The sequence below is a fragment of a genome, unplaced genomic scaffold, assembly GCF_019419815.1.
Source record: "Pyrus x bretschneideri cultivar Hongxiangsu unplaced genomic scaffold, Pyrus_bretschneideri_v1 Contig58, whole genome shotgun sequence".
NCBI classification, from domain to species: Eukaryota; Viridiplantae; Streptophyta; class Magnoliopsida; order Rosales; family Rosaceae; genus Pyrus; species Pyrus x bretschneideri.
The window spans coordinates 2,401,202-2,473,290 of NW_025999796.1; the positions used below are offsets into that span (position 1 = coordinate 2,401,202).

A 72,089-nucleotide genomic window follows, 5' to 3' on the forward strand; every position below is an offset into this window, starting at 1 on the left:
ACAACTTATGAAATTCCAACGAAAGTTAATCAATTCATATTGCAAATATAAACATAGTTTCGAATCACCCCCTAGCTAAAGGGGGTTTAGTTCCTCATAACTTTGAAATCAAAGAAACACCTAAACATTCCAACAACTCAAAACTTGAATTGTATGAACGTTTAAGCACTCTTCTCTTCCATTCCTTATACGTACAAAACAAAGAGAATTAAAATGAAACTTTGAAATCAAAGAAACACCTAAACATTCCAACAACTCAAAACTTGAATTGTATGAACGTTTAGGCACTCTTCTCTTCCTCGTTGTTGTAGCACAAGGTTTAAGGATAAGTTGGTTGGGGGGATGGAAGTGTGGAATGGAGTGGAAATGGAGAAGATGGAGAAGGGGAAGTGTTTGTGTATTACAATGGAAAATGAGATGATTTGGTGAATGGAATGAATGGGTATTTATAGGAAGAGAATGGGTGTTAATGGATGTTTGTTTAAGGTATTTGGTGGATGGGAAAAGGTGTGGATGGTGGGAATTATGGTGGATGGATGGTTTAGTGGATGTAAAGGATAATGGGATGGTGTGGAATTAAAAGCTAAAAAAATGGGATAATGGGCATTTAAGTGTGAATGGAATGGTGGGATGCACTAATGGAAATTATGGAATGGAATGGTGGGATGCACTAATTAGGAGGAAGAATTAGGGTGAAGGGCTTAATGCATGGATTTGGGCCAATTAGGGTGAAGGGCTTAATGCATGGATTTGGGCCTAAAATGCCCCCCTTGCATGGCAAGGGAAAGGACTTGGGCTAAAGCCCACGGCAATGACTCTAAAATGGGCTAAGGTTAGGGTTTAGGTGCGGCATAGGCTTAGGGTCCACAAAGAGTTAGGGTTTAGGTCATCTAAAAGCCCAAAGCCAAGAATAGAAACTCACGACAATGGAAACCTCCAAGAATAGAAACTTCCAACTTTAGAAACTTTGGTTACCAATTCCGACTTCCTTGCTCTTCACTTTCATTTCTTCATTTCTTAAGCTCCTTTGACCTTCAACCTCGTTCATTCCTCGTGCTCCATTTGCATACACCACATTCCAGCTCAGTTTTGCTCCAAAAGCTCCCAATTGCATCATTTCATGTAATATGTCCTTTAAACCTGAAAACACATGAAAGTAGCTTAAAAGACTACTTTAACGAATAAAACATAACAAAAATGCATAAGAACTAGCTAACTAAGGCGCATAAATATGCTCCTATCACTAAACAAACCAAAAATAAATGGAGCTGAAGGCCCAAATCAGCAAGAGCCCATGCAAGGGTGCTGATCAAGTGTGGTGTGGTGCAGGGGAACACCAGAGCCTAATTGGGCTGGTGTGATGTGGGCTGTAGACGCAGTGCTGGGCCGCTGGTCAGGAAAACTCAAGGTTGAGTTGCAATGCATGATGGTTCATCGAAGAACCAGTCTCAACGACAGAAAAGGATCCTCGACGTCAGGGAAGGGTAAAATCGAGAGGATTCAATTTGAGGAATCCTCGATTTCAATGAATTTCAAACGGGAAATTCAAGGGGCATCGTCGGAGACAATGATGCAAACCCAAACTAACATGATTGCAGGTTGTGATATCTACAAAAAAAAGGACGGCAAAGCCGTAATCTCAGATTTTCTGGGTTAGGGGTGACACCAAAACAACGTTGTTTCCTAATGTTATCAGAGTAGCAAAGTTGTGCTCTGTTGCATCGCAGCTCCATTTCTGGTGTGGCAGCTCGACTCAAAAGCCTATAGCTCGCTGGGTTAGTGGCTCAGCGCCATATGGAATCAGGGCCTAGTCAAAGACAGGCTGGGTTTTCAAGCCCAATGCGAATTCTAGGGTTTCAACATCCTTTGTTCTTTCCTTTTTCTTCCTTATTCACACATATTCAATTCACATAATAGCAATATTATGGATTAGTTTATGTAGAATCTAAAATTTGTAAAACGTAAAGTTAGGTCATGCATTATGGTGAAGGTTCATGCAATTAAGGCTAAAAAAAATATTGAGGTAAAAACCATTGTTTTAGAAGAACTTGGATTGCGTGATGAACATTGTGAATGGGTTCTGTGTTCAATTTCGACTTTCATCTTCAAAATTTGTATCACGTTCAACATAAGAAAAGAAAAGATATTGAATCAATAAAAGTATATGAATTCAATAAAAATCAAAATTTAATCAACTAAAAATAATTGAAACGTAATACTCCCTTGATTGAAGACGAATAAATTCTCTTTAGCACAGCATGAAGAGCATGCTAATAACGTATTGTGGCATATATTTAACTGAGGGGTGCGTTATAGAGAGAAAGAGAGTGGAGAATAGGCTTGAGGAATTGTGTGTTAATTCCCCAGTCCTTGTGCCTTGATTTATAGTATTAAGGAAGAGAGATCCTTGTTCTCCAAGTAATACAAAGTCTATTAGGAAAGATCTTCTAAATCCCAAAGGACTCCTAATCTATCTCTACTTAGGATTTACACAATCACAATACTGATTAGAACATATGTCACAACAATACACACACACACACACATATGTCATCATTTATTTAACCCTTTAAAATTTTCTACTTGGTAAAATCTCATTGCATTTTAAAATTTGTATCCTTATATATGTCTTTTTGTGTGTACAACATATTGTTGCTTATTTGAATGTTCATTTTAGCTTTGTATCATAGCAATTCCTAAATTCATAAAATAATCTATATTTAATTTGAGCATACTAAATGGAAAACGTTGTTGCAACTCCAATCCATCAATTGCAACCATACAGAAAAGCAATGAAGATAAAAGTTCGGATATGCAGAGTATGGAAGTCAACAATCCCTAGAACTGTTCAGAAGTATACAGCTCTAAACTGTATATTAGTTGATGAAACGGTGAGAATTCACTCTTTAATTAAAGCTGATAGCAAGAAATAATTAACAAAGGACACAATATTTTTGTCTCTAATGCTTTTATACATACTAAATAATAAATCTTAAATTTACTTAGGTGAATAAAGTGTGTACTTAAGTATTTTATTTTTTTATGTCAAATATGATTTTGTTTAATAAAGTTAAGATCACATTTTTTTTTCAACAAAATAGTACAATGTGTTCAGATTGAGGCTAAACATGGAAATCAAATATTTTAAAACAAGCTTTATGTGATGTTTCAAATTTCTTTCATTTTTGACACTTTTGGTTATATTCAGACAATTATATTTTTTTATATTAATTTTTTTAAAGTGTATAAATATTTTTTAAACATTAGTTAAAGTAATTTGACTGTTTCTTTTCTGCATCCATGGTTACTATTCAATGTATACACAGTTATTTATATTGTTGAAGATATAGTCTGTATTCTAATTTGTTTGCTAATAACATTTGTAACCTTTTTCTTTTCTTTTTTGGCATAATTAATTGTAAAGCAACTTGCAGTTAAGGCATGTGTAGCAGACATCGACTATGAAATCATAGCTTCAAAAACTGAAGCTAATAGCTACTATGAAATCATGGACTTCCAAACGAATAGAATGAGAGCTCAATACAGAGTCGTGCCACATGACACACAAGTTGTGTTCAATGGAAAAATAACTTTAAAAAATTTGACAAGTGTATTTCCACCTATCCCTCGACACCAATTTTTTTTTTTTTTTTTTTTGCAAGACTATAACACACTTTATCCTTGCCTAAACAGACTTGACATCCCTATAGGTAATAATAATGCATATATATACAAACATTCAAAAACGTTAGTATTTTTTTGTGAAACCGATTTTGACAATCTACCTATATTTATCTATTAAATTGCGAGATATCGTGGGTCGTATATGCCACACCCTAGGCCTGAAAATATTAATTTCGGGAAATGATATTGGTGATGGCCCAAAAATTTTGCTTTATTTCGCAAAATAAAGCAAAGTTTTTGGGTTGGGAAATGATATTGGCGACGGCCCAAAAACTTTGCTTTATTTTTGGGCTGTTACCAATATCATTTTCCGAATTTAATATTTTCGGGCCCAGGGCGTGACTATATAACTGTAGTGTAACATTTGGAACCGAAACAAATCAACCAGAGAATTGCACACAAATACAACATAGTCATTGAAAATATCAAGTAGTTTACTCTCTATAATTACTATAATTGTAAATTGTTTTGCACATCTGCTATATTAACATTGCAAAAATTTGAAATGTTAGCTAACAATTGTGCACTATTAAACAATTAAATAATACTCATCATATTAACTCGTCACCTTATTAATAAAAATTTAAATAGATTTTTCACTGGCTCTTGACAATTTGTTTAAATTTTTCTTTTTTCACAAAAAAGAAGAGTTGAGGACTACATTATGGCAAATGTTACAGAAAGTTTTTCTTCTTTGCCAATGGAAGTGTTGTCCTCGCTAAACATTGCTGCTTTCACAAGTTTAAAAGTAAAGTTGTTCCTAAGTATTTAACTGAATCGAAAGCCTATTTCATATCTTTATTTTGTATTTTTTTTCAAATATTATTACATCTAAACCAATGTTAATGTGACATCCCCTCCCGGAAATATTGAAAACGTGCATGTGAAATGACTACCTTGCCCCTAGTTCGTTTCGTTTACGTTTATTGGTTGTTTGATGGTGTGTTGGCGTGTGTTGGGCCACCCACACACACTCTCACCCTCACTATTTCTCTGTCCCTTTCCCTGTCTCTCTCTCTCTCTCTCTCCCGAGTCCTCTTTCCTTCCTCTTCCTTCTGAAAACGTACGAACACACTCAAACCTTAGTAGATCGAGGGAACCAAGACCACCTTCGAGCTCGTGAGGCTAAGAGGAGTCTAGTCGTGCCATTTTCAGGTGATAAAACCACCGTTTTCACGTCGTTTTCACGAAAACAGTTTGGGGTACTATTCATGCAAAAATAATTTAGCATGTTTTTGGGATTTTGAAGCTCGTAGGTGACTTGGTGAGGTCCCAAGGAGCCTCGGAGTGCTTCGTTCGAAGAGTTTTGACGTTGAAATCGCCTGGTTCGAAGTTGGCCGGTTTTGGATAGTGTGGACAGGTAAGATCTCGTGATTTTTAGGCCCTAAAAGTGTTATATCGTTGTTCTACTAGTTCTAGGCTTCAATTTGGGGAAAGAATCGTAGAAAATGGTTGAGAAATGAGAGAGAAAACGAAGTTAGAAGATTTTTCCAGTTTTCGGCGCCGGCGACATCGCCGGAGTCTCGGCGGAGAAGGAGACGGAATATTCCGTCAATTCTGACGGAATATTCCTAACGGCATCAGTTGACGCCGTCAGCGTGCCAGGCACGTGCCTGCGCGTGGCCGGCGCATGGGGGCGCGTGCGGCGGTGGAAAATTTTTCTAAACATATGGTTGTGATCCTGAGGTTGTGTAGAGCACGTTGGTATATTCAATTGTCCATTTTGAGCAATGTATGAGAAGTTATTACGAAAGGAAGGTTATGTGCTTTAAAATTAACGTTTTTATAGTATTTTCGCATATAGGTGAAACGTATCCCGAGGACGAGCGTGGTCACTCGAGGCAGGGGGGCTATGACCCTTCCACATACCAGTGAGTGGGCTTTTGGTTTAACGTATATACCTATATACTTTATTTTCCCAGAAATTGATTTAAATGTTTATTAGTTATGCCATGTGTTATATTATCGTTACTTATGCATCGTTAGTTACTTTATTAGTCGTATATATATACGTATGCATATTTGGTGCTGTGGACGCACAGGTAAGTGCCAGGTAAGCGTTATTTAATATTTGCATTCAATAGTGATTAGAGATGCTTAGAGAGCTCATAACCTGCACCCCCGGTGTTAGTGCTCCCGCCCAGAGTAGGGCACAGTCCTTCACGTGTTGTTCACCTCCAGCACCATACGCTCAGCTTGGATCCAAGTTAGGTGCACAGTCCTGTCGTACAGACCACTTTAGGTGGTTCCGACTCGTAGGTGATCCACGATCATTCGCACAGTCTTCACGTGATCATAGCACTAGAGCGTTTATATGTATTACACCCAGGCCTGTCATACAGACCACTTTAGGTGGTTCCGACTCGTGGGCAGGTTCAGTTATTGATTTTGAGATTTGAGCTCTAGATGCAGCCGTACAGGTCACGTTAGGTGACTCCGGCTGCCAGATTATATGTTATTGATATGATTTATACCTGAGTACTGTCATTTCATTCTGAGGTTCCGACATGGCATATTCTTGAGCTTGATTGGCATATCTATATATATATGAGCATATGTTTATTTTCTGGGAAGTATACAGGTTTTACGGCGAGGGGTTAGAGTATTGTTTTTGTAATGGTTTTTGAAAAGCTTTGTTTTTGCCCACTCACGCTTTTGTTTTATGCCCCTCCAGGTTCTAGTTGCTTAGCAGGTTCGGTGGTTTCCCAGAGGGCTTCTCGGCATTTCTGACAGACACTCACCAATATAGGGTCACCTTCGGGTGCACTGTTGTCGCATCATTTTTATTTGGACTGCTTTAGGCTTATTGCTCTGAACTTGTGTCATTTCACGCTAGCAATTGTTATTACTTCGACCTTTTGTATGCTAGTTTTAATTATTCGTACTTTTATATTACTTTTTATTAGCTTCCGCATGTGCACATGGCTACGTCACTTCCACGTGACGGCCAGCACGCCCTGATCTCGGTCGGGGTATGTCAGTTTGGTATCAGAGCCTAACCCTGGCCGCATGTGTGCCGACGAAGATGTCGGGCCCCTAAGGGGGGTGGATTGTGACATCCCACATCGCCCAGGGGAGTGATCCTTAAATGTATATTCCCATCCCTACCTAGCACGAGGCCTTTTGGGAGCTCACTGGCTTCGGGTTCCGTAGGAACTCCGAAGTTAAGCGAGAAGGGGGCTAGAGCAATCCCATGATGGGTGACCCACTGGGAAGTTGCTCATGAGTTCCCAAAAACAAAACCGTGAGGGAATGGTAAGCCCAAAGTGGACAATATCGTGCTACGGTGGTGGAGCGGGCCCGGGAAGTAATCCACCCCGGGCCGGGATGTGACAATTTTGGTATCAGAGCTTAGGTTTGGCAGTCCTGTGTCTTTTGTGAGTATTCTAATGGTTTTGGTGCTTTCTATCAGAACTATGCCGCCTCGTCGGGAACCACGTCACTCTGATGAGCCTAGTTTCCCGGATATTGCTCAGCTGGGGGAAGCTATCGCTACAGCCATTCAGTCGGCGATCCGCCCTCCCCAGAGAACTCATCTGGAGACTATGTACAATTTAAAGTTGGATAAGTTTGAGGGTAATGAAGGTCATGAGGGTGCAGAGCGATGGTTAGAGCACATTGAGAAGACTTTTCGTGTTCTGAATAGTCAGGGGAATCTTCCAGTCGAGAAGTGGGTTGAGACGACCTCATGGTTTCTGGGTTTGGAGTCTACAGCCTGGTGGGAGCAGGAACTTCGTCGTTTAACTCCAGCTCAGAAGACGGATTGGAATGTTTTCATTAATTTATTCAAGAGAAGGTTTGTGCCCCCTGAGTACATCGATCGTAAGAAGCAGGAATTTACTGAGTTGAAACAGCGAAAGATGACAGCGAATGAGTATTATCGGAAGTTCACTGACTTGTCTCGTTACCATCCGGAGATTGCTGGTAATCCGGCGGAGATGCTTCGTCGTTTTCGCTTAGGTACTAGGAAGAAATGGCGTTCGATGGCGACTACTACTCATTGTGAAACTTACCAGGATTTCTATGAGGTTTTGCTGAGAGTTGAGGACTCTGAAAACATGACGAGCAAGAGTGATGAAGAAGAGAAGAACGGTAATCAGAAGAAAGATGTTAAGGGTAAAGGTCAAGCGTCGCTCGGGCCTCGTTAGACTCAGAATTTCAAGAGGGGTGGTACTAGTTCTAACTCTTCTAGTGGTGGTTTCAGCGCCACTGGTCAGGGACGTGGAGGTAGGTTTGCTGGTGGTGCTCGAGGCCAGAGACAGGGTGATGGTGGCCGAGGTAGGGCCCCACTTTGCCGTAGGTGTAATAGTCGGCATTTTGGTGAGTATAGGTGTGGCAGCAGTGGTTGTTTTACTTGTGGGCAGATGGGACATCGAGCTGCGAATTGTCCCCAGAGTCAGCAGCAGAAGCCGCAGCAGACTTTCTTGCCGCCACCTACACCTATCCAGCAGATTCAGGGTCCGAGTAGTTATGGGCAGGCAGGTCGAGGTGGTGCCTATCACTATCAGGGTGATGTTGTTCCTTATGCCCCGAGACAGTATCAGTATCCCCAGGACCCGTATTCTCAGGGCGGTTATCCTCAGTACTCTAGCGGCTATATGTCGTATCCTCCAGCTCCAGTAGGCGGTTCTCAGTGGTTTCAGGGAGGACAGTTTCAGCAGGGAGAGATTGCTTCGAGTAGTGCAGGGTCTTCGAGGCAGTCGGGTCAGCCCAGTCAGGGGCGTGGTACTCAGAGTCGAGGTGGTCAGACGAGCAGAGGTCGCGATGGACGACAGCAGACCCAGGGGAGTATTCATAATATTTCGCTGCAGGACGCTCAGAACAATCCGGATCTGATTATGGGTACGTTAAATATACTTGGTTATTTTGCTAGAGTATTAGTTGATTGTGGTGCTACACATTCTGTGATTTCTCATACATTTGCTCAAGTGACGCAACCTCACCCCACACCTCTAGGGTACGATTTAGAGTTCGCTATGCCTAGAGGAGAGAGATATATTGTAGATCGGGTGTACCCAGGGTGTCCAGTGATAGTTGAGGGTGTTGTTATGCTAGCTGATCTTATCCCGTTAGATATTGTTGATTTTGATGTGATTCTGGGCACGAATTGGTTGCATTTCTATCGTGCCAATATTGATTGCTATGGGAAAATAGTTACGTTTCATCGTCCTGGACTACCTGTGGTTACTTTCGTGGGTGAGCAGAGTGGGGTGAGACATGGCGTTATTTCAGCTTTGCGAGCGAAAAGGTTATTGTCTAAAGGCTGTCAGGGGTACTTAGCTCATGTGGTGTTGGATGAGGCCGTTCCTAGTAGAGTTGAGGATGTAAGAGTAGTCAGGCACTTTCCCGATGTTTTTCCCGAGGATTTGCCTGGTTTACCACCAGATCGAGACATGGAGTTTACTATTGAGTTGCTTCCAGGTACTAATCCTCTTTCCTTGACTCCCTATCGTATGGCACCTGCTGAGTTAAGGGAATTAAAAGTTCAGTTGCAGGAATTAGTAGACAAGGGGTTTATTCAGCCTAGTACTTCACCGTGGGGAGCTCCAGTATTGTTTGTGAGGAAAAAAGATGGAACATTGAGGCTATGCATTGATTATCGACAATTGAATCGGGTAACGATTAAAAACCATTATCCATTGCCACGTATCGATGATTTGTTTGATGGAATTTGCTTATAATAACAGCTTTCATTCGAGTATTGGCATGGCACCATTTGAGGCATTGTATGGTAGAGCTTGTCGCACACCGTTGTGTTGGTCAGAGGTTGGAGAAAGAGTCTTAGTGGGTCCGGAGATTGTTGAGGAGACTACTCAGAACGTCCAGGTGATTAAATCTAACCTGAAGGCAGCCCAGGACAGGCAGAAAAGCTTAGCAGATCGGCATGCTACGGACAGAGCGTATGAGGTCGGAGATTGGGTATTTCTGAAGCTTTCACCATGGAGAGGTGTAGTGAGATTTGGGAAGAAAAGCAAGTTGAGTCCCAGGTACATAGGACCATACATGGTCACAGAGCGAGTTGGTGAGGTAGCTTACAGGTTGGAGTTGCCTCCGGAGCTAGCTAGAGTGCATAACGTGTTTCACGTGTCCCTGCTTCGACATTACGTTGCTGATCCATCTCATGTGATACCTCCGCAACCCTTGGAAATTAACCCAGATTTGACGTATGACGAGGAGCCAGTGACGATACTTGACTGGAGAGAAAAGGTTCTGAGGAACAAGACGGTGAACTTAGTGAAAGTTTTGTGGAGGAATCATTCGGTTGAGGAAGCTACGTGGGAGACAGAGGATAGGATGAGGGATTTGTATCCTAGATTGTTCTTTGGTCACTAGGGGTTATATTTGGTTGTTTTGAATTTCGGGACGAAATTCTATTAAGGTGGGTAGGTTGTGACATCCCGTCCTGGAAATATTGAAAACGTGCATATGAAATGACTACCTTGCCCCTAGTTTGTTTCGTTTACGTTTATTAGTTGTTTGATGGTGTGTTGGCGTGTGTTGGGCCACCCACACACACTCTCACCCTCACTGTCTCTCTGTCCCTTTCCCTGTCTCGCTCTCTCTCTCTCTCCCGAGTCCTCTTTCCTTCCTCTTCCTTCTGAAAACGTACGGACACACACAAACACACTCAAACCTTAGCAGATCGAGGGAACCAAGACTACCTTCGAGCTCGTGAGGCTGAGAGGAGTCCAGTCGTGCCATTTTCAGGTGAGAAAACCACCGTTTTCACGTCGTTTTCACGAAACCAGTTTGGGGTACTATTCATGCAAAAATAATCTAGCATGTTTTTGGGATTTTGAAGCTCGTAGGTGACTTGGTGAGGTCCCAAGGAGCCTCGAAGTGCTTCGTTCGAAGAGTTTTGACGTTGGAATCGCCTGGTTCGAAGTTGGCCGGTTTTGGATAGTGTGGACAGGTAAGATTTCGTGATTTTTAGGCCCTAAAAGTGTTATATCGTTGTTCTACTAGTTCTAGGCTTCAATTTGGTGCAAGAATCGTGGAAAATGGTTGAGAAACGAAAGAGAAAACGAAGTTAGAAGATTTTTCCAGTTTCCGGCGCTGGCGACGTCGCCGGAGTCTCGCCGGAGAAGGAGATAGAATATTCCGTCAATTCTGACGGAATATTCCTAACGGCGTCAGTTGACGCCGTCAGCGTGCCAGTCACATGCCTGCGAGTGGCCGGCGCGTGGGGGCGCGTGCGGCGGTGGAAAATTTTTCTAAAAATATGGTTGTGATCCTAAGGTTGTGTAGAGCACGTTGGTATATTCAATTTTCCATTTTGAGCAATGTATGAGAAGTTATTACGAAAGGAAGGTTATGTGCTTTAAAATTAACGTTTTTATAGTATTTTCGCATATAGGTGAAACGTATCCTGAGGACGAGCGTGGTCACTCGAGGCAGGGGGCTACGACCCTTCCACATACCAGTGAGTGGGCTTTTGGTTTTCCGTATATACCTATATACTTTATTTTCCCATAAATTGATTTAAATGTTTATTAGTTATGCCATGTGTTATATTATCGTTACTTATGCATCGTTAGTTACTTTATTAGTCGTATATATATACGTATGCATATTTGGTGCTGTGGACGCACAGCTAAGTGCCAGGTAAGCGTTATTTAATATTTGCATTCAATAGTGATTAGAGATGCTTAGAGAGCTCATAACCTGCACCCCCGGTGTTAGTGCGCCCGCCCAGAGTAGGGCACAGTCTTTCATGTGTTGTTCACCTCCCGCACCATACGCTCAGCTTGGATCCAAGTTAGGTGCACAGTCCTGTCGTACAGACCACTTTAGGTGGTTCCGACTCGTAGGTGACCCGCGATCATTCGCACAGTCTTCACGTGATCATAGCACTAGAGCGTTTATATGCATTACACCCAAGCCTGTCGTACAGGCCACTTTAGGTTGTTCCGACTCGTGGGCAGGTTCAGTTATTGATTTTGAGATTTAAGCTCTAGATGCAGCCGTACAGGTCACGTTAGGTGACTCCGGCTGCCAGATTATATGTTATTGATATGATTTATACCTGAGCACTTGTATTTCATTCTGAGGTTCCGACATGGCATATTCTTGAGCTTGATTGGCATATCTATATATATACGAGCATATGTTTATTTTCTGGGAAGTATACAGGTTTTACGGCGAGGGGTTAGAATATTGTTTTTGTAATGGTTTTTGAAAAGCTTTGTTTTTGCCCACTCACGCTTTTGTTTTGCGCCCCTCCAGGTTCTAGTTGCTTAGCAGGTTCGGTGGTTTCCCAGAGGGCTTCCCGGCATTTCTGACAGACACTCACCAATGTAAGGTCACCTTCGGGTGCACTGTTGTCGCATCATTTTTATTTGGACTGCTTTAGGCTTATTGCTCTGAACTTGTGTCGTTTCACGCTAGCACTTGTTATTACTTCGACCTTTTGTATGCTAGTTTTAATTATTCATACTTTTATATTACTTTTTATTAGCTTCCGCACGTGCACATGGCTACGTCACTTCCACGTGACGGCCAGCACGCCCTGATCTCGGTCGGGGTGTGTCAGTTAATGTTTTATGATCGTAAAAGTTCAAGGTATCTACTCCTTATAATCAATTTTTTATAAGATTTAGAATGAATGCTAAAAACAATGTTCATTGTGGATGCAAATTTCCGCCTTCTTCTTCTTTGACAAAATTGCACCTACAAAACAATTAACACCTTAGGGTCAAGGCCAAGAGTCTCACGTGCCCACGATGATTTTTGTTGGGGGGGTGGCTGCTTTGGCCGAAGAACCTCCAATGCCAAAGTTAGGATTTAGAAAGAAAAGTGTTTAGAGAGTTTTTGGAGTTTAACAAGAGTGTGACTTAGGTTTTTAGAGAAAAATGGGTAGTATTTATAGGGCATGGCCGGTCCCCTTTGGAGAAAAGGTGGCCGGCCTTTGGGATGCTTTTTGTGTGCATTTTGTGGTTTAATGTGTGAGTTATTTGGCAATTAATGGATTAATTAGGTAATTAATCTATTAATTAGCCAATTAACACATTTTTGGAATGAATAGTTTGGAGGTTATGAAATAATTACCTTGTGGAAAATATAGGATGAGGATGGATGAAATAACTTTGAATTTGTTACCTATTTTGGGCATTTTTGACTTGATTGTGGAATGTTTGTAAGCGATTGGCCTCGAAGTGTCCAAATGTATTGGTGCTCAATAATTGTGATTAATTATTTTCTTGCTTTATTTAGCCAAACCTGGAGTTGTATGAATCACAAATTGCATTTATTTTTTAAACTTGGATTACGTTATTTAAAAGATTTATTATTGCTTTGTTTACGCTTTTTTTTTTGTCTTTTTTTTTTTTTACACACAAAGAACATTTGTCTTAAACAACATTGGTTCATCACTTTTCTTCATTGATCCAAACATCCAAAAGTAATTGTAAGTGTATTTACAATATTTGAAAGAAAATAAAAGCATATTTATTATTCTTATAACAAAAGAATTTTTTTTTTATATATAAAGTTACTCAAATAATATTATATTTTAAATCCAACAGTTTTCTAATTGCACATAACCTATAAAAATGCTGCCATCCTCTTCCATGCAAGCAAATGAAGCTGAAATTATGCAGACTACCAAGAAAGTCACAGTTGACGATTTAGCTCTTTTAGATCCTGATTTATACAAGGTATAGAACATCATTACAGCTTCTTATCTTTTGTTAAGAACCTATAACTGTATTTTTACATCTTTAGTCATAGTTGTATTATGGTAATTGCTCCTATACAAATGTCTATTAAATATTTTACAAGACGATAATTTTTGTGCAAAGCATCTAAGGCGCTTTGACATGGTGTTATAGTACTTGCCCAAATTGTGTCAAACAAATGCACCAGGATTCAGTAACTGGACAACTGATTTGCCAAAAACACCCAAACCAAATTCCAATTACTTGGTAATATCTGACACAGTGTGTTTCAATTTGTCACTTATCACTTAAAATATTTTCGTCTTTAATTTTTTTTTTTTCCTGTAACTTATACTAATGTAGTTAATGGGTAATAGTTTTTCCAATTTAACATACATATGATTTTGCATTTAACCCATTGGTATAAGAAATATTACAATCATAGTATATCACACATATAATCTTCAATTTATTATGGATTAGAAGCATATTAAATAGAATTAGAAAATTAATTAGCAGCTCTTTGAAAATACAAGGACTAAACCTATGAATAACAAAATAATCCATGTATGTACAACGATTTTTTTTTCTTTTTTCCAACATCTGCTACAAACTTTGTAACATTTAAAAGCTCTTTTACAGTTATATAGCTACAATAAGAGATACAAATAACGATCACAAATTTGTAATAATTATCGATAGTTTTACTCTAGGTGTTGTGAATTAGGATTTTTGTCTTTTTTCTTATACAATAACGCAAAATCTGTCTTTCTGTTTGCACACATCTTTTCTTATGTTTTCCCATGCATAATATTCATGTGGTTATCTAAATAACTTCAAATGTTCAAACCATTTAAATTTAATCTTTTTCATCTACATATTAATAATGAGCCATTACTGATAAAAATGTCATACAGTTTTTTAGATAAAGTGATAAATTGTGTGCAATACAAATACAATAAAATCATCAAAAGCAAATATTTGGTTTAAAATCACTGACAGAGTTCATTTGAATGCAAATTTCACGATCATCATAGATAATTTCCCAGCTTTATGATTTAAAGAGATATATGTGATTAAGTATTTCTAAAATCAAATTAATATAACATAAACACTTATATTTCATTATTTTATTTTTCAACTGTAAACTTATTAACATAAACACTTATATCTCATTGGTTCTTGAAGGTGAAACCAATAAGATCAATACTTTGATAATTGGGAAATCAGATGAAAAACATTTTGGATTAGTGAAACAACAACAATTAACAAATAAGTTTCCACGATTGATAAGACAAAAGAAAAAATTTCACCTCTGCTTTGGAGATAGAAGAAACAACTTCAATTCAAATGATGTTCTCATTTACAATGTTTTAGAAGATACAATCTTGGAACCAATAACTCCACAAACGTTGCTAAGAGAAATCACAGTATCTTTAGCCATGTGTCATCTTCTACTTCAACACCTGACACAACTGTGCAATCATACAAACGAAAAAAGGAATCAATCAGGAGACCTCTTTTTACTAGTGGTGAACAAAGGTTGGTTTGATATCTTTTTTGCCATGTGTAAAATTTTAAACAATCGTATATTCATGTTTTCTAATGTTGTTTCCCATGCATTTAAAATAGTGAAATAGAAGAAATCTTAGAGGCCAAGGGACTTTGATGAAGTTCCTATCAAATTGTTGAAAAAAAAAAATCGACTACAACTAGTGCAAAGATAGATACCGCTCCTAAAAAAAAAGACTAGGTGACTATACTTTTGATTTTTTTTTACAGTGTAAATTTATTCAACCATAAATTTAACCCCTCTTAAAATGTTTGAATTTCTTTTTCCTTTGCCTAGGTTACTTTGTTAATAGTGAAAAATGCTCGAACACAATTTCTACTATTCCATCCAAAAAATTTACAGTCCTTTGCCAATGTACATCAAACATTATTTCTAATATTTCTTGACATGTAAATAGTTCTCTAAAATCTAGATCACAAAATATTTTTTACATGCATATACACCAGCATTTTGTAATCTTTTATATATAAATGTTTGTACCAATCGAAAACCAGAAGAAACTACCAAAGTAGAATGGATGACTATCATTTTTCTGTGTACACAAACAAAAATGTTGCAATCTCTTCTATAACCGTTGCATATATCAAGCATTTTCTTTATAAAAATATTTAAACCTTTCCGCTATCAATAATGTTAATATTCTATGACACTATCTCTGCATCTTTCCAACACAATATTTGATGCAGTTTTTCAACCCGCAACAACGTGCGGCAGTGTTTTCTAGTAAAATCTATAAACCAAATTCATTTTGACGGGAGTAATGTCACATCTCGAATTCCCGGTCATGCGGCAAGATCACGTGCTTTCTCACAAGAATGCAACACTTAATTGACAAGTGTGATTCTCCTAATTATTCACAAAACACATTAAACTCTTTTTGTTAGAGAAAAATGAGTTGAAGTAGAGTTTTATTAACAACGAAAGGATCATTTTTATTCGATTCATATGATGACTAAATAGTCTTCAAGGCGAATAATTTTTATACCAATTGATCTTTTAATGATGTTATTTGTAGGATGAAATCCTTCTTATAGAGGAGGAAAGTTTTATCCATTTTATACAATCATCAAGAGCCATGTTCTCTTAAGTTATTCATTTTCAGGACCTGCAAGGACCAAATGCATATTAGCTACAAGATTGAATTAGTTTTAGATCCAAAGACTTTAAAATATTTGATAATTTAATAAAGTAAAACAAGAAAATAAGTTTTCCTAATGGTTGATAGATATATATATATATATATATATATAATTCTTTTTTTATAACAATATATTTTTACACTAAGGGAAGAAATGAGTTCAGCTAAGCCACATAATGAACAACCTAATTTGTACCAAATTCACCATCTACAAGATTCGAACATAAGACGACTCACTTACAAATGAAAATGAATATCATCAGACTATAATTCTGAGTGACATGTTTGATGGATTTTAAGTTGATTTTACTTTATTAATTTATGAAATATTTTAAGCATTTAGAAACTTGTGACTAATATGAATTTGATCCTCAGCTCCTGGAATGAAACCTTGGGTGAGCAGGACACCAGTCATAAAGAGTGGTCGTTTCGGCTAAATTCCCCAAAATAAAACACTAGTTCTCACACGTGCTGCATTCCAAGCGTGAGCTCTTATTTTTTAAATATAAAAGCAAAACAAAAATTGTCCGACGACTTCTATAAATAAAAAACAAAAAAAAAATTAAGCAGAAAAAAACTGCGACCAGATTTTTGCGTACTGGAAAGAGGGAGAGAGGAGTTGTGAGTCTTGAGTTTTTGTTTGTGTTTGGTGTGGGAGTGTGAGGGAGGAAGAAGAAGAAGAATGGAATTGTTGCAGAGGCACAGAGCAGAAATGGTAAGCATCGCAATGGCTGTGGTGGCCATTGGTGTTGGTACGGCCTACTATTTCTACATCACCAACAAGACAAAACAGAAAGGTCTCTTCTTCTTCTTCTTCTTCTTCCTCTTCTTTCAATCATCCATTCTTCCCTTTTTAAGCTTTATTTGTCAGTCCAAATTTTTCTTTTTTAAGCTTTCCGGAGTATACCTGGATTCATTTGAAACCATGTCATTCAGATGGACTGATTGGATTCTACCTATTGCGTTGACTGTTTTGATGAGGGGTTTCAAGCAGATTGCTGTGTGTGTGTGTGCGCGCACGCGCGCAATGTGCTCCAGGGCTCCAGGGACAATGACATGGTTCAAATATCAAGTTGATTGCTATGCTATGCTATGAATGATGAATCTAGTCTGTGATTAAATTCGATTCGGATTTAGGTCATTTAATGGGGTTTCTTGTTTTCCCTTCATACCCTCAGTTCTACTAGACTTTGATTCTTTCTAGTTTTTTGTCAGCTATATGAACTTTTTTCGGCATGGCGCCCTACGATAATGAATCCATTACATTCACATTTCCTAATGCAGTTTTCTGTCATTACAAGGAAACTACGTTGCAATTCCTACTGTAATTATATATAGAAAGCAGATATTTGATTTCAGAAATGATACTTATCCTTTTCCTACGGCTGGTAGGGGGCTTATTCTTTGAGAATTTATCCGAGTGCCACTAGGCTTCATTTATTACTAAGAAACTTAGATGTATTTGGCAGGCAGGTTCTAGCTTACCGTTTCCAAGAATCAGAGGAGGAGTCCTCAGTGTGGTGTTAGAATCAGGATAAACAAAAGCAAAGTATTGATTAGCGACTTGAGGGCGTGTGTGGGAGTGGCTGTTGATACGAGTATGATTAGGTTCATTATTTATTAAATAAATTTACACTTATCATATAGAGCTGGGCACCTCTGCTATTTTAATATTTATCTTTCCTTTTACCCTATGAAATATTATTGAAGTTAAACGATTCTGATTTGAGCAAAATCAATCTTTCATGCTACTAGTGCAATGCATTATAGAACAGCATGCTGCATCCAAAAGCTTCAATCTACTGCTTTTGCTTGACCTTCTAGAGTTTTAACCCCAACCAATATGAGCCGTGATGACGTCATATTGCACGTGTGATTGTTTGCAATGTATGACTCATCTTTATGTTATCTTCATGGTAGAAGGAAGATCAAAGATTGTAAGAAACATATTTTGTTTCTTGTTGTTTTTATACACTCATCTGTTCTAAGTTTACTCAGCCGCAGAGTAGAACAAGTGACTTTTGGAATTTGCAGACTTCATAAGTACATGTCACTGACACCTTTGCTTTCCAGTCATTAGTTTCCCTTGTTGCATTTGCAGACCCATGCATAGTTATTTTCAGCAACGTGGTTATTTTATTTTTATTCTTCTTCACTTGGTTTCAACTACTTCTCTGTTCTGTTATCTCCCAAAGACTTATATTTCTGTTGAAAGAAAATTCAGCGATTGTATGAATCCTGCTTGTTTGGATGTTCACTTCTGACTTGCTGTAGCACTATCCATCTTTTGATCCACCTTTAAGTTCATGCTTGCAAAATAATCAGCCAGATCAAGGTTTATATAACCATTTGATTATCATCATCATATTGGTTGTTTGTCGTCACAGTTTAGATGATCAAATGATTTCCGATATTGCTTATTTTTTCAAGCAATGATTCTTGAAGAACCTAAAAATTTGTCCTTTATGATTATTGAACTACAAACGAGATGGCTGGAGGACATCTGCAGTTTTCAGTATTTGTGGGAATCTAATCAAACCGCCACGCATATTTTTATACATTTGCTATATTGAAACCCCCTTTGGGCATTTGTTGTGCTTCAAAGGTACAGGAGCTGAAGGAATACAATAAGGATTTAAGTAAAACCAAATCACAGGAAGCTTACTTGATATTGCAAAGAACCATTTGCAGACGAATGATAGTTATATCATAATTTTAGCATTTTACCTTTCGTGGCATTCACCATTCTGTAATTAAAATGTCATATCCCCAAGACAACAAGAAGTCCAACTTTCAAGGAATTTCTAGTTGATTAACATTTGTCTTCACTGTATGCTCCATATTTTTCTGTGGATATGAGTTTGCAGAATATGCCTAATACCATGTGTCTTCTTAGGTTGCTTGGATCCTGACAAATTCAAGGAATTTAAACTTGTTAAACGCACTCAGCTCAGCCATAATGTCGCTAAATTTAAATTTGCTCTTCCAACTCCATCAGCAGTGTTGGGACTCCCTATTGGACAGCATATGAGTTGCAGGTTTGGTTCGTTTTTATGATCCAAACTCATTTTTTTTTTCCTATGAACAGGTCATGCTTAGTTTCAACATGTTTGATACTTCTATAATTCTTGTATGCTTGACTTTTGCTATCATGATAGTTTCTTGTAACTCATTGGTTTTTCATACAGAGGAAAAGACAGCCTTAATGAAGACGTCGTCAAACCATATACCCCAACAACTTTGGATTCAGATGTTGGATACTTTGAATTAGTCATAAAGGTTTGTTTTCTTTTTAAAATTTCTCATGAATCACTTATCCTGCTTGGCCTATGTTGTATGGTTTGATAACTTTTTAAATTTTTTTTATCGTATGGGTAGATGTATCCACAAGGAAGGATGTCTCACCACTTCCAAATGATGCGCGAAGGTGATTATCTAGCTGTGAAAGGACCTAAGGTAATCTTTTCCTATCAATTAAGAGTCCATATCAACTAAAAAGGAACAAAGAAGACAAAGCTATAGAACAAATAAAAAAGCATTAAAACCCATTCGTTGAACAGCATTTTCAGTCTTCCATATCACCCCAGGATAATCAGGATGCAGTTTAGGACCAAGGTTAAAGACTCTACGTAAAAAATACAGAATTTTCTACGAAAGTTTGAATCATTCACAACGTTAACTAGTACCTCCCTTCAAGTTAGTCCTCCAGACTTTCTACACTTAAGCTAGGAGCTTCTAATCCCCTCCAAATAGATTAACAGGTCTATGGAACTTAACATTCTACATGTTCCCTTTCACCCTTTGATTGGAATTACTGCAATTTTTGAAGCATTCAAAGTCAATCTACTTTCAAAATCTCGGGTGTAGAGAAACCACAAAATGTGTTTATGATACTATCTCTCATTGGTTCAGAAAGACACCACAATTGATCTATGAGTACTGGCGGAGTACTGTCATTCAGTTCTCTCTAGGACTAATACCTCATTTTCGAAAGATCTTTCAGACAATGCACTATCTACATTAATTGAAGCGATGTAAATGCTTTTCCATATAATCATGCTTCCAGGGACGATTCAAGTATCAACCTAACCAAGTTAGAGCTTTTGGGATGCTAGCTGGAGGCACTGGCATCACTCCGATGTTCCAGGTACATAATTGAGTTAGTCTGAGCATTACACAAGGTACTTTTCTTCTGTTTTCTGCACACGTCATTTGGGATGGTATAATTGTTTTTATTTGTCTTTCTGGTTTCTCAGGTTGCTAGAGCCATATTGGAAAATCCCAGTGACAGAACAAATGTACATCTTATATACGCCAACGTCACATACGAGGACATCCTATTGAAAGTAAACTCTCTCTCTCTCTCTGTGTGCGCTCCATTTTCCCATTCGTTCAATACTTACCCATATCCAGTATGTATTCATATCTATATATCCCATACATATAAGGTAATCTTCTTTTTACCAATGCTTTCAAGAAGTTCAGTTGTAAAAGTTGAGCCTTGGGGCAAAATTTTCTTGTAAATCCTATTCTATAAGTTTGGACACATATCAGGCAGTCCTTGTCTCCCTTTCAGCTTAATTTGGGAATAAAGGTTCCTCACAAGGTAAATATTTTGGCTTGGTTGGCGGTACATGGGAAGGTTGACAGCTGAGATTGACTCCACGAAAGCCAGTTTCCTGTTTTTGCTCATGTTGGTGTATTTTATGCAAAAGATCAGGGGAGAGCGTGGATCACGTTTTTTCTTTTCTTGCCCATTTAGCTGAAAGCTGTGATGCTTTATATTTAATGAGGTTAATGTTTGTTGGTTGGCCCCAAAAAACGCTTTTGGTTTGTCGAGTGAGAAGTTTAAAGTATCAAGTGGCGGAGTAAGGGCAAATTAATATGGGTCGCCATGGTGGCCATGAGTTGGGTTATGTGGTTAGAAAGGAATCAATAGGTCTTTAAAGATGTCGGGGGGATGGAAATTGAGGTGTGGGACAAGGTCAAGTTCTGGGCAGTGCTTTGGTTTCTGTCTCTCTTACCTTTAGGAGCACATCTCTGTCCGATATTATTGAAGATGGAAAAGTCTGCAGTGTCATGATTAATTTTGGTTTCGTAATCTAGATGTAGTTGTTTGTGTCAATGCTCTTCTCTTTTTCTTTTGATGGATCACTTGTCCAATTTACCGTACTGTTTCTCTTATGAAGGCATTGCTGGCATAACGTCATTGACGACTTCATATATCTTTAATTATTTGACAGACTTGCTGAATATTGATGTTTTATTATGGTTAATTGCCTGGCTTACAATCCGTAAAACTGGGAGGTTTTGCCAATTGTCTTAACTTTATATAATTTGTCTATGCAGGAAGAGCTGGACAATCTTTCCAGTAACTTTCCCAATCGTTTCAACATTTATTATGTTTTGAATCAGGTATCTTTAATTTGGTTTTGAAGCCACTCTTATGTCTGTAAACTTCCAATTTGACGAGTTGCTTTCTCTCTGCGTTTCACAACATCATTACATATGCTACATTACACTGCGAACGAAACATTGTCAACTTAGTGTCAAGCTCGGGGTAATCCAGTTAAAGTTTGTGGCAAAGGCTTTAGGTATACCAGAAAGTTTGAAATCACATAAGGGTGCCTCATGAACTTTTCCACAAAATTTATTTCCAAAGTTGAATACAAATTCTTTTACCGGGGGGATTTCTTCCTTTCAGAATATCTTGTAAAAGATGAATAACTTACAACATTGCGTTGTTATATTTTCAGTATACGATTCGTGTTTGTTTGATATGTTTGATTGTCTATTGGTCACATTTCTGTCTAACAAATTGATGCTCAGAATTTTGTAGTGTGTACAACAGTGTGGCATTCTGAATTTTCTCGTTTTGAACATGATGAATGTCGTTTCAGAAACTTGCTTTGCTTATATTCTCTATTCATTTCTAATAATGAATGTTAAATACTATCTTCAGCCCCCTGAACAATGGGAAGGTGGTGTTGGATTCATATCAAAAGAAATTATTCAATCTTACTGCCCGGCGCCAGCACCGGATATTAAGGTAACTTATCCCTCTCTCTCTCTCTCTCTCAAATTCCAAACCTTCTTTCTTTCTAATTCGAAACCTTGGTGTTTCCAGATTTTGCGATGCGGACCACCACCGATGAACAAGGCTATGGCTGCTAACCTCGCGAGTCTGGGATACAGTCCAGAAATGCAGTTCCAGTTTTAGGTCATTCATGGAGCTTTTGTGATGATCTCCGGCGGGGTTTCCTATCTCTAGCAATAAAATAAATAAGGAGCATGTTTGTTCAGGATTACCATTATTTATTTGTCCTCGGACACCCAAAATTTGCTTCATAACTTGTTTTGGCATTAACCACAGAAATGCCTTCGCTCTTTTCTTTTATATGGATGGAACTCCTTAACATTGATTCCAAGTAGAAAAAGTAAAAAAACTATTCAATCAGCTTCTAACAAAGTGCTTCTTTAGGAAGCGCTTGCTGCATTTTTAGAAAGCACTGGAATTTTTGGTAAATTATCAATCGTGACCTAAATTCTCAAAAAGTTATTTTAATGTCCTTATCGTCCCTATTGAAAACAAAAAATTAGAGACGAGTTCAGGATGCTTTTAAACAGGGCAAAGTGCATTTTACACCAAGGTTTGGGGGTGCATATCGAAATGGGCCACGACCTTCCCGATTTTGTCAATTTATACCCCTAAAACATTGGGAAATTTTTGGAAATCGGTCAATTTAGGGGTCACCTATTGAAATATAACCTACATTTTCTAACGTTTACAAAACTAACCAAAATTGAAAACACATTGCCAAACACTGATTCTAAATTAACAAATAAATTATCCATCTACAAAATGTTTAATACTTTTGCACTTTGATACTAAACAATGCCTAAATCCGCAGACGTGAGAATAGCCAAATTGGCTAAACAAATGTGCGCCCCTCTATGCAACCAAGTTCGAATCCTGTCTTACAGTTCAGATTAATTTAAGATACGTCTCTGGTAAAAACATAATTAAAAAAATTAAAAGGCCCCGAGAGGGGGCGGAGAGAGCGAATAGACATGAAAGTTGGTTCAAACAAGAGATACAACGTCGACTACTTAGCACATCTGACTTTGACACAAAATGCTTCCAGAGTTTTTGAGAACCTTCTCAAATCTATCGTCTTCGCATCCCGCGCCCACGACCGCCTCCACGACCTCGACCTCCCATGGCACTTGCAGCAGCTTCTCCCTGTGCACTCTCGGACTGCATTACCACCATATCAACAGTTAGCTACCTGATATCTAAAAAAACTCTACAATTATGATTAGGAGGAACGTCCAAATAGACTACTTTCCAGGAGATATGAAAGTGAGGTAGGCACAATCATAGAAATAGAAAACAGAAATCACATTACCTTTGGGTTTTTTACTGTCTCGTCGACACTTAAAACAAGGCAAGCAGCCTCAGTAGCAGCATTTATAGCATTGATCTACAGGAAATGATACGGTGTTATGTTGTTAAAAACTAATAAATCACTAACTCGTGTGTGATACATCTACGCAGTTAGAAAGATAACAGGATACCTTCACAACAGCTGGCTCCCAGACAAAGTTAGCAAATGAATCAGCAATTCCACCTGTGTTGATGTCAACTCCATAAAGTGCACCCTCGCCTGTTAAAAAGTTTAAATCGTTCAGCAAACAAATATAATTAATCACTAATCAAAAGCCAAATACTAGAATAACCATCCAACACATTACATCTTTGCAGTCAACAGAGTAATCTTGCCTTCAATAAATAGAAGAAATGAACGTTTGTTTTGGCTCCAACGCATGAGTTGTGACTTACAAACAAAATAATGAAATAAATAGATAAACAAGGTCAAATAAAGTGAGAACCCAACCAGATGGATGCGCGTGTTTCTGTCTAAGTTTGTTTAGCACATCAGTTGCATCAAATCCCGCATTATCACAGAGCTGCCGTGGGATAACCTGCAACATAAGTGGAACACTGCTGATTAAGACAACAATTACGCTTCATTCAAAGTACATTTGCAGTAGAAAGAAAGTGTTTATTTTTTTCCATCTTAAGAAAGCCTTCGGACTTTATAGTCCTAGCACAAAAAACATTAACGTATCATGCTCATGGTCTCCATCAAGACCACAACAAATGAACTTAGAAGTTAGAACTGAGAGTTCCACAAGAACTCAACAAACACATTCCTCGACCCATAAAGTCAAAACTAGATGATTTGCACAGGAATTATATCCCAAACATGCAGCTTATCTAGATATCATAATAATGTTGTTACTCAAGACAAACAAAAATTTTATTTAAATAGTAAAACTAATATCAAGAGTGGTTAGATATCATGACAAATAAATGCCACAAAGAGTACTACAGTCTTCTTTGTTTTTTGTTTATAAGAAACAGAACTATTATTCAGAGATAACACAATGAATACGATAAGCATCGACCGGTAGTCCATGAAACACCTAAGCCAACAGAAAAAACACGTTAACCCTATCTTACTACACTCTACATAAGGGAAGCAGTACTAACCTTAGGTGCTTGAGGCAATAGTTACCCCAGCTACATTGAAGTACTAAAACAGTTCAACTCCTCACAAAGCCCAACCAAGCGAACATATTAAAAACCTAGAGCTCTATTGGCTATGATGACAGTTCATTCTGGCATTGTGTCTCAGTTGAAATTCACGAGAACAGCTTCAGTAAGTAAAAATCCATAAACTGGTAAACTAAAAGAATAGACCCTGTTGACCATGGAAAAACTAAAAGTATAAACCTTAAGTTTTTACAATTAATCTCTAGCACCTTAATACCGCAAAAAGCGCACACAACTTGCTGCCGATGTGCAACTTCGAAACAAGTTCCAATGACTACAATTGAGAAGTGAACTGAAATCCTTGGATCAAAGCAAAAACTAAATTATTAAACATAGAATCCAGTATTTTCCAAGATTATATGTTAATTCCAAAAGTTTCAAACTAAATATTAATTTGGAAACAGTGCATGAGTAAGTTCATCTATTCCATATCAATGAGTTAGAAAACAGAAGTAGATACATATTACATAGAGATTTATTAGGGACCTTAAAATTCTTAACGGTGAGCAGTTTAAGTATTGGCACTGGTTTAAGCCACTACAGCATAACATAAAAGCCCAACAAAGCATACCTCAAGAGCTTTTGCATAAGAGTTAATGAAAAACTGAGACTTCCCCCTAATTTCATGTGCTTTCTGCCGCAAGTACCGGCTGATTTCCATCTGCCATCAAATTAACAAAACAATCATAAGGGCCTGCAATATTTCTCAGATACTGTGAGATCTCACTAATGCTAAGACACGCATACATCTATAGCACCACCACCAGCAACTACAGTTGAATTCTTTAGCGCTCTTCTGACAATCATAATAGCATCATGTAAACTTCGCTCAGCTTCCTCAATGAACTAAATAAGAATCCCAGGGAATAATGGAGGTCAGAATTGAAAAAACAAAACTTCAAAAAAGAAAACAAGAAAACAGGAAACAAAGAGTTCTTATGAACATGTGCCAAATTAAAAATTAACTTCAACAAATGGCATACCTGATCAGCTCCACCACGAAGAACAATTGTAGCTGTCCTACCTGACGGACATCCACTAAATATATTAAACCTCTCATTTCCAACTTGCCTTTCCTCAAAACACTCGCACGTTCCAAGGACCTAGAAATCAACAAACCTAAACAGTTTCAGTTGACTGAGAACAAGCGAGATGCTTCCCAACTCAAGAAGGGCACTAACATAACTCTAGGAAAAAATGCCCACAATTCTACATAAAATAGTCTGAAAGAGCATGAGATAGGAACCTCATCAATAACATTGTTGATGGATGTTTGCACAGTCCCACCAGTGGCAGCAGCTACCCGGTGCAGATCTTCTTCAGTTACACGTCCAGCACAGAATATATCTCTATCTGCAAAATACTGTTCACAGAAAGAAAAGAAAAAAAATTGTCAATAAAACTCTACATCTTTAACATGGTCACAAAGATTCCTTACTATCAGGATGATATAAATTATTACATGCATATCAAGTTATCAATCCACCTATTTTATAAAAATTGAAACCATGAAACTTCATAATATCACTGATTTTTACCTGTGTTGTTCTACCGGGTTCAAAATCAAACCACCAAATTTCATGCGTACTAGGACAACTCAGAGCTAAACATAGATTTGTATTTTCCAGCGGTGATAAAATGAAGATTGTGTTGTCATCTTGTGAAAAGGTTAAAATTGTATAACCTGGAATAAAACTTAATTGAGGGGAAAATTGCCTTTTTGCCTGATCAGACAAAACGCTCTCAATTTCTATCATAATTTGAAATATCGCACAAGATTGCGCAATATAATGCGAGATATCACATCACAGGCGGTATCTTGCGACATATCCTAAAAATATCACGGTATACTCCAAATATCGTGAATCTGTATGAGATATGATACGAAACGGGCGATGAATTTTCATATCCCAGTGCTTTTTCTTTTCAATTTTTTCCAGCAGCCTTCATGGTCCATCAAGTTTCACACCTCTTCCTCCATCACCCTCCGATTTTGACAGCCTTTCAGCCAAACCAGATGACTTTTTTATTTTGTTTGGGTTTTGTGATGATCTTCATTAGTTATCCTTCTAGTTTGTACCAAATGGGTTTTGTGAAATAAGTGTGTTGATGCTTTTATAGCATTGGAATATAAGATCATCATTATGTTACGAATATTTGGTCCTTTTTTTTAGTTTATGGTGTTCTTGAACTTGAACTATGTCTTTAGTTCTATATTATACATGAATGTGAAAATGTTGTTGAATTGTGTTTTGGTGAAAGTATGTATATATTTTTTTTCATTAGTATTATTCTCTACGCAAGTCTCGAATAGCTTACGCATCACCACTACATAGTGTGAGACTGCGTAGCAGTAGCCCCTACGTAACACGATTTCAAACTTTGATTTTTATACACTTCTTTGCATTACCGAAATCATGAAAACAGATTTTGTGCAGAATTTACCTAACAAATTAAAATAATCAGACAAAACTTTACCAATTCTCTTTGAATTGGGATCTTTTACCAAACAAAATAAAGCAATCAAGTGGATAACAAGTTTTGAACTCATTTAGCAAGGATAAAATTTCCACCTGTGTTGCTAGATCGCCTATGGCCAGCCGTGAAAGAACAACCCTGGCCCCACTCTGCACACACTTATCCAACTTGTCATAAATAATATTCCATTCTGCATCAACAATGGACTGATACTGGGATGGATCTGACAACCTGCAGAGGAAAGAACCTCAAGTGGCATAAACAAATTGTAATAGAATTCAACTATAATATATCAAAAGGAAACAAAGAATCCTACCTTATCTCAGCATTTTCTTTCTCAGATTTCAGTTCCAATTCAATGTTCAGTAGAAGTATTTTGGGATTAAGAAACTTCTTTGGCTGTTGTTCAAATCCAGCATATGAAAATGTCTTCTTGAAGGCAACACCATTTACTAAAAAGGAGTCACGCATGTTGCCCCCAGAAACCTGTAAAGCAACCAGTTTCTCATTACACATCATTCAATTCAAGCTATCATGTCCTGCCAAAACTAGTTGTTCACTACTAAGCATTCTTTTACTACAATGAAAACAACCAAGAAATATCAATACCCACAAAAATTCTTTTTCCAAAAAAAAATCAAAACATAGTGCCAGAGTCTAAATCAAAAGGCAGATAACACAGAAAAGGAAAAGGAGACTTTGAAGACCCCAAAAAAAAAAAAAAAAAAAAAAAAAAAAAAAAAAAAAACGATAATGTAATTTTTGTTGAGATAAAAACATGGTGTAATGAATGTAAAACAACCACAACACACCAGTATGGAACTCTTTTATCATAAACAGTAATCAAAATTCAAATGTCCCAAAATTTAATTAAAATACGTACTTTTTTTTTGCGATAAAAACTAAATATAGGTGATACATGATTTGGGTTCTTTTATTGAACTTAATGCTCATTTGAAGAAGATGATATATAAATCCAACAAGTTAAATCTTTTAGGGTGAGTTAGGGAGGATTGGCTGGGATAAAATAGCTCAACAGATTCAACGCATCTTCAATAAAAAATGGATGACAACTTCCCAATTCTCTGTCCAGGTTGAAGGTAAAAGATGGATTACTCATAAAGGAAAGTTGTCCCTTCTAATCCCAATAAATAATAGTAGGATTAGAAGGGACAACTTTCCTTCATGCCTACCATCTACCTTCGGCTTGGACAAAATTTGGAAGTATTCATCCATTTTTCCGTACAATATGCCTTGAAACTAAACTAGTGAGTTATCCTATCCAAGTTAATCCTGTAACCTCTTTAACTTACCTATATCCCACACCCTCATCTCTCAATCCTTAAGTTTCCATCCCCAACCCCACCCCTACCCCTATCTCTTTCTCCCTCTTTTTTAACTCTATATACTCATCCCATTGCCAACCCATCTCTCCCTCCCTCTAATCGTGTACCTTAGCACCAGCCCTCTCTCACAGCACCAGGATGTACCTCCCCAACCTCCTTCGCTGTTGTTGTACCCTCATGGTGTCCTTAACAGTTAGTTTTCATAAACTCATGGAGAAAAACAGTTAACAGCTCTGCCCCGTCACCAGAAAACATTAGTAAAAAATTCAGAATCAGAATCCAAGTCTCAATGCACATTTTGTTGGTTATTTTACTTGCAATTTTAAATGCATACTATTCATCATCATCAGCAATGACATCCAAATCAACCATAGCTTATAGTGAGAACAAGTCAGACTTCCTACACTTTAGGACAAATTCAGATTCACCCCGGTTGTGCTTCTAGGTGTTATCCACAATTTGGTTTACCCGTTGTCAAATCGTTTCAATATTTCAATCATATAAAATGCATAGTACATGGGACTTCTAAGCATTAAATATCTATTTTAAAATCATGAGGCCTCTCGACCCCATAGCCAATTTGTTTTGGGTTGAAATACTCCCGACTTTAGCATGACAATAGAGCAGTTATTAATCCACATATCTTGTCGCGGCCACATGTTCTTCATCTCATCAGAAATAATTAGCCCATGTTTCTGTCTCAATCTAGGCACATCCGAGGGCTCAAATCACAGCAAACAAGGGCCCGGAACAAACTTAAACGAATATCCTAGTAGTTCATGGAACATGTCTTATTTTGTTCATTTCAATGAATGCAGTCTATTGAAATGCAGTCAGAAGTCTAAAGCCACTGGAAAACTCTTATTAACACAGTTGGCGGATTACAAAGAGATATTTAATATAGGCAAAGGATACCATTCAAATTGAGGTCTTCCTAAAATCTATTTTAGGAACTTACCTTCTTTATTCCAATCATGTTGAGACGATCTTCATCACCAATCGCAATGACAGCATCCACGACCATTGATGCAAAAAATTCCTTTTCTCCACCAATAAGTTTTGAAGATAGTGTTGTAGCCGCACATTTAGCTAGCAGGTTTTTCTTCTCTTCAAGGCTTTTGCCCTCTATGCTTACAGCAAGTTCTTTGATTTTCTCAATTGCCTATACACAATGTATAGTATTTAAGATACATAAACATCTCAATCATACAGAGATTATTTTATAAGAATCAGACGTAATAATTGAAAATTTAATTCCTATCACATACCAAATAGCTAGCAGTACGATAACTTTTTATCAAGCTTTGTGGGTGCACCCCATCCTCAATGAAAGGCTTGGCCTCCTTCAGAAACTCCCCTGCAAGCAGAACAACTGTTGTGGTTCCATCACCAACCTGCACCGGAAACAAAAACGGTTAAAAATCTTCTAAACCATGTAATAAGGAAAGGTTTTATCACCACTTATAACAGAGGATACCGCAGTATACCAAGTCGGTTGTCAGATTTGCCATTCCTTTTTTAGTTTTTTATTTTTCATTTTTGGCCAGGAAGCTTATTCCTAACAGAAATTTTTTCGAAGCTACAAGGCCACCCACCCGCTTTCAACACTACATATGCTGGAAAAAAATATAATTGAAGTAGGCATTCCATCTGCATTACTCCCAAACTTTCACTAGTACTGATTCGGCGATTCCATAGCATAAGCGTAATTCTTGAGCTTGTAATTAAGTAAAATAGAATTCGGATAACATCCAAAACCCATACCTCAGAATCCTGAGACTTGGCGATGTCGACAAGGATCTTGGCAGCGGGGTGAACAATATCGAGCAACTTCATGATGGTGGCGCCATCATTGGAAATAGTAACGCTGCCCTTGTCGTCGTGAATGAGCTTGTCCATGCCCCTAGGGCCCAGCGTGGTCCTCACCACATCGGCCACCGCCGTGCAGGCGTTTATATTGCTCACCAGCTGCGCCTTCCCTTGCGACGTATCCGTACCCTCCTTCAACAGTATGATCTGTGGTTGCTGTTTTCGATTTCAATTTTTCCGGTTCGGGCATTTTCACAAACAGTTAGCAAGCACAACACAAAACAGTAGCTCATACGCAAAGAAAATGAAAGACACTGAGCGTACCAGCATGGATGACATCGTTGCCGATGCGGATGTTACGGCGGACAACGGAGGGAGCGACGGAGGAGGGAAGAGAGGGAAGAGAGAGAGAGAGAGTGTGTGTGTGTGTGAAGGAGTGGTGTTGGAAACAGAGAGCTAGGGTTTATACTCAAAAGTGAGTTTCGCTGGCCCTTTCTAGGTTTTTTCTATTCTAAAATGACCTGGATCCCCTTTGCCCACAAACAAAATTATAAAAATAAAAAAACCTGGATCCTCTCAATCCTTGTTCCTAATTGTCCTTTAGTTTAATTCCGATCATGGTGTGTTTGTTGTACTGGATTATCTCGAACTGGATTAGTTTCAGGGACTAAGTTGAACTGGCTTAGACTAGACTAAGCTCGACTAGCTTAGTGAAGCGTTTGGTGCAGTGTCGGATTAAGAAGCTAAACTAACAATAAATTATGGAAATTGTTATTAGCACTCCAAAAATCTTATTATATACTTCAAACTTTCTATATTAGGAAAGAAAAATACACCTATGAGGAATGTAGATTGAGATTTATTTTAATTTATATTCTGTTAAAAATAAAAGACAATTATGAAAACCTCCAATTGAATTCGTGAAATTCCAAGCTAACGATCAATGCTCATTTCACAAACCCAGATCACACTACTAATCAAGACAACCGAGATTCTCAAATTAATTAAGACTTCAAAAACCCATCTCAAACCTTCATCACTGACCTCTCGATCCCTAAAAACCCCCAACCTTCATTGCTAACCTCTCAATACGCTTCTCGGGTGTACCGTCCAGTGACAGTAGGTCGTTATCGACACACTGATTTTGGTCGTATCATCTACCGACAACAACGATTTGGATAGTAACCTCTTAATCTGCATAGCGCACAGAAGAAGAAGGCGAAGTACTGCACCTTTTTCTTTCCTCAATTTTTGTTCTTCCTTCACAAATATTCTATAAAATTCCATGGAAATTGTTTGCTTGCCTTCTGGATGGTTGAATGCTTTTGAAGGTTGGATTGGGTACTTGGGTGGTGCAGCGACCCATGGCTTGGCCATGGTGACAGTGTCGTAGAAGAAGTGGAGCGCAGAGGGATTGGAGTGAAAGTTGGGGATTGGGGATGTTGGCCTCATTTCCTTTCTAGTCCGCCTTAACACCAAGGGAAAGCTTGGGATTAGATAGCGAGGGTTAGCGAAGCGCGGAAGGACCTTAGTCGGGGCGAGTCTCATTTATTTTAGTGCAAGAACCTACCAAACGCAGGATTATAGTCTTATTTAAGCTAGTCCAAGTCGGTCCCTCCTAAGGAGGTGTAACAAATGCCCCCTAAGGGAATTGGATCATCTCCGAGACAAATCATCGGGATCTTCCTAACCCAATAACATGAGCTGTTGGATTTGATCTAACGGCTATAAACAGGATGACTCCTCTAAAGTTATAATAATTGTAGCCGTTTAATTAAAATCCAACCGTCCGTGTTAATGGGTTAGGAGGATCTTGAGGCTTTGCCACGGAGTGGATCCAATTCCTCCATTACAATCTAAATATGCCACTTCAGCTTACTGAAGATTTTTTAATAAAAAAAATGAGGTGATTTTGAAGGGAAAAATGATGGGATCCTGTGGTCGTGATCGTTCATTGTATATCGTGCAATCAGTTTTCGTTAGGTGCTATTTATATTGAATTTTAAATATTAAATTTTAAAATGATTTCTGATAGTAAAATATAAGATGAACGGTCACAATCAAGGAATCCCTAGAATTCCCAAGAAAATGATCCGATTTTGTTCCGAAATGTTCCGAAATCATTCGGATTTGAATGAATTCGAATTACTCCATTGCTATTTCGAAAAAAATTTACTTTTATCGAAAGTTGGGGTAGGGTGACATTGTAGTTTAGCTACAGTGCAATTTCAATTGGGAATTTGAATTAATTTACGAAATTGTCATTCATTAAAAAATCGTCGAGGGCCGTTTCGAAGTCCAAGGATTTCCTGGGTGGCTGATGAGGATGGCCCGCTTTGGTGTTTGAAAAACCGATGTGCCCATCTAGGTTTTAGATCGCATGGCTCGGTGTAAAAGTTGGATTGGTAGTTTTGTCAATTTTAACTTTGGCAAGAGTTAGGGTTCGTGGGTTAGATGGAGGGCTTGCAGATTAGGGTTTCGTGAGGGTGGCTATTACAGAGAGAAAGGGGTCGTGAGGCTTAGAGAATAAGGGTGGATTAGGTTTCAATCGGTTCGGTTTTCTAACAAAACCGAAAACCGAGTAGAAAATTTGGTTTGGTTTGATTTTAATTTTTTTTCAGTTTTGTATGGTTCAATTTAACTTCAGTTCAGTTTTTATCGGTTTGGTTTTATTTTTATTTTATATAAACTTTTTTTTTAATATCTAAAAATCCGTGAGCAGCTGATGAGGGAAGGGACTTAAGAGCTCTAAAAATTCTCATATGCAACAATACAATGAGGTGAAGCCCTCTAATTTAAGAAGGGTTATTGCCACAGTGTCATGATATTGATTGTTGACTAAAAAAGATGAATCTAGGGGGAGAGCTAGTCCAAAAAGCCAAGATTGTTATACAACTTGGGAAGTCAGAAAACTTTGACGATTGATGGCCGCTGCAGCCAAGGCCCGAGGAGAAGGAAATTGCAAGTACTAGGCAGAAAAGCTGGAAAAAAATTCTTTGTTTGGGGCTTTTCTTACAGTGTGGGAAGAAATTGGGCTTGGAGCATGCTTTAACATATTTGGGTCTCAAATTAAGTTAATAATTGACTTGAAATTGGGTTAGAAAATAAATACCTAACCTAAATAAATAAATAAAATTAATGTATATTTATATCTGTTTCGGTTTCTAAACCACCAAAACCCAAACTGAACCAAAAGATTTTGGTTTGGTTCGGTTCGGTTTCTTTAAATCAATTCATTTTTTTTCGTTTCGGTTTCTTTTGATGTTCGGTTTCTTTTTTCGGTTTTCAGTTTTTTGAACCCACCCCTATTAAAGAGATAGAGACAAAGAGAGGAGTGGACATGTTGAACAGGGACAAGTCAGGGCGTTTGTACGGGGTCTTTGATTGGGTCAATGGAAAAGGGACGAGTAAGGTCGATGTATGCACGATTTCCTCATCCTTTGTCCACAGTATGTTTGCATGTTGTGATTTTATGCGAGATTTTCTCATCCTTGATCCATCCTATGTATGCATCTAATGATTGACAAGATAAGAAATTGTTTTATTATCTGTTATTTACTGTTTGGTTAGGTTTCAACCCATTGTTTGCGATTTTGTAATGAATTAGGGGCTTTCGAGAGTGCTTTTTGTGTTCTCTTTCTGTTGCTACTTTAAAGACCTGCCTATTCTCATTTTCATTTTCTAGGTTCGGTTTTGCTACCCTTTGCGTTTTTCTCTTCGAAGGTGGGTTGTCTCCTTCGGTGGTACAATTTGCGTTTTGTTGTTCGATTAAGTTTAAAGTCATGCTTTTGTTTTTTTTTTTTTTAATGAAATAGGGTATTTAGAGAGTGTTATTTGTGTTCTCTTTCTTTTGCTACTTTAGAGACTTGCATGTTGTCATTTTGTTCTTTTTGGTTCGGTTCTACTATTCTGTGCGTTTTCCTTGTCTTTGATTGAATTGAGGAAGGGAAATTTGCTTGGCTTATTCATTCAATTTAATATTCTCTTGAAGTTGTTCTCGAATTTTCATTTCCCAAAAATAAATTGTTTTTATTGTTTCGTTTTTGTGTTTATATATTTAGAGTGGCATGTAGTGGTTTGCTTCTAGTGATCTTTGATTTGAGCTAATAGGGTCTCTATTTTGTGGGGTTTTGGTTTCTAGGTGAAGGAAAATATTTGATAAACTAAGTTCATTGAGCAACATAATACATGCATTTAACAATTAAATGACGGAAGCATGCTTGTATGTACTCTAAAACAAAACTTATACCATGAAATTCAAAGTCTAGTGGCGATGGTGAGCCAAGACTCTATTGTAAAAATAAGGGTCTAAATCACATAGAAAATCAAGAAATAATTCATGCAATTATAAATCAAAGTAATGTATGCACATGAGTAACCAATGTTAAATAAACATAACATAATAGATTAAAAAAACCTGAAAATACGATCGAGGTAAGTGTTGGACACTTTGTCCTTAAAATAAGTTTACGCACCACTACAGTGCTCATGGTTGATCTGAGTTTGTCTCCCAAGATACAACAACCATGTCCTTGTAATAACAGCACTCCAAATCATAAGGCTCCATGAACCACGATTGTGTTGAAAACTCTCTTATATGGACTCAATGAAACTCTCTAATATTTAATGTACTTTATGTACGATTATGTAAAACAATGAAAAGTTATTTATGATTATAGGGGGCTTCCTTATTTATAGAATTTGAGATACCTCTTTGAAAAGTATGTGACCATTCATGAAGAGTCAAAAGTTGCAACTCTTCATTATGATAGACACATATTTCCACCAAAAGGCATCACTGATAATTTTTTGTTCAATTGATAATAATAATAATAATATTCCAACATACTCAACTTAAACAATAAAGTGAGTTGGGGAAACATTATACTTTTTAAGCACTTCTTTGCTTGGCAAAGGGTGATTATGTCAGGGCCTTCTTTCCTTTGCCTCCTTACTCTTTGGCTCTATGTGTAACATCCCACATAGCCCAGGAGAGTAGATTATGTAAGCCTTATATGTATATTCTCATCTATACCTAGCACGAGGCATTTTGGGAGCTCACTAGCATCGGGTTCCATTGGAACTCCGAAGTTAAGCGAGTTTGCGCGAGAGCAATCCCAAGATGGGTGACCTACTCAGAAGTTATCGTGTGAGTTCCAAGAAACAAAATCGTGAGGGCGTGGTTGAGGCCCAAAGCAGAAAATATCGTGCTACGGTGGAATCGAGCCTGGGATGTGGTGGGGGCCCGGGCCGGGATATGATAATTTGGTCTCAGAGCCAATCCCTGGCCGGATGTGTGCCGACGAGGATGTTGGGCCCCTAAGGGGTTAGATTGTAACATTCCACATCACCCAGGGAAGTGGATCTTGTAAGCCTTATATGTATATTCTCATCTCTACCTAGCACAAGGCCTTTTGGGAGCTCACTAGCTTTGGGTTCCATTGGAATCCGAAGTTAAGCGAGTTCGCACGAGAGCAATCCCAGGATGGGTGACCCACTAGGAAGTTCTTGTGTGAGTTCCCGAAAATAAAACCGTAAGGTCATGGTCGAGGCCCAAAGCGGAAAATATCATGCTACGGTAGAGTCGAGCTCGGGATGTGGTGGGGGCCCGAGCCGGAATGTGACACCATGGATATGGATGGCAGAACTTTACTTCAAGGAAGTGGCAAACTTGTAATAAGTCCACCATCACAAGCCCTCCCTCCCTCTATGGCTAGCCATTGGGTTTTGTTTGGGTAAATCCTCATTTTGTTTTAGTTATCATACAACTCAAACTCAATAAGGGCTTGTGGACCAAAACCTGCGAAACCTGAAACTTACTTAAAGCCTGTTACGAACCTTTGTATGATTAATTAACATATTAACTAATACTTGTCATATACAATTAAACTATTTAATTGTCCTTACTCATCTCTGTTATATCTTTCAATCATTATCTTATACGGTGTGTGATCCATTAGGTTCCTTTTAGCGAGGCAATGGGCGATTAGAACTAATACTAATCAATTGTGAATTGAAACTTACTTTCAATTCTCCCTTTAGTGATTATACATCTTTAGGGCTTCCACAAACCATGAGTGAAACCTAATAGCATGTCATGGCTACCCAATCTAATCAGAAGAGGTTGGAGAACCCTTTCAGTTTGGTATTACAAATGCAATACAATCTTTCTCTAATTCAATACTCTTGAATATATTGTTTGGTTTGATAGTTTATTGATGTCTGTTATTCAATGTGATTCTCTTATATGATTACCTTGAAAGTGATTTGGAACGACGTCCTAAATTTCATTCATATTCTAGCCAGAGATTCTTAATCCTATCATAGAGTATTCTCCTTCAATTGTTTCAAGGTTAGAGATCCCTTGTTGCACATTCACATGCCCCCATGATTAAATAGTTTAGCCCCAACTATGACGTGGACACTCTAAAATGGAATGCTTTTAACATAATCAAAGACTAAGGACCCAACCACAAGACAATTATGATGTCTCAAGTCATATGACTACTTCGCCTTATCCCAACTAGGAGTTCTCATGTCACATGTGTATGAGAATTCCTCGTTGATAATAGCATCAACCTTTGTAACAATCAAGACTGATAAGACTGTCAGTCCATTAAGTTGTCCATGTAGCAGTAGATTCGCATTCAATGGACTCACTCTCTATTAAGCACCTACATACTTATCTTGGTGTCACTTACATCAATGAGTCAATACTAGTCACTCCCTTGGAGAGAAGACATAGCGTATACTGATCTATATGGATCCTCAATGCCTAATTGACAATCATATTATCAGGAATGTTTAGGATATGTGTACGAAAAAGAATAGTCTCATGAATCTAACTTCTTTAGATCACATTCTCCTAATTACATATTATATGGACTTATCGCATATAGTTGTTAATTTGGGTTATGTTTGTCCATATTTTTTTGTGTTTGTGGTGCTTTCTATTGAAGCCTGGGTTTGTGTTGTGTTGCCCCAGTGATTTGACGTATTTTAAAATTGGTTAGTTTATGAGTATTTAATCAACAAATCATTGTGATTGGCATGTTGTTTGTTTGTTCATGTTGTATTGTGGCTGCATAGTTGAAGATGTCTAAGTGGGCTGCCAAAATTGAGTGGCCAATTTCGCAATCTTTGTCGACTGTGTTAATGTATTATGTGTGGGTTTTCTTTTACATTTGGGGTTCTAATGAGGCGTAGCTTGAACTTATGTTTTTGTACTTTTCTTAATGTAATCTCATGATCAGAACTCCAAAAGTGTCTTCCAATTAGTCGTTCTCATGCTTTGCGCAATAAGATGAAAATGTTTGCGTATTTATGTAGATACTGCGTGCAGAGGCGTCATTTGGTTGTTGAGTCGGCTATGTAAATTGTAGTGTTTATTTTGGTTTCATATTTGATCTACCCTTGTTTAAATGAATCCTAATTGCAAAACCCAAAATTCTTTTCATTCTTTTCGGTCGTGTGCAAATGTATTCTTATTGTCGACCAAATTTAAACTTGTCGATGAATTTGTACTAGTTGTTGAGGATTAATTCCACGATATCAATTTTATCATCGTGATAGTACAAATTAATTCACAAAGCAAATTACATAATTCATCACGGAATTATGTTTGCTGCAGTGCAGCCAGATGCAGAGATGCTGAGCAGTAAAAAATGCAGCTTTCTTTAAATCAAGTCCAATTTCCACAGCTTTGTTTTACAAGAAACAGGTCCCAAAAATAAACATTATCACCTTATCCTGTTGAAACTTAAAAAGTTACAGACAAGATCCTCTACATCATCACTTCTCAACTACTAATACAACCACGACTTCGCACTTTCACTTTCCGCAAACATAGCTCGATAGGCCTCTAACAGATCATTTAAACAATCAGAATGCTGAGATGAACCTTTGAATCCTTGCCTGCGATCGCTCCATTTCTTCAGGTCCATCAACATCACCAATGTTTTCCTGATATTCCTGCGGTTCACATAATTATTAGTACAAGCTTAATGACCAAACCGTAAGTTTCACTATATCATTTAAAAGTGCATCTCTAATATAACTACGACTACGCCCTGAAATCAAATCACCCTACATAGTAGCTAAGGTCTAGGTAAGACGTGTTAAAGAGTAGACCAGAAGATAAGCTTGAAATGCCAATGCATATGGCACTGCTCTCCGTGTGTTTGCCAGTATGATCTCGACTCCAGGTGCAACAAATTTGTTAAATTTTATCCCCGCTGCCCAAATTGGCTAAATTTTTTTCCTGATGACAAAATTTAAATTTTCACAAAGAACCTAGTGACCTAAAAGGTTTAACCCTTTTAAGAACTAAACAGAGGGCCAGGAGAATAAAAGTATAGACCAAGTTTATAACACCTCTTCAAATTAACTCAAGACTAGGCAACCCCCACAAGTCTACGTGTAATTCAAAGGAAGAAGTAAGAATAAGAAAAATGCAGTAGCGTTTGTATATAAGCATATAAGCAATTAAATAAACTGAATATAACCCCGAGCCACTTGGTCAACCATTTCATCAACTTAATCCTTATCCATCAACCACAGTTAAAAGGTTTGATGATAATTCTATCCGTGTTGGATCTTCTTATAGGACATCTCAAACCAACTGCAATTAATAGTTTTAGCTTATTATAAGTATCTAAAACCAATTCTACTAAAAAATTCAACCATATCAATTGTTGTACTCTACTAACCGAGAACAACTTTCACACTATCAATTGTTGTACTCAAACACCCTGATACTGTTCTCAACCTTCATACAACACCACTGCCTGATGCTAATCATATGTCAGAGAAATTACTCACAAGCATTCCAAGCCACCCCTGTTACACTAAAAAATTCAACCATATCCACCAAAATCTTGCATCAAATGCTACTTTTTCTGGCACCCAAGTATCCCTCTTTCCCTCCTCTTCTCCTTTTGATGGCATACACAGCAGATCAGCACTTTTTTTTTATTTTTTTAAATGTCAATTATTTGAACTATAATTCCTACTAGAAATAACAGATACCAAACATATGTACCTGAAGTATATCCTTAATATCCTTCTTCGTCAGTTTTTGCTGCTTGAGTAGTAATTCAATTCTTGCTCTCATTTGAGGGTGCCTGCAAAACAAATAACAGGCTTGATTATATATAAAACAGCTCCACCATGAAACTGCAAGTAAGCATATACAAATTTGATGTTGAAACTTACTCAGAGCACCAAAGATGACCCAGAATAACAGCAATCAACTGCAGCATGTAAATAAGAGATTAAGATCCAAAAGGATATGAAATTTCAAAATGTAGGATATTTGGTAATAAATTGACAGATAATATCAGACAAAGCTTCTCCTCATATGCAGATTGAGGATCAAATTAGCTAAATTACATATGTGACTGATGTCTTGTACTTTAAATTTGACAGTGGCTTTACCAAAGATATAAACACCGGAATACAATTCATAGCCGCTGTGCTTTGAAACAATCCTTATACCGTAGCTATAAGAAATTTACTCTAAATTGAATCCCAAAACCCTGTACCAAGAACTTTTCCAGAAAATTAACACCTCCTCCTACTACTCTTTTAAGATAACAGACTTCAGTTTTTAGCTCCAAATATAAATAGAATTTCAAGTACAATTGAATATGGGAATTGTTATTAGCACTCCAAAAATCTCATCTTGCACTCCAAACTTTCTATAATTAGAAAGAAATATACATTTGTGAGGAGTGTAGAATGAGCCGACCCCAGGGAAAAGGCTTTGTTTTGTTGTTGTTATTTGAGGAGTGTAGAATGAGATTTTGGAGTGCTAATAAACAGCTCCCTTGAATATAACAAATAATTGTAACCTTTTTCATGGCCTGAACTTTTACAACTGTTGTTTTTCTTTTTCTAATGGTTCTCATTTACACCTTTACTGGATTTGCATCACTTAATCAGACAATTGCACATGCTTCTTTTTGTGCCCTACTCAAGACAACATTTTATTCAATTATTCTAGTTCCTTGTGGTTGAATGGGATTATAATTTGGTTGCAGTAATTCTATTCCAAAGAAAATGGAAGAAGAAAAAAAAGATGGGACTTTAATTGATAGTTTTTCCCCCTTCTCTAAGTTAAATATGATCGATGTTCGTCCTGGACAACTTCAAAGAACAACCCACACAACCCAAGTAAAAGTATGCTGAAAATTGCATAAACCATCCACGCCAATACAAACCTGAAGAGTATAAAGTCCAGATTCCAACTTCCGGTTGTATTTTTCCTCTTCATCCATCTACAAAGTATAAAAATCTCTGAGTGAAATTAATGTAATTTCATGGATATGCAGAGTAATGAGATCCAAATAAAAAAGTAACCTCTAAATCATCGAGTTCAAGCCGATCCATTCGTTCAGTTTCGGCGTTAACTCTATCTGAATATCTGAAGTATAAATCAGCACAAAAATCAAAACAATATCTCATTGAGGTGAAATGTTTATCTCTATAAAAAAATATTCTTCCATACATTTGGCGTCCTTTTTCTTTTCACATGTTTCCAAGAAATAAAGGTACAAAGAAGCACAACCCACCTCATATAAAGTTCCATAAGCCGGTCTATCTTTTCACACTCATTTTCAACAAACTTGCTTAACAATCTCTCCCTTCTAGAGCCCCTCAAAATTCCACCTGCCATGGGAATTTTGGGTAAGACAAGTTGAAAGTATTATTTCGAAGAATGAAAACCAGGGAGATAATCTAATTAAATGCTCTTTATGGATGAAAGTCTTACAACTACAAATGTTTCAGTAATAGTCTAATGCATTATAAAATGGTAGAATAGCTCAGTTGTCTATTGCACTCAACCATGCCCCACAGAGCGCCTCTTGCAGAACTGAAAGCCTAAATGCCCAATCCAATAGGTTCAAGGAGAAATAATTTGGATGAAACCATCAGGCAAGGATGGGCCACAAACTACACCCGCTTAAAAGAATATGTTACAGTATTGGGCCACCAATTTAGGCTATTACAGCATCAATATGATAAACACATCTCCTAGGGAACTTGCAAAGTGTTCTTGTTCAGCCATTTAGTTATTAAGTCTTATCTACTTAATATGAACCTATATGGGTAGGCGTATCCGGAACAATAAGGTCTGCCAATACGGCAAATTTCTAAAAAACAAGGATATGAATATGATACGGCAATTAAAATAATGTTTTTAATAAAATATATTTCATTATATAAGTAAATCACAAAAGAGTGAAACATTCATGTTTTATCATTTGACATTAACAAAATAAAACGCTGCTCAGTCTTTTCGGTTCTTCAGTGTTATAATTCTGATTCCCTCTAGATCTTGCTCTTTGATGTATCCGGCAATAGACTAAAACTTAACAAAACAGAAAAACTAGAAACACACAAGTTGGTTTACATGCCTATGTATTTTCTGATTAAGTTTCCTATTCTATATGGAATAGGAAAGTACACTTTCTTACCTATTCCAATTGGACTTCTAAGATTCCTAATCTAATTGTACAAGGAAACTTTGATTCTTTCCTAGTCCTTTTTGGAGAAGAATCGGTGCACCTGTAATTTTCCTAACACAATCCTAAACAAAATAGGACACTAACTTTGATGAGCCAAAATCCTAACATTAAGAATGGTCCCTGCCACTCCCAGGACCGGAACCCTGCTCAATGGGTCTACATCCATCTCTAAATGTCCTGGTGGGTCTACCAAACCCGTAAAAACAACGGAATTTAGAAACTAGAACAACCCAAATTCCTAACTTAATTCAAGATCAATATCTTAGAAGTATCTTGACCGTATCCTCGGAGTATCCGAGAACTATCCTATAGTCAACAACCCAAAAAAAATCAATGATACTCCAAATACGTATCGGACGGTATCATGGAGGTAGGAGTGTAGGAATCCAAAACTCACCCCTGTCCAAATTTGAGGTATCGGTGCAACATAGGTTTCAACTAACTCCCGTCCTTAGAAACAATTTCCTATCCAGATTATGTTGGAGGTTCCAACAACCCCAATGGAAATTGTAAACAGGAAGTTTAATTAGAGAGAACTGTCCGATAAGTTCAATTGCAAAGCTCAAATTCAGATGTATCCAAATCTGAGAATCCACAAGTTGCACTCCACAAAATGCACTACAACCAATGAGAATTTGATGTTTAATTCAACAAAACATGAATCAAAATATGCGGACTATCTCTGTCGAAATTTTCTTTCATAACCTTCGGGGGCAACGAACCAAAAAGCTAATACATTGACAGATTTACCAACTTATAGATGGTCTTTCTGTTCCATTATTAACCTAGGGATCTCAACAATTTTATATGCACTAAACATAAAGTCAAAGGCTAAAAAAATGATCAAACAGGTAATCTCGGAAATTTAAAATACAAAGGTGAAAACAAAGAAGGGACGCAACTCATAAAAGCAAAGGACATTCACATTATCATCAGAGCTTCACTCGCCTACTTACCAAATAATGATGCAATTAGAGACACAACGCGCTCCTCCAGCTCCTCGTTGTAACGCTCCTTCTTGTTTTTCTTATTAATTGGAATCTACACAACCAAAAAAGTTTTATCATCCACCTCTAATTAGTCAAAATAAGTTATATGTTAGTGATCACATTTTATAATTGCTCTATTGCATCATGAAATTCAATACCCTGCAAAGTTTTAGTTATTAACTTCTTGTTCTCATGGCATACTCATGCTGCTTCCAGGACACAATCTAAACTAAAGCAAGACATAAGTAGAGCAGAAAAAGGGTAGGCAGCACTTGCCTTACCCATAAAAGCTGCAAAGGCCGTCTTCAACCCCAAAACATCAATGAAACGTTCACAGGCCGGTGGGTACTTGGTCATGGCAAAATCGAGCGCCCTTATGGCCGAGCCATAAGCAGACTTCTTTTGCTTCATGATAATAATCATTAACTCCACACCTTCAGCCTTGACAAACCTCTCCTTGTTTTCCAAGGGCATCAACAAACAGCACAAACAATCAAACAAATTCTCTAACATCTCGGCCTCCTCGGAGCTTTTGGGGTCCTTCGACTTGTACATAGCCACCGCCTGAAGCAACACATCCACACCGTTCATCTGCCCCAACCTCTTCTGATTGGGAACACTGGTCTGCAACATTATAGCCAATATCTCCGATGCATACTGCTTGTTCCCGTCAAACTCTCTCACCTTAATCTTCCCCATCAACCATTTGAGCAGCTTTGTTCTCTCGCACACCATCTCCGCCACCGCCGGCTTCACCTCCATCAAATTCTCGATGGTGGCGAGAGTGCTGTGCACGGCGGCGCTCTCATCGGGGTCCGAGTCGTTCAACCGGTGCAGATTCTGAACCAACAATTCGAGAACATTGTTGTCGACGAGGGCATCGACGAGAACCCTAGCGGGCTCGTCGTTCTCGTCAAAAACGTCCTCGTCGGTTAAGTCCTGAAGCAATTGGACGACGTCGATTGCAATGTCGGTGTTGTCGTGGCCAAGGAGGTTGAGGATGGAAGGGACGGTGTTGAGGGAGACGAGTTCCGGGTAGAGCTCCGGAGCTCCAGCGAGGACCTTGAGCTTCTGGAGTTCGTCGTGGAGTTCGACCTCGGAGTCGGCGAAGCGGTCGGGTTGGTCCGGGTACTTGAGTCTGGCTCCGATGTTGTCCTTGAGACGCCGCTCGAAGGACAGCACCAGCTTCTTTAGGTTTCGGATGTCTAGGGCTTCTACGGCGTTTTGGGATTTCTCTACTGCCTCCAGCAGGGCCAGGTCGATGTCGCCGTTCGGGACGACGCCCTCTCGCTTGCGTTTGACATTGGGGTTCCGACCGTCGACAACTTCCATAGCGTTTCCGTCACTGTTTCCGTCGGAGATGGATTTCTTCAATCAAACCCTACTGCCTACTGGCGCTGCTCTGCTTTTGCCTCCGTCTAAAGATGATTTCTTGCCTTCCTCTTCAAAGTGATATTCACTTACCAAAGGCCATCAGGCACAAATAATTCATTTTATCAAAAATAAAATTTAATAATAATCAGAAGTTTATCCATAAAAAAACTACCTATTTTAATGGAGAAATTATAAAGTGATACGGTACTACCAGCTCGCATTGAACGTGATCACATTCATTTCGCCATGTGTCCAGCCAATAAACACAAGCTAAAGCCGTTTATTCTGACGTTACAATTTGAATTTGATCAATGTGGGACAACGATTTTTCAAGGTAGAGTAATACGAATTGGAATACGTATACCTCAGAAGTTCGGTCATGGACTTAACAGCTCCAATCAGATTGAGCTTCTCAAACGAATGAGCGATTCAACCACATCCTATTGGGCTCTGGAAAGGTAGGCGAATTTGCTTAGCTCCTCCGTCGGCGATGCACAAATTTGGTTCCAACAATTGGTGATTTCATTGAAAGTGAACTCATATTCTCCTGACCAAATCACTCTACCACGCAATATCTACTTCAAATAGTTCAGTGAACGCTGGTACCAATTCTGATGGAGGGAGCAATCAATATCTCTGTGCCTCTGTCGATTTATGTAACAATGGTGCCCCTAATGGCAGATTTACCCCCACCATGGACCAGATTTGGGAAGCCTCAACGAGGATCAATACCTCTATCAACAAACTTCAGAAGATTTCGAGAGCTTCTTGGGTGGAGAACCGATCGAATCATGTTAACCTCAAAGTGTTGGAAGTATTCCCTAAAACCAATCATTAGATGATACTTTACAAACATTTCACATGTTAAACTAATTTTGTGAAATCTAGTTCCCATATGTCACTATTTAATTTTACATATTTGGCATTTAAGTGAATTTACCTTACTTTCATTAATTTTAGATTTTCAATTAACTAGTTATAAAGTTTGAATTTTCATTGCTAGCCATTAATATTTTGTAGACCTTGTGAGGTCACATTAAGTATATTTGGATAGAGCTTGATCCCATAAACGTTTAGCCAAAAACCATTCTCGAATCGAAGTTATAATCAAGGAGAAATTAACAAAGAAAGGCACGGGCAAAATCATCCTTTGGACAAATATATACATATAGGAGCTCCAGCATTGCTGGAAGGAGGGGTATTTTACAGTTTCGGAAAGTTGACCCGTGTGTTGGCCCAACTTTATAGAAAGCCCCAACGACTATTCACACTATTTTCCAGCGAATTGATCGTCGTCACCACCATCATTCAATTCATCTTAGTGCCACAATCACGACCTACCCATATTTAACCCACTTTGGTCGCGAATCCGTGAAAAATCACAGAATTTCAACGGGCAGCTACTACTCCCATCAGACAGATTACGATCCCAGGAACAAAACACGACCGTTTGATCAACTATTGTGTCAGCGACATAGGCGCAACGGCATTCGATTTTTCCAAGCGCCTAATCCTTTTCAGGTGATTTTCACCACTTTCCGTTCATATTTTGGCTTCGGTGCATGTATGATAAAGGCTCTACCTCTCACAATCTTCAATTTGATATATTTTGAACCATTTTGTGTTGGTTGGAAATTCCGGCGAGTCGAGGCCAACAACCTCCGCATGCGGCTGCGCGTGGCTAGTTGCCCAGCTTTGTCCTTGTAGGGCAAATTCAATACCCTGAATTGGTTGACACCTGTTTGATGTAATTCTGTTTAAACTTAATATCGTAAAGGTCCACCACATGCCCTTTGTAATAGACGAAGATCCGACCGTTGGATTTACAAAATTGTAATATATGGTTATACGTAATATTTGATGATCTTAGATATTTACGGATCAGAAACCTGACATACAGATCTTCCCGGGTTGAATTTCTGAGTTTGTAGAAACGATCGTTGACCACCACCTAAATTTACAATTAGTAGAGAATCGACCGCTAAATCGTCACGAATTTTAAATATGTTGTTCCAGAAACATATTGAGACTCTTAAAAAGTTACGGAGTTACGGATTGGAAATCCAGTGGGTGGATCTTCTGGATTAGATTACTTGGGTTGTTGACTGTTCCGTTGACCACGTTGACCGATGGTTGACTTTTGGTCAACATGTTCCAAATCATTCTTCAATACTAAAATTAGTGGTACTAGAGGTTCATTAGAGCCTAGTGGGCTTATCTTGGTTAGCGAGCTATCCCAGTTGATGTATATCTCGATTTGCACGCAAGTAGCACCTTATTAGGGTTTTTGTGTTTGTTGGGCTTCTAGGTAAAGTAATGATAATGTGTAATTGTTTGTGTGAGACGTGAGACGATGAGTGAAGACAATATTTGAGTTATTTAGTACAGTGTGTACATCTGTATGACAAAATAATCGTTGTTATGTAGAATATTGCATATGTGATGACAATTGTGATCTTTGATAAAATGTTATATGACATGGAATTTATGATGCTTGATATGTAATGATATGATTGCACCATGTAGCAGTGGTAGATGGATGGTTCTACTTGGTATATCAGCGATGGGGAACCATACGTTTTAGGGGTGATCATATTTGGTATATCTGCGATGGATGATCATCACTTACATGATTAGACTATGCCTATGGTTCTGCTTGGTGTATCTACGATGGGGGACCATACGCATTCTAGGAGCGATCACTCTTGGTATATCCATGATAAGCGATCTCTACCTAGTACTATAGGATGCGGCCCTGCTTAGTTAATTCACATTTGGGCGTCCATACGCATTTTAGGGGTGACTCTACTTGATTAATCCGCATTAGAGGGTCACTGCCTACATGGTTACATAGTGCTCAAAGGTGGTCCTACTTGGTATTTTTGCATTAGGGGACCACACCATTCGATACATGCCTATGGTCTTACTTGGTTAATCCACATTGAGGGACCATATGTATTTTAGGGGTGACCCTACTTGGTCAATCTGTATTGGGGGTGGCCTATGTGGTTACCTTGTTTTCATAGGTAGTCCTGCTTAGTTAATCTACATTTGGGGACCATGCTATCGGATGGATATTTATGGCCATGCTTGGTTAATCCGCATTGGGGAACAATACGCATTCCAGAGATAGAGTCCGTTGAGTTGTTTGAAGACCTCGCTTCGACTCATTTCCTTTGGATTTGTTTAGAATGTGGAAGATTATGAGTTGTAGGCTTCGACTGAACTGTGTCGCTCTAACCCTAGTTTCAGCGTAATGAAAAACGATAGATTCGAGAACCTTTGGGGTTGTCTGTATGACCCTTTCGGGATTTCTAGCAAATTGTTTATCATTTTATAAAGGATGGTTATGAATGTTATTATTACAATCAAATTGGTTAATCAATGTGCTTAAAGAATAATATTGTGCACCGTTGGTTCTTTGAAATGTTATATGTTATCGATTAGGGTATTGTGTCAAAAAAATGGTGTGATATATGTGATTGACGAAATGATAATCCTGGTTGTCATATGTTTTCTTTATATTGTTCGAAATCTAAAAAGTCATGCTCGTCGAGTTCCATTGAGTGATTATGGAATTCTATGTTTTTATGTAAGAATGTACTATGAAAAACGTCGGAGTCTAATGAATAGTGAACTACGAATGTCTTAATCTCGTCTTTAGGTACGTAGGCAGTCTAGCACAAAGGTTAGATGCAGCCATGTGATAACAGAAAAGTTAATATACTATTGATTCGTTGAGTTGTGTTTTGGTCATGTCTCGGAGGCAAGGCATGAAAAATGAACATGTATGTGGTGGCGTCTGATAGGAGCATATTTAGGCGACTTACTTAGCTTGTTTTCGTGCATCTATGTTGTTAATTCATAGTTGTTTTAGTAGTTTAAGCCATTTTCGTGTGTTTTTAGGTTCATATGGCTAAGGAAGCAAAAAGATGCATTTTGGAGCAAAATTGGGCTTGGAATGGATAGCATATTTTTGGAGCCAAAGTGTTGGACGAATTTGAAAGCCTTGTATGCACTTTGGACATAAAACAAAGGACCTAGCCCAATCAAACAATCATTTGAGCCATGCAAAACCTCTAGCCCAATCAACAAGCCTTAGCCACATGCATTCACATGCATCACAACCCCAAAACCATCAAGAAACACCCATTCATACACACATGCACTCACATGCATTCACATGCATTTCCACCTTCCTACTTCATCATTTCACCACATTCTCCCTCTTTAACTCACATGCACCCAAACAAAGCCAACCTAGCTAACCCTACATGCATTATTTATTAAATTTTCATCATGCATCCACATTCATTCCAACACAAAACACACACATGCACTTATTCTTTCATCATTGCACCACCAATTCACCCACATGCATTTCCAACCATTCACACCCCTTTAATCATTCTCCTAGCTATCATTCACATGCTCTCCCATCCATTCTCTCCCTATATGTTCCCTCCACTACTCCTATAAATACCCTTGCATTCATTCATTCATTCACCATCTCATTTCATACACAACACACCACAAACACTTCCATCTTCTCCCTAGCCGTGAGTTTCTCTCCATTTCCCTTCCATTTCTCCTCCATTTCTTCCATTTCCATAATCCCCCAATCCATTCAACACACCTACAACATCCCTTAGTTCTTGTGCCACAATAAAGAGGAAGATAAGAGGGCCTAAACGTTCATACAATTCACGTTTGAGTTGTTGGAATGTTTACGCGTTTCTTTGATTTCAATGTTTAAATTCAATTCTCTTTGTTTTGTAATATGAGGAATGGAAGATAAGAGGGCCTAAACGTTCATACAATTCACGTTTAAGTTGTTGGAATGTTTAGGTGTTTCTTTGATTTCAAAGTTATGAGGAACTAAACCCTTTTTTGGCTAGGGGTGATTTCAATACCATGATTATTTATGTAATATGAATTGATGAATTCCAGTTATGAACTCTTGATTCGTGAATGCAATTGGCTTAACTATTTGATGATTAACTTATTTATGTTTGTTGATTGAGGGTCGACACTTAATTAGCATGCATGAATATGTGGCTAAAGTTTAAGAAGGTTTCACATAATCGTTACTAACTTATACTTGAAAGTAGTGAAGGTCGCTTGTCACGATCGCGTTAAGTTTAATTCTTAGCATAAGTAACATGATGTCATAGTTGCAAATGCTTTGTCAATGCTTATGGTTTTCATTATTCTTAATGATCTTCGATTGTATCTCTATTATGATGACATATAGGGAACTTTTAAGAATATTTTGGGTTGTCGAATGATGCCATCCAATCCAATAATATAAGGAAAATCTGAGGGTTAACTAGTGATGTCACGGTTAATTTGGGGCATTGTCGTTCATAATTCAATGAAGGAATAACTGGAAATTGATTCATATGCATAAATATCATGTGTGGAGAAAGAACCTCTAGCTAATTCACCAACCATCTTATTTCATCAATTACATTCTGTCTAGTTATTAACTTGTTTCGTTATTTCAATTTTCATCAAACCTCAATCCCCCTTTTGCTTTAATGTTCAATATAGTTAGAAATCAATTTAGTTTGTGTTTTTAAAACATTTTGATTCTTTTGGTTTGTTTTAGTGTTTTAACGTTTAGTTTCACATTCTTTGAGTCTAGTTTAACGTTTTATATTGTTTTTACGTTTTAGTTTAAATTCGTCCAAATCCAATCCCCCCTATTTCGTTGAAGTCTTAGTCTTAATCTTTCTTATTTTTAGTTTTGCTTTCTTCGAGCATTAAATAGTGTTTTATATTGTGTTTTTATGTTTTTAAGTCAATTTAGAAGGTTTTAGCAAGCCCTCCTAATCCCCGGTCTAGAACGATCCCTCACTTATCCATTCTACTACAATTGTCAAACGAGGGTTTAATTTGAGTGTCAAGTAATTTTCGCATCAAATTTTGGCGCCGTTGCCGGGGATTAGCAACTTTGTTAATCCCTTGTCTTTATTTTTATTTTATTTTATTTTTTATTTTTTATTTTTTATTTTATTTTTTTTTTCGTACATTCTTATTTCAGATTCTTAGTTTGTTTGTTTTCTTGTTTTTCAGGTACTGTGTATGACTCGTAGCTCTCGGCCTATTATAGAGAACATCTCCGACTTTGACGGTGATTTTGAACACACTTTGAGGAGAACGAGGAGTCAACAAGAGCCACCACAACCTCCACCACAATCTGGGCTTGAAGAAGACGAAGTAGGTGTAGAAGAAAAGCCCACAGATCATATTTTTAAAGAAGAACAAGCCATGGCAGGAGATAATAGAACCATCAAGGAGCTTTCAGCCTCGGGTTTGGATAATGCATTGCCTCTTTGTATCCAATACCCCACGGCTGCAGAAGGGAAGACTGAGGTGTTTGAACTCAAATCCAGTTTGTTACACCATATTCCGAAGTTCCATGGTTTGTCTATGGAAGACCCCAACAAACACTTGAAGGAGTTCGAGGTGGTTTGTTCGAGCATGACCCCCGTCACTGTGGATGGGAGTATATTGATGATGAAGGCCTTTCCATTTTCACTTATGGACAAGGCCAAAGATTGGCTCTACGAACTAGCCCCGGGAACTGTGACTTCGTGGGAGAGTATGAAGCGTGCCTTCTTGGAGAAATTCTTCCCTACTTCGAGAGTGATTCTCCTACGGAAGAAAATTAGTGGTATTCTACAGAATCATGGTGAGACATTCCCGGCTTATTATGAGCGCTTCAAGGGCCTTGTAGCTTCATGTCCTCAACATCAAATGAAGGAGGAACTTCTCCTTCAATATTTCTATGAGGGCCTCCTTCCTATCGAACGTCAAATGCTTGATGCATCAGCGGGAGGAGCATTGGTGGACAAAACACCAAGGGATGCAAAGATTCTCATAGCCAACCGAGCACTCAACGCTCAACAATATGAAGGAGTGGGCCAAAGGGAAGCCCCACGACAACAAAGTGTAAATGAGGTTAGTGCTATTTCTGAAATTCAATCACAACTTGCTAATCTTACTTTTCTTGTTTCTCAGGTTGTGATTGGTCCAAAAACACAAGAACACCAAGTTTATGGCGTGTGCTCAATTCAAGGGCATCCATCTGACAAGTGCCCTCAACTAAACGAGAATGGTGGGTGGGAATCTGCCAATGCAATTGGTTTCCAAGGACAAAATCAAAACAACCCATACTCGAACACTTACAATGCCGGATGGAGGGACCATCCAAACTTCAAATGGAAGGAACCACAACAAGCTGCCCAACAAGGAGGATTTAGGCCAAACCCCCCTGGTTTTTATTCCAAGCCGTATGCACCCCAACAATCCCAACAACCTTCGGCATCATCTCATTCAGGTACGTCCTTGGAAAGTAATCAAGCTATGCAATTACTAACCTCTATTTCGCAGGGGTTGCAAAATCAAAACAACCGGATAGAAAATAACGAGAAGGAGATGATGGATATGAAGAAACAAATAGGGCAGATTTCTGAGTTCCTTGGACAGATTAGAGAGCAAGGAAAGCTTCCTAGCTCAACCACAGTCAATCCAAAGGGAGGATTCGAATCCGCCAAGGCCATCACCCTAAGGGGTGGAAAAGAAGTTGGGACCGAGCCAAACAATCCCAAATCTGCCCAGAAAGTAGATGAAGAGACGACACAACCTGAGGAAGTGTCTAGCTCACCCACGGAAAGAGTGAAAAGCCCAATGCCGCAAGCCCCCAATCACCCTAACTCGGCCAAATCAGGTAATTTAAATTCAAATTCATGTACTTCACGTCCTAATCTGCCCAATGTACCTTTTCCTCGCAGGTTCATGCAAGAAAAAAAAGGAAGAAAGCGAGAAGGACATTCTTGAAACGTTCCGGAAGGTACAAGTGAACATACCGCTTCTCGATGCAATCAAACAGGTTCCAAAGTATGCTAAATTCCTCAAGGACCTATGCAATACAAAGAGAAGAAGGGCAAACAAAGAGGTAGTGAAGGTAAGCGAGAATGTGTCTGCTGTTTTGCAACGTAAACTGCCTACCAAGTGCAAAGACCCCGGTAGTTTCACGATTCCTTGTGTAATTGGACATAATCGTTTTGAACATGCCATGCTTGATTTAGGTGCATCCATAAATGTCATGCCTTATTCTATTTATGCATCTATGAATTTGGGTGAATTAAAACAAGATGGTGTAATTATACAATTGGCCGATCGTTCTAACGCGTATCCAAAAGGAGTTTTGGAAAATGTGCTTGTGCAGGTGAACCATTTAATTTTTCCAGCTGATTTCTACGTCCTAGACATGGAAGATTCGGCACACTCTCCATCATCACCACTCTTACTTGGACGACCTTTCATGAAAACAGCTCAAACCAAGATTGATGTGGCCAAGGGAGCAGTCACTATGGCCTTTGGTGGTGATATGATTAACTTTAAGATTCCTGAATCGATTGAGAATACTAATGATGTTCGTTCTTGTTGTGCCATTAATGTAATTGAACACATAGGGACGGAGTATTCAACAAGGATCAAGAAGGATGTTTCTCGAACTACCACCGAGAATGAACTTGGAGTAGAGCACAAGGAATGCACGGCTCCAACCTTGAAAGCACCACAATTGGCCATGAACAACCCTTGTGCATCCGTCCATTGTGCTACCACTTCTTTGCCGTACAAAGGTAAGCCACCTATTCCAAATTCGATTCCCATTTCAACTAATAGGTTGTTACCTCGTGTGGTGCAGGTACCTAATCGAATTCAACGTCGTGGGAGAATTCGTGTTGATATAGAAAAGCAAAACACGACAATAAGAAAGGATCATTATCCCACTCCATTCAAGGACCCAAAGCATGAAGTGGTTCGTCAGACAGATTGGAGTTGCACCCCTCCATGCCGTGGGGTCCCATAAACCTTCAAGGGAGCATCGTCTGGCTGTACGACGTTAAAGCAAGCGCTACTTGGGAGGCAACCCAATACAGTAAATAAAACTTTTGCTTGTTCATTGATTTTTTCGATAAATTACAATTGTATCTAAATATGGCAGAAAGATGGAGCCTTTACAAAGGTTGTGTACGTGAGGCCCCACTACGTGGCAACACTCTCGGAGCAAGAGGCATCGGAGCAGGAGGCATCGGAACAGGAGGTCTCGGAGCAGAAGGCATTGGAGCAAGAGGCATCGGAGCGGAAGGCATAGGAGCGGGAGGCACCGAAGATAGATCATTCAAGGCCCCAAACCTTGGTGGAACGCTGGATGACCCAGGAAAGAGGTGCCTCTGGAAGAAAGCTGCAAGCCTTTGACGGTCATCAAGCTCGTCAAGTTTCCTCTTCATGCCTGACGAATAATTGTTGGCAAGCACGTGCAAACTTCGGTTCTCGTACTTAAGCTGTTTGATCTCCTGCTTAAGACTCTCCACCTCCACCATCAAGGATTCAACCTGTCGGGAACGAGCAAGAAGGCGTTGGCCCATGTTGGACACAGAGCCAGCACACTGAACACTCAGAGCCAGGGATTCTTGAACGGCCAACTCATCAGACCGTTCTGAAAACAGCTGACTGTCTTTGGGAGTGAGGAGGTTCCGAGCCACTATCGTAGCCGTTGTGGGATCCGTCATCACAGAGTCCTCATCTGTAAGAGGGCCATGGGAAGATAAGAAAGACGGGCACCATACCTTACCCTGACGAGACGCGACCGGATCACTGCTTAGACTCAAATCTAAGCAAAGGTTCGATGGGTTGGATGAGCTAGCCATTGTTCACGAAGTTAAAAGAGAAGGGGTGGACGGAGTAGATTTTCAAAGGGTCGGAGACGAGTTTCAAGAATGGAAAATCTTCAGAGTGTGTAAGTTGGCGGTGATCGATAGCTCTATAAAAAGCCAAGGCAACGCGTCCACCGATTCAAAAAGCCTCGGCTTTTCAGAAAACGCGTTCAACACGTGGAGGCCATCATCGCAACTACACGTCTTTAGCCGACAAGCGCAAAGTTCGGCGACGCTTTATCTGCTTTTCAGAAAACACGTGCAGCTTTATCGAAGAGGCGTCTTCAAAGATCGAAGAGTCGTCACTATTCCAAAAAGCCGGATTTGCGGGATTAAAATGTTTGTCGACAACGGTAAAAGAACAGTATCACCACTTGCTATTGAATTCCCTATATATGTCGACCTACATTTTTTTTTTTGGCAAGACAGAACTGAAGAAAATGCCCAACTCTTTCGCACCTCTGAGGGCGCACTCCCAGCAAAGCCTTTCGAAATACTCAATTCTTTCTTCTTCCCCAAAGATGATACCAGATGCCTGGAGTACAGATGACCCAGGAGGAAACAGCACCACAAATACATGTGCTGATTCATTCACCGCTTCTTCAAAAGCAAAGGTATCTCATATCATCAAGGGCAAAAGCAAAGGTATCTCATATCATGCTCCTTCCCTGTCTTTTCCTTTGTCCTTGATATTACTTGCATGGCAAAGTGAAAGAAGCAATCAGCCGGCACTTGGAGTCTATCTGGACTCTATTCCCTGGTTGCTTACCTAGCTTTGCTGAGCTATCCTCTAACCCTCTTCAATACGAATTGGAGAGATTGAACAAAGAAACAGATAAGAGGAGGAAGCTCAGACCTTCGGGGGAGACCAAAGGAAGCCTGCTGCCCAGTTCAAGAGTAGCACAAAGGAAAATCAACGATGGGAGCAGCGCAGTTCAAGAGTAAGCCTGTGGAATCACAAAGATCCAAGCCTCACTGCAATCACCAAGGAGAAGATGGAACGAACACTCCATAACCAGATTTGCATCTCTAAACTCTTCTCTTTGTTAGATACATTCTGCCATGTTTAGTATGTTTAATTGCTGTTTATATGTTTGCTTGTGTTTAGTGTGGTTTTTAACATTGAAGACAATGTTTGATTTAAGTGTGGGGGAGTTTCTAAAGTGTTTTGATGCAAATTCGTAGGGTTTTATCCACCATAACTTCAAATGTTGTTTCTTGCTGTTTTTAAGTGTGTTTAGTGTGTTTTGACTTAAAAATTCGAAAATCACATAAAAATTTGAAAAACATGTTTTGAAAAGCCTAAAAAGAGTGTTTTGAGTCATTTTTGTGTCGTAGGTCACCTTCCAACACAATGATAAGGATTTGGTTTCTAATTGCATGACTGTTGAAAAGAGTTATAAACATGGAGAAAAGTTTGATTTACTCTTGGTATATGCTTGGTTATGGTTATAATGTATGACTTCACATGCAATCATAAAAAAAAAAAAAAAAAATTAGTTATGTAACATGCTTGAAGGAAGGAACTCAAACAAACGCTACAACCCTGAGAGACTTGAGCCTATAACGTTCTTTGGAGAGTATAATCTATGATTTCTTGTTTTCTAAAGTTGTTGCATGATCTCATTATTCTTTGCTTGGTTACTACTTAGAAGGCGTGTCATCATATAGTTCCAAATGCTAGAACTCATGCCCATTTCATTCAAAGGATGTTATTGATTTACATAACATATTCAAGATGAAGTTGTGTAATTGCCACCATAGCCAAATAACCTCACTTCCCATATTTCGTATATGTTGTAAGTTTTACCCCCGTTGAGCTTTGTTTAGCCTTTATTCTTTGTCAACCCACATTATCCTCACCTAGCCTAGTTTAGGACAATCCACACCTTTGTTCTTAGAAGATAGTGAGCATGACTTAAATGAATTCCTTTTGAGTTACATTATGCAAGAAAATGAGTGTGGGAGAAGGAATGCTTGTTCTTAAGTATGTTTTGAGTTTCAAAAGAAAAGAAAAACAGAAAAGAAAAGAAAGAAAGAAAGAAAAAAGAGCTTGAAAAATGAAAGAATGAGTGATTGAAGTAAGGGCTCAAAACACCAATTCTAGCCCTAAATTGTCTCCCTTTTTGTTCCAAAGTTGAGTTTTCATTCAAAAGTGAATTCTAAGTTGATTCAATTGCCTTGCTCACTATTTCTTTAAGAACCTTTGTTTTCCATATCCCTTCTTTGTTATCCACACGCCCCAAGCCCCATTACAACCCTTGACTTCTATCTTGAGTGTTGTGCATTTCAATTGTGGAGTTTGAATTTGGTATGAGCATATGGTGTCACTGGTTCTCGCGTCTAAGTAGTAGCATTCCATTCATGAGATCATATCTAAACATGCTTATTAACTCCAGAAATTGCGTTCTTTGTGATACATATATGTGAGTGTTCGTTTTCATGTTTACATCAATCTTCTCACATATGACTAGATTAGGGTGTGTAGTTAGAAAATCTGAGTGAAAATCGAGTGCATATCTTGTAAGGAATTGAGCAAATTCTCTAAGGCATGTTACTACATTCAAAACATGGTTTTAAATGCTTAATTCTGAAATAGTATGTGGTGACTATGATTAAGAATGTACTTAAGTGTGAAGATGACTAAAATCTGTGGGAATGATGATTTTTAACATGTCATGTGCATTGGAAATCCCTAAGACGGTTGTTGGAAGGTTTAGGTTGTGTTTTACTTGTTTAGTGTCGTTTTGTTTGTTTGTTATTATTTTGTTTTGCTCGAGGACTAGCAAAAACTAAGTGTGGGGGAATTTGATAGGAGCATATTTAGGCGACTTACTTAGCTTGTTTTCGTGCATCTATGTTGTTAATTCATAGTTGTTTTAGTAGTTTAAGCCATTTTCGTGTGTTTTTAGGTTCATATGGCTAAGGAAGCAAAAAGATGCATTTTGGAGCATTTTGGAGCAAAATTGGGCTTGGAATGGATAGCATATTTTTGGAGCCAAAGTGTTGGACGAATTTGAAAGCCTTGTATGCACTTTGGACATAAAACAAAGGGCCTAGCCCAATCAAACAATCATTTGAGCCATGCAAAACCTCTAGCCCAATCAACAAGCCTTAGCCACATGCATTCACATGCATCACAACCCCAAAACCATCAAGAAACACCCATTCACACACACATGCACTCACATGCATTCACATGCATTTCCACCTTCCTACTTCATCATTTCACCACATTCTCCCTCTTTAACTCACATGCACCCAAACAAAGCCAACCTAGCTAACCCTACATGCATTATTTATTAAATTTTCATCATGCATCCACATTCATTCCAACACAAAACACACACATGCACTTATTCTTTCATCATTGCACCACCAATTCACCCACATGCATTTCCAACCATTCACACCCCTTTAATCATTCTCCTAGCTATCATTCACATGCTCTCCCATCCATTCTCTCCCTATATGTTCCCTCCACTACTCCTATAAATACCCTTGCATTCATTCATTCATTCACCATCTCATTTCATACACAACACACCACAAACACTTCCATCTTCTCCCTAGCCGTGAGTTTCTCTCCATTTCCCTTCCATTTCTCCTCCATTTCTTCCATTTCCATAATCCCCCAATCCATTCAACACACCTACAACATCCCTTAGTTCTTGTGCCACAATAAAGAGGAAGATAAGAGGGCCTAAACGTTCATACAATTCACGTTTGAGTTGTTGGAATGTTTACGCGTTTCTTTGATTTCAATGTTTAAATTCAATTCTCTTTGTTTTGTAATATGAGGAATGGAAGATAAGAGGGCCTAAACGTTCATACAATTCACGTTTGAGTTGTTGGAATGTTTAGGTGTTTATTTGATTTCAAAGTTATGAGGAACTAAACCCTTTTTTGGCTAGGGGTGATTTCAATACCATGATTATTTATGTAATATGAATTGATGAATTCCAGTTATGAACTCTTGATTCGTGAATGCAATTGGCTTAACTATTTGATGATTAACTTATTTATGTTTGTTGATTGAGGGTCGACACTTAATTAGCATGCATGAATATGTGGCTAAAGTTTAAGAAGGTTTCACATAATCGTTACTAACTTATACTTGAAAGTAGTGAAGGTCGCTTGTCACGATCGCGTTAAGTTTAATTCTTAGCATAAGTAACATGATGTCATAGTTGCAAATGCTTTGTCAATGCTTATGGTTTTCATTATTCTTAATGATCTTCGATTGTATCTCTATTATGATGACATATAGGGAACTTTTGAGAATATTTTGGGTTGTCGAATGATGCCATCCAATCCAATAATATAAGGAAAATCTGAGGGTTAACTAGTGATGTCACGGTTAATTTGGGGCATTGTCGTTCATAATTCAATGAAGGAATAACTGGAAATTGATTCATATGCATAAATATCATGTGTGGAGAAAGAACCTCTAGCTAATTCACCAACCATCTTATTTCATCAATTACATTCTGTCTAGTTATTAACTTGTTTCGTTATTTCAATTTTCATCAAACCTCAATCCCCCTTTTGCTTTAATGTTCAATATAGTTAGAAATCAATTTAGTTTGTGTTTTTAAAGCATTTTGATTCTTTTGGTTTGTTTTAGTGTTTTAACGTTTAGTTTCACATTCTTTGAGTCTAGTTTAACGTTTTATATTGTTTTTACGTTTTAGTTTAAATTCGTCCAAATCCAATCCCCCCTATTTCGTTGAAGTCTTAGTCTTAATCTTTCTTATTTTTAGTTTTGCTTTCTTCGAGCATTAAATAGTGTTTTATATTGTGTTTTTATGTTTTTAAGTCAATTTAGAAGGTTTTAGCAAGCCCTCCTAATCCCCGGTCTAGAACGATCCCTCACTTATCCATTCTACTACAATTGTCAAACGAGGGTTTAATTTGAGTGTCAAGTAATTTTCGCATCAGCGTCACGTGCTGATCTTGGGTGTATCTCAAGATCCGAACTAATTTGAGTTTAATGTAAGGGCAAAAATTAATATTTAAAGCCATCTCATTTATATTATACGCTTACATGAAAGTCCAAGAAATATGTAATTAAGAGAATATAATCTAGAGAAGTTTGATTCATGAGACTTTTCTCTTCCATACACATATCCTAAATGTTCATAATCATAGGATTGCCAATTAGGCATTAACAATCCGAATAGATCAATACATACTAGGGAAAATAGCCAACACTCTCACTTCTCTTTGATCACTCATCTCTTCCTTAATCATTTCCTTGGTCTGGAGATTTAGAGGTTCCCTACTTTGGGAACTTGGAGAATCAAGTCATCCAACCAAATCCATGGAGCTATAGAGTCAGGAAGCAAAGGAATAAAGACCCTCTCTCTTGGGTAATTAGCTTTTGCTTATGCAAATAGGGGTCTACAAGGTAAAATAAATCTCAACTCTCTTTGTGTTTTAGAGTTGGGTGTTTGGTTCACAACTACTAGGTTTAAAACTTCATGGGTGAAGTTTTATTTTTGAGCGTATAATTGCATGCTAAAGCCTTTAATAATTAATTACACTCTTGTATGTTGCTAAAATGAACTAGCATATTCAAAATTTTTCCTTCACGAAGTATGGGTGAAAGCCCTGGAAGATGCTACTTCGGATTTAAAGGTCTGAATACCACAATTCTAGAAGAACAGTCGGCTATGACGACGCCTTATGTGACCCCAACAAAAAATGCTAATCTGAATCCTCTTGTGAAATTACATGGCCGGACTTCCAAAACATCGCTTAGAAAACATACACGTGATATAGAAACGTTTGAAGATCGAAGGTTGGTGAAGAAACCAACCCCTTAACATCAATTGTATCTACGAGTAGCAGGAATATCTGAGCAACACCAGAAAAGAAAGGAAGGTATCATGTAAGAAGCCAAAGATGGTAGCCTCCACCAATAAAACCCCTTCTTCGACTCTAACATCTTGATGTTCTCCGATCGAGACTTAAAAGATGTATACTCATCTCAGGATGATGCTCTAGTGATAAATATTCAAATCTCGAATACAATGGCAAGCTAAAGGCTGATAGATAATGGATCTGGAGTTAACATATTCTTCAAAGAAGCAACCAAGAAGATGGGAATTCTGGATAACATTAACAGGAGTGAGACTACTTTACATATGTTAGAAGATACTTTAGTTTGATCTCTCTGAATAGTGAAACTTATTGTTCAGGCAGAACCTTACAATTTTCTAGTAACCTTCCATGTTAAAGATTACCCAACCCCACACAACGTCATCTCAGGCCAAAACAAACTTCACAAGATGAGGGCAGTCTCGTCATCGTATCACCAACTGCTCTAATATCCTGTGCTTGGCTGGATAAAAGAAATCAAGGGTGATCAGGGCGCAGCCCACTACTGCATTGTGAAGCATGAATATGTTTCAAAAGGGGAGCGTAATTCCTTATCTCCAAAGAAAAGTTTCGCTTAGCAATCACAGTTTGAGGGCCAAGAAACAAGCTAAAATAATTCAACATGGATCTTGACCCCCTAGGATGATAGTACTCTGATGCTCAAAACAGATGATGATGATGATGTCCACATAAGTCTTGATCCTGATAAATCAGAGTGTAATGACATAATCAGATCAAAGTTAAAAGTCCGATCATGGACTAAACAACTCTGATTGACCTAAGCTACTCAAACATACCAGCGATGCTACCACATCCTATTATGCTCCGGAAAGGTAGGCAAAGTTCGCCGACTTTGTTGATATTGACCATTCTTGTTTTGTAAGACAAGGAAACTTGATTCGATTGGGGATCAGACGGGTTTTCTATATTCTTGGAGATTCCTACAATCTAGGGATTGGTGTGCGCCGCAAGTAATCACACTCCTAAGAGGACACAATACCTAATCCTAGATATCCTCTTGTATTCTCTTAGATTAATACGGATTATATATCCTATAAGGTCTCTCTCTCGACTAGTATCTTGAGTTTCATCTCTAGTAACACAATCCACTCATGCATACTCTTTTGCTTATTCTCTTGCCCATTTCTTGAGTCTCAATACTGCTTACTAACTTGGCCATCAAACAGTCTTTGGCTAGAACCCTACCGGTACTCAAAGTTGATTGTGGTTGTTTGCTCTTTTATAGATAGTTGGATTTTCTTAGCTCATCGGTCCACGGTGGTGCACAAGTTTGGTTCTAACAATGAAGTTAAGTGAGACTCGAGCTAAGTTTCAAATAGTCTAGTTGTAATTAAACCCGATAAGTAAAGCTTCTCCTAAAATATTTGTATCGGTCAAAAAGTTTATCAATGAATAAATTAGTTAACAATAGCTCACTGCCTCAATTAAAATTGGGGCCACCTACATTTTACACCCTTTGATTTGAGGTAGTTTTCAAAATGGATTATGAAGTTCTAATTTTATCAGGTTGCACTCTAAGATTTTAAAATTGTATAAATTTACAACTTTTGTTTCTTTAAATGTCTAATCTATTAAACTAATGATTTTTGTCAATATGATGCAAATTTGGTTTACACTACTTTTTTATTTATATCTTCTGGACAAGACCATTGGAGAACTTTTGGCCAAGAGAAAAAAAAAAAAATGCTCATTTTAAGATATTTTGCATCTCGCAATGGAGATGTACTTATGAGTCAAACACAATCTTATCAACATACGCCTGAATGACTGTAGACATCAAAATTTCGGTGAAATAAATGTTGACCAAAAAATTAAAATTTCAACGCTCACATATCACATAAATTTTACATGTAGCGTGTGACTCAACGAAAAATCGAAATAAATTGGAAAAGTCATCAAATAGGACACGTGTCAATACCTGGCAGAAATGATTTATTTCATCTGATTATTTAAATCCAAAAATCAAGTTTTGGAATTCTATAAATAGGAGGCCAAGACATTCATTTTGGGGGAAGGAAGGAAGAAAGAAAGAAGCCTTGAAACTCTAAAGCTCTCAAGCAAACCCCGAAGAATCAAGAAAGCACTTTTCGTTCATCGTTCATCATCCATCAACCTTCAAGATCAAGCCCCAACGCCCTTGAAGAACTTCCACCAACTCAAGATCAAGCCCCGACGGCCCCTTGAAGAAAGTGTTCATCGTTCATCATCCGTTCATCCTTCAAGATCAAGCCCCAACGCCCTTGAAGAACTTCCACCAACTCAAGATCAAGCCCCGACGGCCCTTGAAGAAAGTGTTCATCGCTCATCATCCGTTCATCCTAAGATCAAGCCCCAACGGCCCCCTTTGGATCAACAACCTCAACAAATCCACACATCCGTTCATCCTTCAAGATTAAGCCCAGAAGCCCTTGAAGATCCGTTCATCCTAAGATCAAGCCCCAACGGCCCCTTTGGATCAACAACCTCAACAAATCCACACATCCGTTCATCCTTCAAGATTAAGCCCAAAATCCCTTGAAGATCCGTTCATCCATCAACCTTCAAGATCAAGCCCAACGCCCCTTGAAGATCCATTCATCAGCTGTGCATCCTTAGATCAAGCCCCGACGGCCCTTTGGATCAACAACTCATCCACAAACCCACACCCTACGAAGATAGAATCAGAGGACCAAATTACAAAGAGATTGTAACCCCAAAATCATTAATACAAAATATTATTTTGTACACGTATTCTTGTCGCTTGTTTCAGGAATTTCTCGTGTTTACAAATTTGGCACGCCCAGTGGGACAATCTCTACCTCTCATCTATATCCTCAAATCATCAAAAACGCAAATGGCATCAAGAAAGGATCAAGCTGTTCCTGCAATCAAAGCAAAGAACAAGAACATCATCGCCGCAAGTGGTGATATTTCGGGCATCATAACCCGAAGTAAGGCAAGAGATCTTTTTGCCGCGGCTTCCGCCCCTGCATTAACTCTGTCAAAGGAACAAGAGCACCTGAGGTACGAGCCTGTGATCACCCTAGCCTCGCTAAGGGCATCAAAAGGGGAGAGCCCAAGGAAATACTCAGAGTCCCTACTCTCCGACGCTGATTCAAGCGGCAGTACAACCATGCAAGTCATGACCACTGGAGCAACTTCAATCGAGGAGCAGCTAGCTCAGATGAATGAAGCAATTGCAAAGCTCACATGGACTGTGGAAGAGAAGGACTTGCAGATTGCCGCACTCGTCAACCAACTAGATGCGCAGCTCGACGTGAAAGTCGACCCAATTGTTGGCCTATTAAAGAAAGAAGGCGACGAAGAAGAGGAGCCTCCAGCAAAGAAAGTCGAAGAGAAGCTGAAACTAGACCAAGCAACGGCGTCCATGGGATCTCTCTCTATCCAGCAACTACAGGAGATGATTGCAAGCACTATCAAGACACAGTACGAAGGAAGCTCGCATGACTCCGTACTGTACTCAAAGCCTTACTCCAAGAAGATTGATGCTTTGAAGATGCCAAGGGGTTATCAGCCCCCAAAATTCATGCAGTTCGATGGAAAAGGCAACCCGAAGCAACATGTCGCCCATTTCATTGAAACTTGCAACAATGCTGGGACAGAGGGAGACTACCTCGTCAAACAGTTCGTGCGTTCGCTGAAAAGTAACGCTTTTGACTGGTACACTGACCTCGAACCTGAGTCTATCAACAGTTGGGACCAGCTAGAAAGGGAATTCCTCAACCGTTTCTACAGCACTCGTCGTACTGTAAGCATGCTAGAGCTGACCAGTACGAAACAGTGGAGAGATGAACCTGTCGTCAACTACATAAATAGATGGCGCTCCTTAAGTCTGGATTGCAAAGATCGGCTTTCTGAAACCTCTGCCATTGAGATGTGCGTTCAAGGCATGCACTGGGGGTTACATTATATCCTCCAAGGCATAAAACCCAGAACATTCGAAGAGCTAGCAACTCGTTCCCACGACATGGAGCTGAGTATCGCTAATCACGGGAAAAAGGAGCCGATTACTAACTTCAATAAGGATAAAGTATTCGCCCCAAATGTAGACAAGACCGGGAAGAAGCCCGCTAAGGAAGCTTTCACCGTCAACACTACCCCCATCAAGACCTCCTCAGCGCCCATCAAGACCTCCTCAGCGCCCATCAAGATCTCCTCCAAGAAGAAAGCGAAGGAGATAAAGACAAGTGAGCCTCCTCGCACCCAAGACAGATACAAGAGCACCTTGAGAGAGTTGGAACAGAAAACGTACCCGTTTCCTGACTCTGACATGGCTGCCATGTTAGATGACTTGCTGAAAAAAAAGGTGATTGAGCTACCCGAATGCAAGCGTCCTGAAGAAATGAATCGCACAAACGATCCTAGGTACTGCAAGTACCATCGTATTGTAAGCCATCCTGTTGGCAAGTGCTTCGTTCTTAAAGAACTCATCATGAAGCTAGCGCAACAAGGGCAAATTGAGCTCGATCTTGAGGAAATGGCCGCAACGCATACCACTACAATTGCGTTTGGATCGTTTAATCCTGTGCCTCTCCAAACGACACCTGACCGTTCCCGTGAATGCTCAAGTTGCACGGCACCCCCTACACAACCATCACTGGAGAGAAGCGACCAAGATGCACATGCTGATGATGAAGAATGATGGATTTTGGTAACCTACAAAAAGACAAGGAAACCAAGACCACCAGTCATACAGCCAAACGTGGAACAAAGAAGAAATCACCACGGCCGCAACAATGCGAAGTCTAAAAGAAACATAAAGCATAATAAAACAACATATGCTAGGGAACCTATGGAGCAGGAGCCACGCATTCCCGTTTCCTTGCGTGAGTACTTCCCGAATGACTTTTTGCAACAGGGCACTACCATGGCCTGTCACATGGTTGAAATAGAAATAGAAGAGCCCTTAAAAGGCAAAGCTATCGCCACTGAGGTAGAAAAGACCCTCACACCTGAAGAAGGTTTGCCAACACACTTTAGCATCGAGGAAGCGCTACCATTGCCAAAAAAGATACGAAGAGCACTAGCAGCAGTCCTGGCAGGTCCCGACGACCACGAAGTGCGAGAAAGTAACGACGAAGGCTTGAAGCTTCAGCCACATGAATGTGCCACCCATGACACAATTAACTTCACTGACGAAGACCTACTGCTGGGATCAAAGCCTCACAACCGTCCTCTCTTCGTCTCAGGGTACGTAAGGGAATACAAAGTCAACCGCATGCTTGTGGATGGTGGATCGGCCATAAACATCATGCCAAAATCAACAATGACCATAATCGGCATCAAGGTGAATGAACTATCCCTGAGCCGTCTGCTGATCCAGGGTTTTAACCAAGGAGGACAAAAAGCGATGGGTATGATCCGAGTAGAGATGACCATTGGTGAGCTCAAATCAAGCACGATATTCCACGTGATTGATGCAAGAACTTCCTACAGCTTGCTCTTAGGAAGACCTTGGATCCACGCAAATGGGGTAGTGCCGTCCACCCTTCACCAATGCCTAAAATTTTACCGAGAAGGAGTGAAGGTGATCCAAGGTGATACCAAGCCATTCACCGAAGCCGAATCACACTTTGCAGACGCCAAGTTCTACATGGATGAAGACGTGGTACCCGAAGCCCTTCCGGAAGATATCAAATCCACGGGCAAAGCAGCACCTACAAAGCAGGAGTGGCAAGTCATGCCTAAAAAGCAAAAAGAGCAGACTGTGCCATCTTCAAGCAAAGACGATGACGAGTTTGCTAAACCTGCAACAACCAAAGGGAGTAGGACGCCGTCAGAAGGACCGAATGCACCCATATTTCGATATATCCCGATGTCAAGAAGAAAGAATGGTCAATCTCCATTCGAAACTGAAACAAGAAAAGCCGACACACAGTGGCACACGGATAATGTGAAGTTGCTCAAGACAAATGCAGTTTTGCCTTTGACACAGCTAGGGGGTGCTAAGGTCGCAGGACTACCACAAGGCTTCATAAAAGCTCTACCAAAGAAGGTGGAATCAAGCTTTCTTCCAACCAAAAGGACCGAGGAAGGTTTCGACCCTAACGCCTACAAACTCATGTCAAAGGCCGGGTACGACTTCGCTTCTTCTGCGGTGGCTGGAAAGAAGGTTTCAAACACCGTCAATAACGAAGAACGTAACCTTACCAAAACTCAAAAGAAGTTGAAGGAGCATGGTTATGGAGTTGACAACAACAAAGCCGGACTTGGTTTCACACCAAATGCACCTGTGATGATTTCAAACAAAGCGAAAAACACTAGCGCTCAACACATCAGCGTGAGCATTGAACAAGACCAAGAAGAGCCTAAACCCTCCCCTCGGACGTCGGTCTTCGATAGGATGAGCCATTCAAGCTCCAGAACGTCAGTGTTTAATCGCATTGGTGGTCAAAACCAAACCTCTGTCTTCAAGAGGCTTAACGCGCCAACATCCCAAAACTCTGTTTTTGAACGGTTGTTAAAGCTTAAGAAACAAAGCAGCACAGTTATCTCTCCTCTGCGACGATCAGCTTCAGAAAAATTTAAAGATAATGAGAAGCCTTTTGGAAAGAGGAAGACAACACCAAAGGAAGAAAAGCTCGATGGGTTAAGAGAAAAAGATGACGTTCAAAGCTTGATTCCTTCAAGGATGAAGCGCCAAGCAATCTTGGAGGTCGACACAAAGGGACCACTGAAAGTGAGAAGGCGTACTATCATCCACACCAGACAATCCTTATGCCAACAAGCTCAAGAAGACAGCACTGAAGAGGAGATCCAAGATGTTTTCCACATCACGGTTCAAGAAGGTAAAGAAGACGAAATCCCCGAGGAAGATGTCACTGCTGCACCACCACAGCTCGAAGATGGGGGGCAAGCCACAGTGGATGATCTCAAGGAACTCAACTTAGGTACAAGCAAGAAACCAAAGCCTATCTTCATAAGTGCATTATTAAGTACAGATGAGATAGAGAAGTATTATCAGCTGTTGTTAGAATACAAAGACGTCTTTGCCTGGACCTACAAAGAAATGCCCGGCCTGGACCCTATCATCGCTGTTCATCATCTTGCGGTCAGACCTGGAACACGACCGATAAAGCAAACTCAAAGACGCTATCGATCTGAGCTTATCCCACAAATCGAGGTCGAGATCGACAAGCTTATCGAAGCAGGCTTTATTCGAGAAGTGCAATACCCCAAGTGGATCTCCAACATCGTCATTGTCCTTAAGAAATCAGGACAAATACGTGTTTGCGTAGACTTCCGGGACCTCAACGATGCTTGCCCAAAGGACGACTTCCCCTTGCCAATCATTGAAATCATGGTGGATGCAACCACTGGCCATGAGGCATTATCATTCATGGATGGTTCTTCTGGGTACAATCAAATTCGCATGGCCCTCGAAGACGAGGAGCTAACAGCCTTTCGTACTCCAAAAGGTATCTATTGCTACAAGGTGATGCCCTTTGGCCTAAAGAACGCTGGAGCTACGTATCAACGCGCAATGCAGAAAATCTTCAATGACATGCTACACAAGAACGTAGAATGTTACGTAGATGATGTGGTGGTTAAGACGAAGAAAAGATCAGACCACTTGAAGGATCTGCGAATAGTGTTCGAAAGGCTGCGAAAATACAACCTCAAGATGAACCCGTTAAAATGTGCGTTTGGCGTCACCTCTGGAAAATTCCTTGGCTTCATCGTCAAGCACCGTGGTATTGAGGTAGACCAATCAAAGATCAAGGCCATTCAAAGCATGCCCGAGCCAAGAAACCTGCACGAGCTGAAAAGTCTACAAGGACGGCTAGCCTTCATTAGACGCTTCATTTCCAACCTCGCAGGGCGTTGTCAACCGTTCAGTCGCCTTATGAAGAAAGATGTCCCATTCGTATGGGACAAAGCGTGCCATAATGCTTTTGAAAGCATAAAGAAATATTTGTCAAGTCCACCTGTCCTGGGGGCACCTGTGCCCGGGAAACCACTCATATTGTATATTGCAGCTCAGGAAAATTCAATCGGAGCACTCTTGGCGCAAGAGAATGAATCCCAAAAAGAAGGAGCACTTTACTACCTCAGTCGGACTCTCACCGGCGCTGAGTTGAACTATTCCCCAATAGAAAAGATGTGCCTCGCTTTGGTGTTTGCCATTCAGAAACTCAGACATTACATGCATGCTTACACCATCCACTTGGTTGCTAAAGCCGACCCTGTTAAATACGTTATGTCTAAGCCAGTCTTGACGGGGCGACTCGCTAAATGGGCTTTGCTTCTTAATCAATATGAGATCATCTACGTCTCAGCTAAAGCTGTCAAGGGACAAGCGCTAGCAGACTTCCTTGCTGATCATCCAATCCCGGCTGATTGGAAAATCTCAGACGACTTGCCTGATGAAGAGGTGTTCTACATCAATATTTTTCCGACATGGACGATGTTCTTCGATGGATCCGCACGAGCAGACGGAGCGGGGGCAGGAGTAGTATTCATGACGCCACAAAGGCAAATACTACCTTACTCCTTCCAACTGAATGAGCTATGCTCCAACAATGTTGCTGAGTACCAAGCATTGATAATCGGGCTCCAAATGGCGATCAACATGGAAATCACAGCTCTTGAGGTGTATGGCGATTCCAAGCTCATAATCAATCAACTCTTAACTGAATATGAGGTGAGGAAAGATGATCTCGTCCCATACTTCCGGCTAGCGACCCAACTGCTACGAAAGTTCGAAGCTGTGACACTGGAACATGTGCCAAGAAAGGAAAATCAAATGGCAGACGCTCTCGCCAATCTAGCCTCGAGTATGACACTAGGAAAAGATGAAGTTGCAGACGTGCCAGTTTGCCAAAGGTGGGTGATTCCGCTCGTTAATGAAATGTCACTAGATGATACAAATGTCATCTCAGTACTTCCAGTCGATGCTGAAGAGTGGAGACAGCCGCTGATCGATTACTTAGAGCACGGAAAGCTTCCAGATGATCTTAGACACCGTTCCGAAATACGTCGACGAGCACCTCGCTTTCTTTACTACAAAGGAACACTCTACCGACGGTCTTTTGAAGGAGTACTCCTGAGATGCCTAGGTGAGGAAGAAGTTAATCAAGCCATGGAAGAAGCACATTCAGGTGTGTGTGGGGCACATCAGTCTGGGCCAAAGCTACATTTCCGGCTTAAAAGAATGGGTTACTACTGGCCAAGTATGGTGAAGGACTGCCTGGAACACGCCAAAAGGTGCCAAGCCTGCCAGTTCCACGCCAATTTCATACATCAACCGCCTGAACCATTACACCCTACAGTTGCTTCATGGCCGTTCGACGCATGGGGATTGGACGTTGTAGGACCAATTACGCCAAAGTCATCTGCAGGGGAAGCTTACATCCTAGCTGCAACAGATTACTTCTCCAAGTGGGCTGAAGCCATACCTTTAAGGGAAGTAAAAAAGGAAACTGTTGTTCGTTTCATCAAGGAGCATATCATCCACCGATATGGGGTGCCTCGCTACATTATCACTGACAACGGAAAGCAGTTCTCCAACCGACTCGTGGACGAGCTTTGCGACAAATACAAGTTCAAGCAGCACAAGTCTTCCATGTATCATGCTCCGGCCAACGGCCTGGCAGAGGCATTCAACAAGACGTTGTGCAACCTCCTGAAAAAGGTAATCGGCCGAACAAAGAGAGATTGGCATGAAAGAATAAGTGAAGCACTTTGGGCATATAGGACTACACATAGGACTCCTACCCGAGCTACACCTTATTCTCTTGTATATGGCGTAGAAGCTGTTCTACCGCTCGAAAGTCAAATCCCCTCACTAAGGATGGCTATACAAGAAGGCTTGACTGATGAAGAAAATGCAAAGTTGCGCCTTCAGGAGTTGGAAGCGCTGGATGAGAGAAGGCTCGAAGCTCAACAACACTTGGAATGCTACCAAGCACGGTTATCCAAGGCATTCAACAAGAAAATCCGCCCAAGGTCTTTCCAAGCCGGAGATCTCGTGCTGGCGTTGCGTAGGCCTATCATTACAACTCATAAGACAAAAAGCAAGTTCACATCAAAGTGGGATGGACCCTACGTGATACAAGAAATCTACACCAATGGCGCCTACTTAATCATGGCAGAAGACGGGTTAAGGATCGGCCCCATCAACGGCAGATTTTTGAAGCGCTACTACCCCTAAAGCAAACACACCACGCTCCGGGCCCGCAAGAGCATAAACTGTGTACGGCAAAATCATCATTAAAACCATCACTCATTTGAACTACGTCATGACTTGATCCCTCCTCAACCAAGGGTACGTAGGCAACTTGAAACTTCAAAACTTCAAGTACAGTCACACACAAAAAAAAAAAAAAAAAAAAAAAAAAACTTTGAAGAATAAAGAGCAAACTCAAGAAAGCAAACATTTTATTTCTTTAAAGGAAAAAAGTCTGATTACAAAAGAAAAAGGGCAGAAGACCACGACTTAATATGCATGGAGTTGTCTTTTGTAGGAAGCGCAAGCGCCTTAAGGCCAGTCAGTGGGGTGTAAATCTTCAGCGTTGTTCCCCTATCTTGTGAATCACCTTCCTTCGCGAGAATGGTGATGGTGTTGCTCTTAAAACATTTGAAAAATACCATGACTGCAACAAGTTCCAAGCAGCGGCAAGAGGCACAACAACGTCACCACCGAGGAAAATTATGATCAAAAGACACTACACAGCATAAACTCGCTGCAGTCTTTTGCACAACCCCACACGGTAAAAGTGACACACTGCAACAAGTTCCAAGCAGCGGCAAGAGGCACAACAACGTCACCACCGAGGAAAATTATGATCAAAAGACACTACACAGCATAAACTCGCTGCAGTCTTTTGCACAACCCCACACGGTAAAAGTGACACACTGCAACAAGCTCCAAGCAGTGGCAAGAGGCACGGCAACGTCACTACCAAGGGAAGACTGACCAAAATGCATTACACAGCAAAATCCCTTTGCAATCTTTGCACAGCACCACTCTTTCTACACCACCAATTTATGCGTTCCTGGGTTCTTCGTCGGTTTGGCAGCCTCAGCCTTGCAGATCACCACCTAAAAAAAAAAAAAAAATGATGATGTTAGGTTGCAGATCACGATATATATAAAAAAAATACAACCAAAAAAAAAAAAAATGATGATGTTAGGTTGCAGATCACGATATATATAAAAAAATACAACCAAAAAAAAAAAAAATGATGATGTTAGGTTGCAGATCACGATATATATAAAAAAAATACAACCAAAAAAAAAAAAAAAAAATTATTATTATGATGTTGGGAAGCACCTTAATAAAAAAGAGGTAGCTATGATGATGTTGGGAAGCATCTTTCAAAGACAGCACCAGCTGCCAAACTCAATGTAGAATAAGAAATTTATGAGCTCCCGTTTTTTTTCTCTTCCGTCTTCATCACCAGAGGCCCTTTATATAGAAAAAAAAAACGACAATGTAGAATAAAAAATAATAAAATAAAGTAAAATGAAATGATGATGTTGGGAAGTAATGATGAAAGTAAAGAATAAAAAAATAAAAAAATAAAAAATAAAAAAAATATAAAAATAAAAAGCAATTCTGGTGGATCAATCCACCGAAAGAAAAAAAAAAGAATAATAAAAAAATATAAATATAAAATAAAATAATAAAAAATAATAAAATAAAGTAAAATGAAATGATGATGTTGGGAAGTAATGATGAAAGTTAAAAAAAAAAAAAAAAAAAAAAAAACTTTGGTGGATCTGTGCCACCGAGAAAAAAAAAAAAAAAAAAAAAAAAAAAAAAACTTTGGTGGAGCTGTGCCACCGGAAGAAAAAAAAAAAAATCTTGGTGATGTACATGTTTTCTCTGTTTTTAGCACAATACACTAAATAAAACGAAGTATGTTCATTGATTTCCGAGTGATTACAAAAAAAAAAAAAAAAAAAAAAAAAAAAAAGGCAGAAAGATGGAGTCTTCACAAAGGTTGTGTACTTGAGGCCCCACTACATGGCAACACTCTCGGAACAGGAGGTATCGGAGCAAGAGGCATCGGAGCGGGAGACACCGAAGATAGATCATTCAAGGCCCCAAACCTTGGTGGAACGCTGGATGACCCAGGAAAGAGGTGTCTCTGGAAGAAAGCTGCAAACCGTTGACGATCATCAAGCTCATCAAGCTTCCTCTTCATGCCCGACGAATAGTTATTTGCAAGCACATGCAAACTTCTATTCTCGTACTTAAGCTGTTTAATCTCCTGCTTAAGATCTTCCACCTCTGCCATCAATGATTCCACTT

The 72,089-nt window shown here is 39.1% G+C and overlaps 3 protein-coding genes across 3 annotated transcripts; 1 reads left to right on the top strand and 2 right to left on the bottom strand.

Annotated features, from left to right (window-relative positions):
- The first annotated feature begins 16,610 nt into the window (after positions 1–16,610).
- LOC103931727 (NADH--cytochrome b5 reductase 1) lies at positions 16,611–22,508 on the top strand. The gene is made up of 9 exons (XM_009341248.3): positions 16,611–16,848; positions 18,948–19,089; positions 19,240–19,330; positions 19,430–19,507; positions 20,118–20,198; positions 20,308–20,397; positions 21,401–21,466; positions 22,014–22,100; positions 22,179–22,508. Exons 1-9 carry the CDS (start codon positions 16,734–16,736, stop codon positions 22,269–22,271), a joined length of 843 nt encoding a protein of 280 aa, XP_009339523.1. The 5' UTR covers positions 16,611–16,733; the 3' UTR covers positions 22,272–22,508.
- A 357-nt stretch (positions 22,509–22,865) lies between these two features.
- On the bottom strand, positions 22,866–30,803 carry LOC103931726 (T-complex protein 1 subunit eta). Its single transcript, XM_009341247.3, has 14 exons — positions 30,629–30,803; positions 30,260–30,520; positions 29,764–29,889; positions 29,454–29,657; positions 27,466–27,635; positions 27,245–27,380; positions 25,918–26,034; positions 25,655–25,774; positions 25,419–25,517; positions 25,243–25,332; positions 23,950–24,037; positions 23,630–23,718; positions 23,461–23,535; positions 22,866–23,309 (listed from the first exon to the last, which is right to left on the bottom strand). Exons 1-14 carry the CDS (start codon positions 30,641–30,643, stop codon positions 23,220–23,222), a joined length of 1,680 nt encoding a protein of 559 aa, XP_009339522.1. The 5' UTR covers positions 30,644–30,803; the 3' UTR covers positions 22,866–23,219.
- Positions 30,804–37,955: 7,152 nt separating this feature from the next.
- LOC103937383 (beta-catenin-like protein 1) lies at positions 37,956–44,167 on the bottom strand. The gene is made up of 8 exons (XM_009347333.3): positions 43,098–44,167; positions 42,789–42,873; positions 40,876–40,972; positions 40,664–40,727; positions 40,525–40,581; positions 39,518–39,555; positions 39,345–39,426; positions 37,956–38,275 (listed from the first exon to the last, which is right to left on the bottom strand). The coding sequence occupies exons 1-8, from the start codon at positions 44,151–44,153 to the stop codon at positions 38,186–38,188; spliced, it is 1,569 nt and encodes a 522-aa protein (XP_009345608.2). The 5' UTR covers positions 44,154–44,167; the 3' UTR covers positions 37,956–38,185.
- Between the last annotated feature and the right edge of the window lie 27,922 nt (positions 44,168–72,089).

What these genes read in the sequence shown, in the direction of transcription:
- LOC103931727 (XM_009341248.3), top strand. Translation starts at nt 16,734, where the DNA reads ATGGAATTGTTGCAGAGGCACAGAGCAGAAATGGTAAGCATCGCAATG. An exon ending in CAACAAGACAAAACAGAAAG is followed by an intron (nt 16,849 to 18,947) that starts GTCTCTTCTTCT and finishes GTGTCTTCTTAG; the next exon opens with GTTGCTTGGATCCTGACAAA. An exon ending in TAGCTGTGAAAGGACCTAAG is followed by an intron (nt 19,508 to 20,117) that starts GTAATCTTTTCC and finishes TCATGCTTCCAG; the next exon opens with GGACGATTCAAGTATCAACC.
- LOC103931726 (XM_009341247.3), bottom strand. An exon ending in CCAAGTCTCAGGATTCTGAG is followed by an intron (nt 29,890 to 30,259) that starts GTATGGGTTTTG and finishes TTTCCGGTGCAG; the next exon opens with GTTGGTGATGGAACCACAAC. An exon ending in TCAACAATGTTATTGATGAG is followed by an intron (nt 25,775 to 25,917) that starts GTTCCTATCTCA and finishes GTTGATTTCTAG; the next exon opens with GTCCTTGGAACGTGCGAGTG.
- LOC103937383 (XM_009347333.3), bottom strand. Translation starts at nt 44,153, where the DNA reads ATGGAAGTTGTCGACGGTCGGAACCCCAATGTCAAACGCAAGCGAGAG. An exon ending in TTGCAGCTTTTATGGGTAAG is followed by an intron (nt 42,874 to 43,097) that starts GCAAGTGCTGCC and finishes TTGGTTGTGTAG; the next exon opens with ATTCCAATTAATAAGAAAAA. An exon ending in GGTCATCTTTGGTGCTCTGA is followed by an intron (nt 39,427 to 39,517) that starts GTAAGTTTCAAC and finishes TTTGTTTTGCAG; the next exon opens with GCACCCTCAAATGAGAGCAA.